General features: G+C 40.1%; 2 long non-coding RNA genes across 2 annotated transcripts in view; one reads left to right on the forward strand and one right to left on the reverse strand.

Annotated features, from left to right (window-relative positions):
- Positions 1–26197: 26197 nt before the first annotated feature.
- LOC141351317 (uncharacterized) lies at positions 26198–27795 on the reverse strand. The gene is made up of 2 exons (XR_012359528.1): positions 26735–27795; positions 26198–26641 (listed from the first exon to the last, which is right to left on the reverse strand). It is a non-coding gene; the product is annotated as an uncharacterized lncRNA (long non-coding RNA).
- A 44192-nt stretch (positions 27796–71987) lies between these two features.
- LOC129454462 (uncharacterized) overlaps positions 71988–72089 on the forward strand; it is a 2121-nt gene continuing 2019 nt past the window's right edge. The window contains exon 1 of the long non-coding RNA XR_008647904.2: positions 71988–72089. This exon is cut by the window's right edge and continues 480 nt beyond it. This is a non-coding gene — a long non-coding RNA (uncharacterized lncRNA).

Consider the following 72089-nt stretch of genomic DNA (forward strand, 5'->3'; position numbering starts at 1 on the left):
AATGTCATTTCCACCACATCTCAATATACAGTTGTTATTTAGAAATAGAATTACTTATGCCACTCCAGAATTGTCTAAGATCCTTTTTGTGAGTAGTTTTACCATTTTTTCACAATGTACAATAATTATACATTTGTCAACGAGATAAATGAACTGCCATGAGGACCAAATGCTGAACTGTTCACCTGTCACACTCGGAAATTTAATATTGCTGTAAGTAAGAGCTTTTAAAAAATAAATAACTTGAATTGTTAAATTAAGTAGAGCGTGATCTCATAAATTGTGGGTAAAGTTTTAATTTGTGATGAGAACTTTTGAATATTTTTTAAAAAACGTGTGTGGTGATGGAAATGACAGGGTGGTGGTGGAAATGACAAGGTGTTGTGGAAATGACAATGAATTAATATGAACGTAGAGAAACAGTATAGATATTTCTTAGAAAAATTATTAAACTCATCACACTCATTAAACTCAATTCACAAAGTCATTAAACATAACCACACCTGTTTTTTAGTTTAGAGTTTGAGTCTCCTCTGTCCCCCTCACACTTTACCCACTTCCTAATTGTCAGCTGATGACATTTTCTAACTTTTTCATCAACAAAACATAATCCATCAGCAACCAATTTTCTACACCACAAACCTAAGGATACACTACACTCATATCCCACATCCATTTTTCCCTTTTTCTCCACTGACTGACACTGAAGTTACAAAAGCCCGATTTATAGTCTTGTGAAAGTTCTACGCCGTAGCTACGTAGCGCAGGCTATCCGTAGCTCTGCGTAGCCTGACGTGCACCTCACAAAACAGCGCGTCAGTTCTACGTGGACCGCAAGTGCTGTGATTGGTCCATCAGAACCCCTCCCGTCAGGTAAAAAAACTGCGTCATAGGTATTTCCGTTTGCGGCGGTGAAAACAAAGATGAGCTAAGTTGAGGAGTGATTAAACTTAAACTGCAACAAAAATCACTGTTTATTTACTTCCATCATTGCTGGTCTTCTCAAATCATAAGCGTTTCTCAATATGCATTCTTGTCTGTACTTGCGTTCTTGTGAAACGTCATCAGTCGCGGCCCAAGTACTGTTCCAATTCAAAGTTCGCATCAAGCCCAAGTTCACATAAAATCCCCGGATGTGTTCTTGATCCGCCCATTTTATTGAGGATGCATCAGGAGAGACTTGTGTGGACTTATGACAGCGAAGTTTCCCAGAATGCATTTTACGTCAGGAGTTCGTTCTTCCGAGTCTGAACTTGCAAGTTCGAACTACGAAGGACACAAGTCCTGAGAAATGGGTATACACAATAAGTTGCTGTTTCTTCTTCGTTTGAAGGTTAACTTGCCAAGCTTCTTCAACACTTTTTGGACATAAAGTTATATGGTAACATGAGCCACATGAAGTTTACAGCTCTGTTGTGTATCAGTTTCTTAGTTTATACAAAGTTTTAGGAATAGGGTTTGCTTCCAAATAAAGTTCAAATGTCCTACTAACCATCATTTCTATTTTGATTATATTGTTAACTTAATAAACCTCAAACAAACATGTATACATTTGTCCTCACATTCATCACTGTAGTTCATTCTCACATTCCTGCCTCATTATGCAGCTCATTATGCGAGCCTTTGTTTGCTTGCTGTCAATCAATCCTTCTCGCATACAGCCCGTCTAAACAAAAAGTGTCTTACAATTTCTAAATGAATACATTGTTTTATGTGAATAAGTAGGCATGGTGATTGTCACATCATTTTAAAGAAAAAACTCTAGACTACTAGATTATGTTCAGGAAAGTGTTGTTAAAACATGTTTAGTATGGGTTTTGTGGACTTATATCAGTGACTTAAAAATTTTGCTTTTTTAAAAACCACGCATAAACATTTTTCTCTCAAAAATACAAACATGTACATACATGCAGCTCATATAATATTTTAGCCCAGTTTGTGCTGAACGCAGTGGTATGAGACACTTCCCATTATTATGTTTTAAAGCAACTGAAAAAAGACCAAATGTAAGAGCATGTCAGAACCTCTGAGAGTGTCCCAAAATGGTCGGACCCCAGAGGGTTAAGACTTGTGGCAATCGGCCTTGGAGTAGAGTCTTGCGGGCTCTGGTCCATGTGTGGTGGCACCTTTGGAAAAATGTGTGGGCGGAGGGGACCGCAACTTTACATTCCAGACTAGGAAACATAGGTGGCTGGTCACCTATGCTACACTCAAATGGGGAGAGGCCCGTGGATGACACTGGTAGCGAGTTATGAGCGTACTCAACCATAGAGAGTTGTAGACTCCAGGAAGAAGGATTCTTGGAGACTAAACATCGCAATGTTCTCTCTAAATCTTGGTTGGTCCGCTCAGACTGACCGTTGCTCTGCGGATGATAACCCAAAGACAGACTAACCGTCACTCCCAATAATTTACAAAGCTTCCTCCAAAATTTGGATACAAATTGGGATCCCTGTCAGAAACCATGTTTACCAGGAGGCAATGTAACATCGGTTGAAGAAGCCCATCTGGAGGTCGGTTAGACATCTTACCACTGCCGCAAACCGAGCAGGCCAAAACAAAATTGTGAATGTCGCGGGCCATAAGCAGCCACCAGAATCATTGCTTTACTAAGCACTTAGTATGACTTATCCCGGGATGACAAGCGACATTGGAGCAGTGACCCTACTGAATAACATCAGACTGTAACTCCTCCGGCACAAACAATGATGAAAGGTACCCCCAACCCTTTCAACCAATGACACCACTCCTCCAATGCTAATTTGACGGCCAACAATTCTCTGTTACAATGTCATTATTTCGTTCAGCAGGAGATAAACGATGAGAAAAGAACACGCACGGGTGCATCTTGTCGTCTGAGGTAGCATGTTAGGAAAAAACTGCACCTACTTCCACCTCTAATGTGTCGACCTCCACGACAAACTGACGTGTGGGATCAGGGGCGACTAAAATGGGAGTTGAAATGAAGTGGCTCTTGAGTTTGGAAAATACAGTTTCGGCTGTATAAGACCACCTGAATGTAGTACTGGGGGAGGTCAAAGCGGTCAGAGTTGAGACTAGTTGACTGAAATTGCGAATAAAACGCAGATAAAAATTAGCAAACCCCAGAAACTGCCGTAGGGTCTTTGGGGAATCTGCACTTGGCCAATCTATAAAAGCCTTAACCTTGTCAGGATGCATATGTATTCCCTCAGACAAGATTATGTAACTTGGAGAATGGATTGTGCATGAAATACGCATTTCTCCACCTTGACAAAAAGCCCATTCTCTAGTAATCTCTGGAGCACTCGTCTGACGTTTCGCACGTGTTCTTGGAGAGACGAAAAACAAATCAATTTGTCATCCAGGTAAACATATATGAACTGATTTACCATGTCTCTCAACACGTCATTAACAAGTGCTTGGAAAACCCCTGGCGAGTTGGAGAGGCCAAAAGGCATCACCGAGTATTCAAAGTGCCCTCTAGGGGTGTTAAAAACGGTTTTCCACTAATCCCCCTTCCTGAAGACGGATGCTCCCTGTAACCTCTCGAAGGCCGAAGACATCAACAGCAAAGGATACGTATTCTTTATCGTGATGTTGTTCAGCTCACGGTAATCAATACAAAATCACAGAGAACCATTCTTCTTACCAACAAAAAAGATCCCGCCCCCACTGGAGAATAGGAAGGGCGAATGAACCTAGATGCTAGAGAATCAGAAATATATTTCTCCATGGCCTCCCTCTCCAGAATGGAAAGAGAGTAAAGCTTGCCTTTAGACAGGGACTTATCGGGAACTAACTCTATGGCACAGTCATAGGGATGATGTGGAGGGAGAGAAGCAGCACGGGACTTACTGAACACTTCCTTCAAGTCCAGGTACTCCGTGGGCATCCTCCTGAAAAACAGACACAGTAGGACAAGCAGACACCAGACAAGACTCATGACAACCTTTACCCGATGAGGTGATGGTGTTGGAAGCCCAATCCACTCGTGAGTTGTGTTTAACCAGCCAGGGGTGACCTAAGACGATAAGTGCCACAGGGGAGTCCATGAAGATGAAGGGTTTCTGTGTGGTTGCCGGAGATGCGGAGAGTAATAGGTCCTGTGGGGTGGGTAATGTAGGGCACTTTCTGGCCATTAAGTGCGCTGACAGTGATCTGGTGTGAAAGGGGAGTAATAGAGAGTCACAGGTGTTGTGCAAGGCTGGTGTCCATAAAGTTACCTTCGGCTCCTGAGTCCAGAAGGGTGTGACAGGTGTGAGCGTTGTTGGTCCACCTCAGCGGAGATCCCACCTGATAGTAGCCTCAAGTTTACTACCGGGCTGGCTCTTTTACCAGGCAGGGGGGTGGAAATTGTCTAGAGCCACCGGAATACATGCAGAGTCCTGGGGACCTCCGCCTCTCTCTCTCCTCTCGGGTCAGCCGAATTCTACCCACCTGCATGGGTTCGTGATCGCTGGCGGGACCGGCCGTGTTCTCCCTGCTTGAGTTGCCACTCCCAGAGTTGCTGGGGAGATGTGAGGGACAGGCATGCGCCCCCAGTCGATCTATACAAACATCCACGCAGAGTGCCAAGTCGATGAGTCCATTGAGGATGGTTGGTAACTCGAGTGGCTGCCAGGGTGCGGAACTTGATGGAATAGTCCGCCACAGAGAGATTGCCCTGCTTGAGATCCGCCAGCCGTCGGGCCGCCTCTTTGCCGGCTACGGCCCAGTTGAAAACCCTCTTCATCTCCTCGGAGAGGGAGTGGAACGAGGCGCAGCAGGGGTCTCTGTTCTCCCACACCGCCGTTCCCCACAAGGTAGCCCTCCCAATGAGCAGAGTCAGAATGAACATCACCTTGGACTCCTTGGTTTCAAAGGTGTGAGGCTGCAAAGAGAAATGCATAGAACACTTGGTCAAAAATGTTCTACAGTAGGTCAGCTCACTGGAGTGTAGTTATCAGGAACAGGTAGGCGTGGTTCCGGCCGATAGTGAGTTTTGGGAATAGCCTGGGGAACAGATGGTGCGGGTGGTGCAGTGGGAGTGGTCAGCTGTTCAATCTGCTGGGTGAGCTTGGACACCTGTGTCGCCAGCACTTGGACAGCGCGTCCGGTGTTGACGATCCTCTCCTGCTGCTGATCCATCGGGTGACGATGTGTTAGATAAATTCAGAGAGTGATGTGGAACTTGCTGCTTCCATGGTTGGTCAGACCGTTCTGTAACGGTAAATCAAGTTGAGGAAGCAAATGCAAGTAAAAGGCAATTTATTGATCACAGTCAGACACACGAGTCACACACAAAACAGGATAACAGGTGAGTGAGGCGATCCGGGAAGTAACAATGTCCAATGGTGATCCAGGAAGTGACGATGAGGAGATGCAGCAGGAGAGTGGCACACAGGAACTGAGATATGTGATCAGTGGGGTTACGAGTGGATGGGATTCCAGAGACATAAACGATCCAGCGATGAGAAAAACATAGAGAACAGTAACAAGAGACCAGGCATACAAAGAAGACTGCAAACAACACTCTAAAAAAACACAAGAAAAAAGACAGGGCAATAAATAGGGATCAGGTGAATAGCAACTGGTGTAGATGAACAATCAACAGAGATGCCCACATGAAAACAATCAGTGCTGACGAGAGACACACACACAAACTCACCCACAACCTGACCAACTGTGACAAAACTTTGTTGGAGAGGAGTTCAGCCTGTAGACCACCATTGTTGAGTTTACACATGCGCATATTGTTACTGTTAACATATTCCCCGCCAGCCCTTTTTTGTAAAGTTGGCCACCAGCATTTTTTTGTGATTTTCACAAAAGTTTCACACAATGCCTTCCAGGAAATTTTTCTTCTAAAAATATTTAAACATACAAATATATCAAATGATCATAAACTCTTAAATATGAGTATTTTTCTTCAAAAAAACAAAATCTTTTTCAAAACGCTGAAATAACTGCATTTTTGTAAAGGAATTTTGTTAGAGATCAGATTCAGAACGATTATGAATACACAGAGTGTAAAATTAATAAATAATTTTTTGCTTAATTTTTTAATAAATTAAAGATCACCATCTAGTGGATAATCACAGTATTACAAATTACCCTAAATACTAATCAGGAACATGTTTTTTTTCATGCAAATGTTTTCTCTTAATTGACAAGATAACTCGTAAATGTCAGGGAAAGAGTTAAAGGTTTGCGGAACCCAAATTCCTTTGTTGTGTAAATGAACACCCAAACTCATTTTTAACTAATGTATTTTTAAGCCATTTTTGCCTTTATTTGATTGATAGTATGTCATGAGAGGACAGAAAAGTACTGGGTGGAGAGAAGGCTAAGAACCATATGCCGGGATTTGAATTTGAGGTGCCGAAAGTGCGTCTGTACCAGGGCCGGGTCTACGGGGGTGCTGGAGGGGGGAATTGCCCCCCCAGATTTTCCTTCTGCCCCCCCAAAAATCTCTTTAAACAAAAAATATCTCCCCTAGGCAAGCGCTAGCGTTTACAGCTCCCGCCCACTATTGTCTGTTTAGCTTTTTCAAGCTTTAAAGGTCTTCAGCAGTATTTAAGTCACATGAAAAGCACTACTGTTCTCTATGACAGTAACTAAAAAATAAAACGCATCTTTAAAATATATATCAGAAACAATGCAATTTAGTATTACATAAACGTAATAACCAAACACATATTAAATTAAAACTTTTTTTATAGTAAAACATGCCCAAATAGCCCCTTATACTTTCTTAGACTCACCTCATTATTTATTCATTCAAATACAACAGCCAATGGCAAGTCTCCAGCAGCATTTAATGTGTTTGTTTTAGACGTAGTTCTGTTTATTAAAATTAGAATATGCAGTTTGGTTGTGGCATACTATATAGTAGATATAAATTATATAAGATGGTTATACAGTAAATATACAGTATTGTAACAGCTGAGCATCGCGTGCAGTTTTAAAATCACATTTTAGCGGTTTTGTCATCGTCATTCGTCAGCTCATTCAGCTGGCGTTTGAGAAAAACTTCACACGCAAAAATCTACAGACTTTTAAGTTCAAGAGGAGCTTTCACTCCCCAAGGTCATCATAAGGTAAAACGTTGTATTTTATAATGTTGCGTTGTATTATAATATATGATTTGCTGTGTTATGAACAAAGCAGTGTGATTTATCTTTGGTCTCGTCGCAAATCACACTTACAGTATTTTAGGGCTTGTGCTTTTGTCTGGTGCTGTTATAGGCAAACAGGATAAGCTTTGACGAATTTGTCATGCATGTCAAATTGCTTACATGATGTTTCAAAATATATTATTTAAAGCGTTGTGCTTTGTTGTGATATTTTAGGTTGCTGCAGCAGCATGTATGATAGGGTCAGGAATTAATGACAACACAGCTTATCACATATATCACATTGAAAATACATTATTTTAAATGAAGAAAATGTTTGAGAGGTGGAAATAAAGTTCCTAACAAGTGTTTATTTAGATTAAAGGCATATGTTAGGTAGGGTAGGTATAAGAATGGCTTTAATTTATCTATAAGTGAAATAATAGATTAAATGCAGTGTAAACATTAATAAAATATAGCTATATGTACAGTTTTGTATTCATATCACCTGCTTGCCTGATTTCATTAACTGTGACTTAATGTGTAAAACTTTATTAAGTGTATTCATTATAACATTATAAATCATTAATCTAATTGCATCTACTTTTAAAATTTGAACGTGCAAAATGACATATAAATGGCCTTTTATTATAAGACATATGCAAAATAATATTGGATTGAAACATCCATAATTTTAGTGTATGAATCGTTTTAGTCGAGAAATGGCTGCCCACCCAAAAATCCTGACTGCCCCCCCAGTCCAGCAAGCCTACTACCTGGCCTGGTCTGTACTATACACTCTAAAAAATATATTTGGAACCAAACTCTTCATATATTACCTTTGTTTATCAAAGAAAGACTAGCCTAGTGTAAGGCTTCTGTCTTGTCTTGCGTTAAGGTCTTTTATTTTGAAACGCTTGACAGCACCCCTTTGCCATATTTACTTTAGCAGCAGTTATACATCTATGATGAAACTCGCATCAAAATTGAGAACGAACTGACTGGATTGTAAAATGGAAAGGTCTGTGTTACAAACATGCCTAAAACATAAAGCAGTGTTTTAATCTGCTCATCTGGTGAATGCAATTTGTTTATGGGAAAGCTCAGTTGTTTATTAAGGGCCAAAAAATAAGTTTGTTACTATCTAAAATAGTGTTCTGTTGATTGTCAGTAGAATGGTTTCTGAACATCGTAAGTACAGAACCATACCGTAATTGTATGTGACCATAAAACCGTGATACAAATCAAATTGTGTGAACCGTTACACCCCTAATATACAATAATACAAAATTCAAAGAGGTCACAATTCACAATCCTAAAACAGCATAAACACAACTAACCATTTAAAAACAGGGTGCCAAACGTTTGCCATTAATGAAAATAACGGTAAAACCCCAAGAAGAGAAGTAACACGTTTACACAGCAACATGAAAAAAGAACATTGACCAAACAGTACTATAAAATTTTTAAAATGTAATCTGAAATAAAAAAAATTCTCTGAAATAAAAAAAATTCTGTATAATTGCAAATACATGCATATGTGACCGAGTGATAATGATGGGGTGGGGTATACGTGTTCGGTGTTCTCTATAAATAGCGTAAAGGTTGGTAGTAGTAGAGTATGTAATTTCCTGCTGTGTTGACTGTTCTGTTTCTTCCGGTTGGTGTTTGTGATCCTGAAGCGCCATAGTGAGGTAGGAACACGATATTCGGTTTAACGCTGTAAGCGTCTGTATAGAGACATTTAGGCTTTTATGTAGTTTGTTGCATTATTTGCAGGACGGGAGCTGCTATGCGAGCGCGTGAGCTGTTAAGCGCAAGGCACGGATGTCGTATTTCAGTGTTATGATCCTGAAGCGCTAAAGCAAGGTAGGAGTATGCCATTGGTTTCAAGGCTGTAAATGGCTGTATGGAGATATTTTGATTCTTTACATGCTCTATTTTGTGTAAATTGCAAGAAAGTAGCTTCTGATTTGCAAGAGTGTGAGCTTGTGGGCTGTGACTAAGTGCAAACAACGAGCTGCATTACGTAGCGTTTTGACTTTTTACTTGATTACGACGCAAATTAAGGTGCAGAGCTTTCATTCCACTTGTGGATTACAATAGAGGTATGTTTAGGTTAAAGGGGCAGGTTGAGTATAGTAATTTGTGAAACCATTGTGTGGTTTAATGGATTGGTTATGGAAATGTGTGTGTATGATATTGTGGGTTTGAAATTATGATTGTTTGTATTTTATGGTAATTTATATTTAATGTTAATGTAATTGATTAAATGTGGTTTGTTTTGTGTTTTGTTTAACACATTTTCCATTGTGGAACTTTGTACACATGGACCTCTGATTCTTAGGCCCTGCTGTTTTGCTCAGGATTAATTTGTGTTATTTAAGTTGATTATACATTAATTGTTTTGAAAATTACTCATTCTATTAATTTATTATATTTATTTATTTCTTTGTGTTTATTGTACCAGCCGCTGAGACCTCTAGTACTGTGATTCGGGGAGGATTTAATCAAATTTTCTGTGTTTTAGGAGCCAGCCTGCGTGGAGTTCTTTCTCTTTGGGGTCATCTGGTTTTTCCCAATGCCCGTGGTATGAGGTGTTCTGCACTGCATAGATATTGAGTTTAGCGTGTAGACTTATTTGCATTGTTCTGTGCACTTCTATTTAGACGTGTGATTTGAATAACGTGTGTGTGTGTGTGTGTGCTCGAGGCGCAGTGGCGGAGCCAGAGGCCACCCCAGACGAAGTCCTTGCCACCCCTGTTGCCACCCCGCTGAAAACTGTACACTGTTTGATTTTTACGAACATTTCTCAAATCTCTCAGCGGACATGAATGCGTGCAGCGTGCTGTTGCTGCTACACTTTTCATTAGGTTTGTTCGACTTCATGCGGCGCCGCAAGAACCGACACTGGGATGATGTCAAAGTTCTGCGAGAGCGATTTAAAAGCAAACTCCTCCGTATGATTTCGCGAATCGCCCTCGCGGTACTTTGACGTAATGTTGCTGTCGATTCTTGCGGCACCGCATGAAGTCGAACAAGCCTATTGGTTAAGCTGACCAACAATGAGCATTAATAGTCTTGTGAAACTGACTAATACTGTCACGCCTGCGTGAAGATGCTTAAAACAATAAAAAACATGTTGTTAGCAAATGTTCAGCAACAATCAGAGACATTAGGCATGCTTATTCATATTGGCACGTGGAATGCAGCATATTGAACTTAATAAAACCACCGTGGAGATAGTACAGGGATGTAAACAGCGAGCTTTTTGGCACCTCACGCTTTTTCACTTCAGTTTGGGTGACTTGGGTCTGAGAGGATTGGATTATAATTTCACAAAGTCATCTGAAGCCATCCCATAGCTTAATGTGAGGGACAGAAGTCTATTTACATCAGGGATGGGCAACTTTGGTCCTGGAGGGCCGGTGTCCTGCAGAGTTTAGCTCCAACCATAATTAAACACACCTGAAGCAGCCAATTAAGGTCTTACTAGGCATACTAGAAACTTTTTGGCAGGTGTGCTGAGGCAAGTTGGAGCTAAACTCTGCAGGACACCGGCCCTCCAGGACCGAAGTTGCCCATCCCTGACATCATTACATTCAAGTTTACGGAAACTCATTCCCTTCTCCCTTAACATAACATGTCTAGACGTCTTTAAGCAATTTTCCTTGTGTTGTCAAATAGGCTAGACCTCAATATACTCAGATTTTGTGGTAATGTATAACTTTAATATTTGTATTATTAGTAACGGTGTACTTATGGTAAATAATAACAAGCAAATTGTTCCAAATTTTGATTTCCTTATGAGGTGTGTAACCAAGTTTTCATTTGTATAGGGACAGCAGAATGAAGAGAAAAAGCGATATTACCAACTTCTTTTTAAAGAAGCAAACGTTAGGTGCAGATCAGGGCCAAAGAGATCCCAGTCCCAATTGTTCTATTTTTGCTGTATACTTAATACATTCATAATTGTGTACATTTTGGAAAATAAACAACTTTAAATGAATCTATATACATTTTTAGTGTAATTGAACACTTTGTATATTGACCCCCCAAAATAATACCTTGCCACCCCTGTTTTAAAAGTCTAGCTCCGCCACTGTCGAGGCGGTGGGTTCCTGTCCCTTAATGCCCTTTTCTCCTTCGCGCAGGCCTGGTTAACCTGGAACTATCACTGGTGGGTTATATTTTAATATTTGAACTGACATCTACTCATTTTTAGATATTTTTAAATTATTGTGAATAAAGCAGGAAATATCCTGATCTATTTTAGTGGAGATTTATTAATGACGATCAATAAAATTGTTGAACTTTTAAGGTCACGTCTCTGTTTCTTGTATTCACTGATTATTTAACTTGAGGTTCTGTGTTTAATGATTTCCTGGGATAAGCCCCTGTGGCGTAGTCGGATGTAAGAGTGCCACTCGGTTACACATAGATCAATTAATGTAATGGCATAATTTGACTGTAAATTTATGGGGCGATTTTCCGGACAGGGATTAGACTAGTCCTAGCCTAAAATAAATGTAAGAGCTGTCCAAACTGAAAACAACTTGCACTGACATATCTTAAAATACATCAGTGCCCTCTGTTTTGTTTCAAAATGCACACAAGTAATGTTTTTAGTAAGGCATATTTGTTAACCAGTTATATTTCAAAAAGGCTAGTCCTGGTTTAAAGCTGTAGTCTACGATGTTGAAAATCGGTCGAGAAAGGTTAGTAAGTTTTAAAAAACTCTTCCCGCCCCTCTGTGGTACCTGATCCCTCCCACCGGGAAACGACCTGAACAACGTCACTAATTCAAGCTGTGATCACTGGTAGTAAACATCAGAACAGAGATTTACTGACCAGTAAACACATAAAGCCTTGAAGGAATGTACAATTACAATTATGATTGTAATTGACGTTATTTACTTTCACAACAACGTTTGGCATACGTTTCCCCTCCTGAGCTTCAAGAAATTACTTTATAAATATATTTATTTTGACCCGTGATATGCAATGCTAAACGGCTAACATTTCAATGCCGACCGGCAGCATGGGCATGTTGTCAGACTGATAATATCATATTTATGTAACACCTCACACAATCTTTGTAAATATAATTATTTTGACCCGTGATTCGCGATGCTTAACGGCTAACATTTCAATGCCGACCGGCAGCATGGGCATGTTGTCAGACTGATAATATCATATTTATGTAACACCTCACACAATCTTTGTAAATATAATTATTTTGACCCGTGATACGCAATGCTAAACGGCTAACACCCAATGCCTACCGGCAGCATCAGCATGTAGTCAGATTGATAATGTAACACCTCACACAATCTTTGTAAATATAATTATTTTGACCCGTGATACGCGATGCTAAACGGCTAACATTCCGATGCCGACCGACAGCATGTTGTCAGACTCATAAAAAGTTATTTATGTAACACCTCACACAATAAAAGTATAAATAAATGCGTACCTGTTCAACAAAAGTCTGCCGTGTCGCGTCGGTTTTCAGCCCCAAATCTCCCTGAAGCTTCCTCCAATGGTCAATGGCGGACCATATATTGATTCTACTTAGAGTCCGGCGTTTTTCAACATTTTTTAACCTCTGCTCTTTCTTCAACAGACTTCCTTTTTCTTCCAACCTTTACTGTAGGGACAAGCAGGGGCTGCTTGCTGCTGTCGTTTAGTTTTTTTTCAATTAGTGAGATGTTGCTGCTTTGCTAGCTACCATACACTGACACAAATTTAATCTCGCAGGCAGGAGAGGGGCGGGGTGGTGTGCGATGGGGTGGAGATGCGAGCACGAGGTGGATTTTAAAATGTAGCAGGGATTGGATGAGAGCAGTTAACCAATGTAAGCTATCCGGCCGGACAGTTTACATTGGTCAACTTATCTGCTACCATACACCCAATAGACTGAATGGATTTTTTACATTCTTTTTTCTCTTCAAATTGTTAGGATGTTACTGTAGAACCATAACCAGCATCTTAATGAGGTTATTAATAATGAACAATCTTTGAAATCGTAGACCATAGCTTTAAGATAATCCCTATTCAGGAAACCACCCCATTGTAACATCCCAGCCAACATTGCAAGGTGGGGCCCATGTGGGCCCCATATGGGCTTCCTATGTGGGCCCTATATGGGTTTGTCCATGGGTTCCACTATGGCCCCACGTGGGTTGCCCACATGAATTTGATATAGAAACTGAGTGGGGCTTATGTGGGGCCCAGCTGGGCAACACACATGGGGCCCATGTGGGCCCTATATGGGCCCCATATGGGCTTCCAATGTGGGCTGTACATGGGTTTGTCCATGGGTTCCACTGTGGCCCCACCTGGGTTGCCCACATGAATTTGATATAGAAACTGAGTGGGGCCTATGTGGGGCCCACGTGGGCATCACACATAGGGCCCATATTGCACCCACGTAATGAAGCCCACGTTACATATCAGGGCCCAGAATGGATTTTTAATGGGTACTGGACTGGTCCCTTATTATGAAATAATTATACTTTTAATGCTTAATTGTAATTTAGTTAAATAATATATTTGTTTTAAATTGAAAACCGATAAAAGCAAATAATTTTAGTTCGGTAAATATCAGATTTCAGCATAAATATTCAACAGTTCATTCATCTGTAACATCACAAAACATGAAGGAGGTGCAATATGAGAAATCAAATTAAAAAACTGTAAAGGTTCAATATATCAAAATACTTCATTGTCAATTTATAACAATACAATGCTAAAATAATCATGAACATTTCAAAACTGCTAAGGCAGGTAATGACTAACAATTTAACATAACACTTAAAATAAGCATTGAAAGAAGTCAAACTCTTAAAATACTTCGAACTCAAAAACAACAATATTGCTCACTCTTCTGGAGATGGTCTTCTGATCATCAATTAATCTTTGCTCAAACGTTTTATGAAGAACTTCCAAAGCATCCACAGCCAAACTCATTAAATGTCCTTGCACGTTTGCTTTGATTCATCCCTGTGCAGTCCGTGAACTTGTACCGTAGTATTACATTTTCTAAAAACACAACTCAGGATAAATTACAAGTGTAACAGTTGTGAGAGACTCCTGCTGCTCCGATAGAAACCGTATCCTTGCGCCTGAGCGGAAATTCTTGTAGTTTAAATGTTTATCATCTTAATAGTTGTAATTTTAAAAGTCTGCCTATTTTAGCAAAGATTATTTAAAATATGATATTATATTATGTGATAAAAATCACAATTAAAAACATTTGAAGCAGGACTACTTTGTCAAGCGTAATGTGTCGTTGCAGTGAGCAGATCGTAATGAGGTCTCCTTATATGAAACACCTGACTCCACTAATCAGACTCCTTTCAGAATGTTTGAAACATTTCTTTAATTAACACACTTATCAAACCAATGAACTTTCTGACATTTCTTATTTTCACTCATGCTCAGCTGTGCAAATTAAAATTAATAATTGGCAGGTAAACATTACAAATATCACAAATAAATGTTAACAATAATGCATTTTTATTTAAAATGTTTTATACTGATCATATCCTATCTGTGATATTATTTGCTCTTTGTATAAAAGTGACTATAAACCAAAAGTAATAATTTTAAGAGTTTAAATGTATATAAAATTTATTTTAAGCATAAAATGTTTTGCCCACATAGGTGCCATGAGGGCCCCACATTATTATCCCACATGGGCAAACCTATATGGGGCTCACATAGGGAAACCCACATGGGACCCACATAGTCAACCCACATGGGACCCATATATATTGCCCATGTTAAGCCCATGGCCACATAAAACCCATGTTGCCCATATGGGACCCATGTGGGGCCCACATATCAATGTTAATTAAATGTAAAAAATAATGCATTTTTATTTAAAATGTTTTATACTGATCAAATCATATCTGTTATATTATTTGCTATTTGTTTAAAAGTAACAATCAACCAAAAGTTATTATTTTAAGATTGTAAATGTATAAAGATATATTTCAAGCATAAATTTTTTTTGCCCACATAGGTGCCATGATGGCCCCACATTATTATCCCACATGGGCAAACCTATATGGGGCCCACATAGGGAAACCCACATGGGACCCACATAGTCAACCCACATCGGACCCATATATATTGCCCATGTTAAGCCCATGGCCACACGAAACCCATGTTGCCCATATGGGACCCATATGGGGCCCACATATCAATGTTAATTAAATGTAAAAAATAATGAATTTTTATTTAAAATGTTTTATACTGATCAAATCATATCTGTTATATTATTTGCTATTTGTTTAAAAGTGACAATCAACCAAAAGTTATTATTTTAAGATTGTAAATGTATAAAGATGTATTTCAAGCAGTGTTGGGGGTAACGCATTACAAGTAACTTGAGTTACGTAATAATATTACTTTTCTGAAGTAACGAGTAAAGTAACGCATTACTTTTTAAATGTACACATTAATATTTGAGTTACTTTTTCAAAAAAGTAACTCAAGTTACTTTTTTAGTTTAATTAATTTGATTAAAAAATATGTACTGAATTAAACTTAACGTATGCACTCTCTGTGCCTGTGTGGAAACAGTTTGAGTCAAAACTGAGATGGCAGGCCAGAGCTAAACATTTTTGTGATGAAATATGCAATTTCTGAATGCAGAACTTTTCAGTCATAAAAACACCTGCAAGGCCTGAAAGAGATCAAGCTTTAGCCAAGAAAAAGTAACGCAAAAGTAACTAAAAGTAACGTAAGCATTACTTTCCATGAAAAGTAACTAAGTAATGCAATTAGTTACTTTTTTTGGGAGTAACTTAATATTGTAATGCATTACTTTTAAAAGTAACTTTCCCCAACACTGATTTCAAGCATAAAATTGTTTGCCCACATAGGTGCCATGAGGGGCCCACATTATTATCCCACATGGGCAAACCCATATGGGGCCCACATAGGAAACCCACATGGGACCCACATATATTGCCCATGTGAAGCCCATGCCCACATGTAACCCATGCTGCCCAGATGGGACCCACGTGGGGCCCACATGTCAATGTTGGCTGGGATGTTTAAACCCTTATTTACTAAAACATGTTTTAACTGTAAATGTAAAAACATGGTGTAACAGTTGTTTAACTAAACATGATTTGAATGTAGATATAAATGACATGTTGACACCATTACTTCATAAAGAATGTTTTGACTGTAAACTGAAATCATGTTTAATCATTATTTAAAGGGGTGGTTTAATGCTATTTCATGCATTCTGACTTATTAACACAGTTTAAGAGTTCCTCATGCTAAGCAGTTGAGCTTGTAACAGAGTATTTCTAAGCCAAATTCACGCCTCCTTTTTCCTACAAGTTTTGGAACGTTTTTTCAAATGGGGTTATCCGTTACGACTGATTGACCCCATATTCCTTTTATGGGCCTTTACCCCCAGAAAAGCACGCTGGCCCTGCACATCAAGTGAGAGCAAGAATGCGCATTATCACTGCACAGCACGCGACAACTTTGTTTTAGCAAGATAGTTCGACAAAAGAAGTGTGTTTTTGGATGTAAGGAGAAGAAAACCATATTTAGCATTCCCTGTCTTAAGACAACAGTGGATGCAGTTTGCTTTTTCCGGACAGCAACATAATTGCGAATGAGTTTGTTTGTTCCCTGGCTGCATTTTGGAGAGGACTGCTTTACAAACAAGACTCAGTTTGACGCCAGATTTTCCACTTTTTTTACAACTATTGGAGTGGTCAAAATTTTAAAAGACCCCGTTTATGAGTCACAACCACAGGCGTAAGTAAATCCAAAAGTAGTATCCAAAGCTGCGCGTACTCATAACTCTTCAGCTCCGCCCACCGCACACCTTTAAGTGTTCAACCCTTAACACCAAAAATCGAAAAGGCTGTTCTTTCTTTGATAAGTCTGACAAAACGAAAGACTCTTTGGACATATGAATGATGAAATACTACTCTATATGTAAACAAGATTAACATTAGATTGGCAAAAACGTCTTGTGTTATGTCAGCTTTAACAGAGTTTGACTGTAAATTGAAATAACATGTGTTGACCGTTATTTGTGATGGAACATAATTTTGAATGGCATGTACAGCATTTTTATTTTGTTTATGGCTTACAGATAATTTTATGTAGTTCATGAAATGTATATGTCACGAAAAGTCATTCGAGAAAATCATTTGTATTTTCCCTTCTTTATTTTCTTCTGTTACAATAGTTTTCATTGTAAATAACAACAATATTAAAAACTTTAAACAGTGCTAGAGTACCATCATCTGAACATTGCTTTTATGCTTAAACATTGACAATGCAAATTAATTTCATCATTGCATCTTCCACAAACTACACTTCGAACAGAACAATGGTCTCCAATTCAATCTCCATGTTGATACCTTTAAAAAAAATAGAGAAAATGGTTATATATCATCCATCACATATCTATATTAATTATCACGTCTGATCATGTTTTTTTTTTTAGATGTTCTTGCATTTCTTACATAAAAAACATTGTTTTTTACATAAAAAATTTTCATTAAATATGTAATGCACTTATAATTTCATGATGGTCTACGATACCTTACTTCTTCCGAGTTTAGTGATGTGACCTCACCCACTGACCAAGGGTGCACTGCAACAGCAAAAACAACGTAAATACAGTAACACACTTGTTGATTACAATTTTATTTTTAATATTATGTCACAGGTCGGGGTGGACCCAGATGTAAATAAGGTCACGCCCCTTTTTCCACCTCGAGGAGGTCCCCAAAGCCACCCCAATGACCAGACACACAAGGTAAGCATAAAATTAAAATGTACTTTATTTAAAATACTTAAAATAATAAATAGGGGAGGGAGGAAGGGGAACTTAAAATAACGGCCTCTTCAGGCTCTCGTTATTGTCACCGGCGGGGCTTCACACAGTTCCTCTTTGGGTCGCTCATTTTCTCTCTTTCCACAGGCCACAGCTGGAAACACAAGGGGCACAGTTACTCTGCTTTGGATGGCTCTCCCCTAGTGGCTGGACTCGGCGGACCGCAAGTACGGGTCTCCTCGATTTCTCCTCAGATTATTCACTCTCTCTCCTTTTATCTCCACAGGTATCGACTGGGACATAAAAGCACAGTTACTCTGCTTTGGATGGCTCTCACCTCTTGGCTGGACTCGGCGTACCGCAAGTACAGGTTTTCTCGTTTTCTCCTCAGATTATTCACTCTCTCTCCTTTTCCCTCTACAGGTATCAACTGGCAGCAGTGGTGGACTTTCAGCACTTTACGAGGCGTCTGATGGGGTAAGTAGTTCCTACTTGGCGTCGGGGGCGAACCCTCTCGACTACTCAGTGGTGGCAGAGGGGTGGGATATCTCAAAGTCTCACCGGGCCGAGCGCTTCCCTCTCTTCGCTGCCGTCAGGCGTTCGAACTCTGGACAGGGGCGCCCCTTTGTAGAGGCCACGGGACGATGGAATTCCTCCACTTCTCTCTCTGCAACAACAATCTTCATGCAAATGAAAGTATCAATGGTAATGGCCCCAAATCGTACTCACACCTCTGCTGTTTCTTCAGCTCCTTACTGCCACCCTTCACATCCGCCCAAGGTCCAGACGGAAAAAGATCTTCCCAAGGCACCGTGCTATTTCCCGAGATCTGAAGCACGCTCACAACATATGCTGTACTGGAATACGCTAGGACCAGCAGCCTCTTTGTCCTTCCTCAACGAAGTGCGTGAAGGCGGGGGTTTATCTGACAGGACACACACAGCAATACCCAGCAACCCACAGCAAATATACAGCACCACGTCAAAATTAAAGGTGTTCACCGTACAAGGACTCACCCACCACGCTCAGTGTACAAAAAGGACACCCGTCTTCCTTCCTTCGCTTGGTTCGGATCTGGCGATAAAGTATGCGGCCTAGCTAGTGATGTCGTCGTTGTGACTGCTTCAATAAATATTCCTTCGGCTCACCCACCACGCTATGCTAGGGGTAGGGCCGCCCTCCTTCTCCTAGAGGAAACCAACATAAAGCAAGGTAAATATACAGGATGCTTTCAACTTGATCTTAGTACTCACATCAATGCCGTTTTCAATCCCCTTTTCCTTTATCTCCGTTTGAAATGTACTCCGTTCACTTCTCAACCTTTTAGGTTCGCGATGTCTTCCACAACCATACGGTTTCAGCCAAAAAACTCTCTTCGGGGTGCTCCTTTACTCTCTCTTCCCGTCCTGCCTTTCTTTCGCCTCTCGTGGCTCCTGTCCTCTTTCCGCGCGCTTCGTAGCGCAGCCCGGATCAACAGAGCCTGCGGGCTCTTCAAAAGGTGCGGATCATCTTTCTGCCTTAGGCAGAGGAGCTTCCCCGTGTCGATCGCCTCTCGTGTCAATCGCTCCTAACTGTGATTTTTGCTGCTTCTAAATACTGCCCTGTTCAGCGTGTCCTCCAATCATCGGCCGCTCCCATTAACTAGGCACAGCTGCGTCCAATTCGCAGATTTTCCCGCTCGCGGTGCTTACCGGACGTCCGGTGTTCGTCTTTTCCGGTCCGGGCGGAAACACTTCCGGGCGGAACCAAACTTCCATAATTTTGGTTCTGCCCCAAAGAAAAAAAGATCGTCACCTTGTGACATCCTCCCCCGCCAATCCGTTCTCGTCCCGAGAACGAATTTTGGGGACTGGTAAAAAAAGTTTGTGAGGTCTGTTAAAAACGTGGTAGGTCATTGGGGGACCTTGGTTGCTCAACCCGAGGTGGACTGCCGACTACGCCAAATCTGTCACAGGTCGGGGTAGACCCAGATGTAAATAAGGTCACGCCCCTTTTTCCACCTCGAGGAGGTCCCCAAAGCCACCCCAATGACCAGACACACAAGGTAAGCATAAAATTAAAATGTACTTTATTTAAAGGCGGAGTCCACGATGTTTGAAAAACGCGTTGGAAAAGGAGACGGGCCGACTACCAAAACACACTTATAGCCAATCAAATCAAATGCTGGGTTGCGTATGTGTGGGGCGGGTCTATCAACAGAAGGTCCAGATTCTATTGGGGTAGGGGCGTGTTTGTTTAGGTGATTTCAAATATCAACATTGGCTTTCAAACATCATGGACTTTGCCTTTAAATTACTTAAAATAATAAATAGGGGAGGGAGGAAGGGGAACTTAAAATAAAGGCCTCTTCAGGCTCTCGTTATTTTCACCGGCTGGATTTCACACAGTTCCTCTTCGGGTCGCTCATTTTCTCTCTCTCTTTCCACAGGCAACAGCTGGAAACACAAGAGGCACAGTTACTCTGCTTTGGATGGCTCTCACCTCTTGGCTGGACTCGGCGTACCGTAAGTACGGGTCTCCTCGATTTCTCCTCAGATTATTCACTCTCTCTCCTTTTATCTCCACAGGTATCGACTGGGACACAAAAGCACAGTTACTCTGCTTTGGATGGTTCTCACCTCACAGGGGCGCCCCTTTGTAGAGGCCACGGGATGATGGAATTCCTCCAACTCTCTCTGCAACAACAATCTTCATGCAAATGAAAGTATCAATGGTAATGGCCCCAAATCGTACTCACACCTCTGCTGTTTCTTCAGGTCCTTACTGCCACCCTTCACATCCGCCCAAGGTCCAGACGGAAAAAGATCTTCCCAAGGCACCGTGCTATTTCCTGAGATCTGAAGCACGCTCACAACATATGCTGTATTGAACTAGGCTAGGACTAGCAGCCTCTTTGTCTTTCCTCAACGAAGTGCGTGAAGGCGGGGGTTTATCTGACAGGACACACACAGCAATACCCAGCAACCCACAGCAAAATATACAGCACCACGTCAAAATTAAAGGTGTTCACCGTACAAGGACTCACCCACCACGCTCAGTGTACAAAAAGGACACCCGTCTTCCTTCCTTCGCTTGGTTCGGATCTGGCGATGAAATATGCGGCCTAGCTAGTGGTGTCGTCGTTGTGACTGCTTCAATAAATATTTTTTCGGCTCACCCACCACGCTATGCTAGGGGTAGGGCCGCCCTCCTTCTCCTGGAGGAATCCAACATAAAGCGAGGTAAATATACAGGATGCTTTCAACTTGATCTTAGTACTCACATCAATGCCGTTTTCAATCCCCTTTTCCTTTATCTCCGTTTGAAATGTACTCCGTTCACTTCTCAACCTTTAAGGTTCGCGATGTCTTCCACAACCATACGGTTTCAGCCAAAAAGCTCTCTTCGGGGTGCTCCTTTACTCTCTCTTCCCGTCCTGCCTTTCTTTCGCCTCTCGTGGCTCCTGTCCTCTTTCCGCGCGCTTCGTAGCGCAGCTTGGATCAACAGAGCCTGCGGGCTCTTCAAAAGGTGCGGATCATCTTTCTGCCTTAGGCAGAGGAGCTTCCCCGTGTTGATCGCCTCTCGTGTCAATCGCTCCTAACTGTGATTTTTGCTGCTTCTAAATACTGCCCTGTTCAGCGTATCCTCCAATCATCGGCCGCTCCTCTTAACTACGCACAGCTGCGTCCAATTCGCAGATTTTCCCGCTCGCGGCGCTTACCGGACGTCCGGTGTTCGTCTTTTCCTGTCCGGGTGGAAACACTTCCGGGCGGAACCAAACTTCCATAATTTTGGTTCCGCCCCAAAGAAAAAAAGATCGTCACCTTGTGACAATGATATGCCAGCATATATACCCAGTATGATTACCTCAATGTCGCAGGAAATTTCACCTTTTGCTTTCTATGGTAGACATTTTTTGTGTGCGTTTCTGCACTGTTTTGACCTTTCTTGTTAAGTCCCGCCTTCACGCACGCCATTGGTCTAACTGCTTCTCAATCATTGCCCTCGCCCAACGGCATCAGCCAAGACAAAGCAGCAGCCTGTTAAAGCAACACTAAAAAACTCTGGCTCTTTGCTCCCCCTACAGGTTAGAAGCGTAATTGTTCATTACCACTGTCGTAAATACTGCAGCATAGCTGGCTCTGATGGGATTGTAGGTATGTCGTAAAGCAAGTTTTTGTAGTTTTCACATGAAGTACAGGACCACTACCAGATGGTTGGAAACTTCTTTAGTGCGGTTTTGGCCGATAGAGGGCTGCAAAGCGAATGTGAAAGCGCCATTCACCCTGTTTTGTGTGGATGATCCACTGAAACTTTTTTGGAAACGTTATTTTAAGGTAAAAAAAACCTCTTTGGTGTTGCTTTAACTGCAGGTGGTACATCATGCTCTATGTTACGACCCAAGGCTGTCTAGGGATGAGGGATGTAACATTTAATGGAAAACTTTTCCTTTTGGCTGTGTGCGGTTGGATGGCAGGAGACAGACGCGGGAATAAACTGAAACTTAAGTGTGAATAAGTGAACAAAGTGACAAAAGGTGTAAATAGTAATGATACTGGTAATGATAATAATAAGAAGAAAACAATAATGAGAATAGCAAAATAATATAAAGGTTATTTACAATATTTACAGGGGTTGAACACAAAACACAGAACCAAAGGAAAGGGGATGAGAGTGGTGCTAAAACAACAAAAGAAACAAAACAAAACGAAGCTAACTATTTTTAAAGACCTCTAAACTAACTAAAGAAAAGAAAAATAAACAAAAAGGTCTTCAGCGTATACACACCCTAACTAAACTACACTAGCTAGCTCAAAAGTCGGGAAAAAACATACAAAGGTGGCACTCACTCCTAAACTAGTTTTTCTAATACAAAGTTAATATTTCCCTACATGTGTACAATGTATGTCGCGCGACAACCTTACCTGTCCTCCTTACCCCGGCATGGAGAAACAAAACACCAGTACATTCAGGACAAAACAATGGGTAAATGGAATAATGAGCACAAGAATGAACTGACATACACAGGCGGGATAAATATAACAAGCGAACAGACAGTTGAATACAGTAACAGTGAGCCGCAATGACTGACGCGCGTTTGAACTGGCGTCCTTTTTAAAACTGTGGAAGAATGGAGATTGGGGGAACGTGAGGTGACGTCATTTATATACTGGAATGATTGACATGTTGATAGCCCAACTGGGAAACTGGGTGGATCTGGAGAGAGACAGCGGAGAGAGAGACAACAACAAAGACACACCTACACAAACGTAACACTCCAATACAGCATAATAATGCCTCAAGACAAAAATCCCTGTGTTTTGGTTTTGGTCGGGAAACATGCTTATTGACATGGCTAATAAGCTAAAACACAGAGCGGAATTGGGTTCGCTGGAATATTTGCAGGCGTCAGTTTGTTTTCAAAATTCGTAAGTGACTTTGTTAACCCTCACAAAGCCATATTTTCCTGTATACGTTATAGTTCCTTGGGGGTAAAAATGACCCCAGAGATTAAAAGAGTGATTACAAAACATATATACATTTTTAATGATACAAATTATATATCATTTTTTTTCATTTACTTCCCATCTATACATTAATGCTGGGTTTTGGGAGATATGAAGTACTTTTAAACCCGTTTACCACTCAATTCCTCAACTACACCATTAGCTTGCCTGAAAAATATCAATTTTTTATGAAAAATTCACATACATTTTGATCTAAATTTGATTTAAATTGTTTTTAGATGTTGATCTAGATGTTATGTGTTGAATTCAGCCATTTGGTGTTTAGAATTTTTTTTATGGTTACAGTTTAGGAAAAAATCACTTTGACCAGCAGAGGCCCATAGAGAACCATTCATTTTACTAAATGTGGCCAACTGCTCAACATCAGTACTTAAGTGAAACATTTTGTAAATTTATGTTTATATAAACATTAGAAATGTTGTGAATGAGGCGCCTCCTCTGCCTCCCGATCGCCACCAGAGGGAGCCATCCCCTGACTATTAGTCTCATTCGGACTGCATTTCTCATAAGCCCACATACCGGACTGATTGCTCTGCCACCTGTTGCTCATCTCAAACTGCCTATTTAAGCAACTCTCATGCACTACTCCAGCGTGATTGGAATATATATTCCAGAATTTAAAATCCATGTTTCCAAAAGACTATCTGATCGGTTATCAGTATATACAGCAGAAATAGTAGCAGACATTATTGCACTACAGTGGGTCGATGAGGTCAGACCTGATAGGGTGGTTCTGTGCTCAGATGCTTTGGCCATAATTAAAAGTATTCAGTCACTAACATCAATCAGAGAGGACTTACTATTAGAACTTTTTAACAGTTTATATAGATTACAAAGGGGTGGCATAGATGTTCAGTTTTGTTGGGTGCCAGCGCATGAAGGGGTTAAAGGGAACGAGATGGCAGATAAACTGGCTAAAGAGGCACTACTAGAGGTAATTACAGTAACAATTCCATTAGGAAAAGGTGAAGGTAAAGCTGTGGTTAAGAAGAAAGGCCTTGAAATATGGCAGAAATGGTTGGAGGAAGACAGGAAAGGTAGAAGATATTACAAAATACAAAAAAGTGTCAGTGTAAAGAATCATATGGAAACGACTAGGCGTGAGAAAATAGTAATAAAACGATTAAGAGTGGATCACACAGGATTGAATGGTACATTATTTTTAATGGGGAAAAGGAATAGTGAGAACTGTGAAAAATGTGGGGTTAAAGAAAATGTTAAACATGTATTACTGTATTGTACATTGAATGAGGTGGAAAGACAGATATTTAAAGATAAGGTTCAGGAGGTAGGACGGGAATGGAATCTGGTAGGGATACTGGGATCCGAAGGAGAGGGAATTAGAATTATTAGGAAGGCACTATTTACCTTTTTAAAAAAACTCAGGATTGTGGAGTAGGATCTAAAATGAAATGATATACACACTCCAGTACAGTAGGTGGCGGCATGCACCTAAACGTTGTTTGCAGTCCGCCATTAAATAAGAGAAGAAGAAGAAGAAGTACTCCAGCGTGAAGTCTTAGCCGTTTCTCAATATGCGTTCTTGTCTGTACTTGCGTTCTTGTGGACTTGTGAAACGTCATCAGTCGCGGCCCAAGTACTATTCCAATTCAAAGTTCGCATCAAGCCCAAGTTCACATGAAATCCCCGGATGTGTTCTTGATCCACCCATTTTATCGAGGATGCATCAGAGGAGACTTGTGTGGACTTATGACAGCGAAGTTTCCCAGAATGCATTTCGCGTCAGAAGTTCGTTCTTCCGAGTCTGAACTTGCAAGTCCGAACTAGGAAGGACACAAGTCCGAACTTGGCGTACTTGGTATTGAGAAATGGCTCTTGATTTGCCCCGGCATCATTTCTGAGCATTTACCTTGTCTGTTTGTTCCTGGTTTGTTACTTTTGATCTATTTATATGGACTCTACGATTGTTTGCTGCCTGCCATGATTATATTGCCTGTTTATTAGACTACGAGATTTGCCTATTCCACGTTGTTGTGTTTGCTGGTGTTGACCCTGTTCTGTCTGACTATGAGAGTAAATAAAAGCCTGCATATGCCTCAGCCTCACTGTGCTTCATTACAAGAAAGGACATTAAAAATAAATATTATTTCAAATAGTAGATTTTTTTGTAGTTTTTTATGCATTTTGAAATTTTTGTTTTCACAAAACGCCACAGAAATTTGACTGAATGTAAGTGTGTGTGTGTCCGTGTGTATGTTTGCTTTTACTGTGTCTTTGTGTGTGAGTCTCTGTTTGTTCGTGTGTGTATGTGGGCACGTGTGTGTGTTTGTATGTGTGTGTGCACACCTGTGTATTTTACATCTTTGTTTTGCATCTTTGGCTGTTTTGTTTGCCAAATTCTATAAGAAATGCTCTCTGTGGCAGCCATACCTTTTTGTGTGTGTGTGTGTGTCTGTGATTGAGCATGTATTTTCTATGTAACATTTGTGCTCTAGTACCAGGCCTACCTTTCTGTGTTGAAATTTTCAGATTTATTCTGGATGCATTTTTTTTTTTGACAAATAAAAGAAAAAAATATTTTTTTTGCATTTCCCACTCATTTCAATTGGGGTCATTTTTAAAGAAGTTTTATTTATATAGCGCCTTTCCATGGCTCAAGGCCGCTTCATATAGTATAATACAGTACATTAACACCTCCACCTATACAATACAACACATAAGACCATATACACAATACAAATACATTCAGAGGTGTATAATACGTAAGTATTTTAGTTACATTTTCCAAGCATCTATGCTTTATCTGTTAGATACGACAGAACACAGAATCCCAGCGCAGAGGTATTTATTCACAGAATGTGTATAGTTGAAAACACTCGATGACTTAGTATAAATGAGCAAACACTAGAGACAGTCAATGTGTATAGGAGATAACACTCGGCGGCAGTCCACTGACGAAATTCCTTCGGGAAAGTAGTGGGAAACACAGCATGAGCCGTAGGACATCCACTGAACATCCGAGGGCCTCTGACAAGGAATCCTAGCGGACACACAGAGAGAGAGAGTGAACGGCAGATGGTGCTTCAGCAGGTATTCACGCTGGACAGCACTCCGATGAACTCTGCGCTCGGAAATCCTTATAGAGAGACGCAGGCTCGGCCGTTGCCACTCCAACCGAGCGAGCGAGCGAGCAGGAACGTGAGAATATCCAGCAGATGGTGGGCGAAGACTAGAAGCCAATTCTTAAGGCAGAGTGAGGCGGAACAGGGGATCTGGGAAAAGGCAGCAGAGAGCTCGAATTAAATAGCTAAACTAATGACACAACTAGACAAGAACTAGACAGAGCTAGATGGGCATGGACATACTGAGACGAACTTGCAAAGAACAGAGGAAACGAGGGGAATTTAAATCAAACCGGATTGGGCAATAATAAGGAACAGGTGAGGGACGCCGGTGAGAAGAGTCAGAGATAATGAGATCACCAGGTGGAAGACGCGCACGTGTGGAGCTGTCAAAACAAAAACACAACACAAGTGAAACAAAGACAAAACAGCCAATAGGACCGAAATCATAACAGGACTCCCCCCCACGACCGCCACCGGGCGGTCCATGAGGAGGCTCACCCCGTCGCCGGCGGAGATCCTCTATCAGCCCAGGGTCCAGAATGTCCCGGGCCGGTACCCAACACCTCTCCTCCGGACCATAGCCCTCCCAGTCTACCAGATATTGAAATCCCCTACCCCGGCGACGCACATCTAGAAGGGACTTAACAGTATAAACGGGAGCGCCATCTACAAGCTGAGAGGTGGGAGGGGAGGGGGCAGAGGGAACAGGGTTAAGGTGGGAAAAATAAACCGGTTTAAGCTTGGAAACATGGAAAACCGGATGAACCCCACTGAGTGCCGGAGGCAATCTGAGCCGAACCGTCACGGGATTAATAACCTTAACTATACTGTATGGCCCAAGGAATCATGGAGCCAGCTTACGAGAGGGCTCATGGAGAGGTAAATCCTTGGACGAAAGCCATACTTTCTGCCCACAGATAAAACGGGGCGCGGGTCTACGGTGACAATCGGCCGCGGCTTTGGTTCGTCTGGAAACCTGACGTAACGTAAATCTAGCCTTCCTCCAGGTGCGTTTGCAACGACGGACGAAAGCCAGCGCAGACGGAACCACCGCATCAGGTTCTTGGGACGGAAATAAAGGAGGCTGAAACCCCATGGATGCCTCAAATGGGGACATATTCAGTGATGACACGGGGAGAGAATTTTGGGCGTATTCGACCCAGGGTAACTGTTGGCACCAGGAGCTCGGATATTGTGATGTCAGACAGCGGAGACCTCTACCTAAATCTTGGTTAGCCCGTTCACATTGCCCGTTGGTCTGGGGGTGATACCCCGAAGACAAGCTGGCTGTGGAGCCAATTTGTCTACAAAATTCCTGCCAGAAACGAGAAATAAACTGTGGACCCCTATCTGAAACCATGTCTGTGGGCAGACCATGTAAGCGAAAGACGTGTCCGATCATTATCTGAGCTGTTTCCTTGGCAGTGGGGAGCTTGGGCAAAGGGACAAAGTGAACCGCCTTGGAGAAGCGGTCCACAATGGTCAAAACTACAGTGTTTCCCTTGGAACTAGGCAAATTGGTCACAAAATCATATGAGACCAGGGACGAGAGGGGATGGGTAAAGGTTTAAGCAGACCAATAGGGGCTTGATGAGAGGCCTTATTACGGGCACAAACCTGACAGGCTAACACAAACTGTCTGATATCGGGACCCATAGAGGGCCACCAGAAATGCTGACGCACTGTAGCCAACGTTCTCCGAACCCCCGGATGGCAAACAAACTTGGACTCGTGACCCCACCGGATGACCTCGGAGCGAAGCGCATTCGGAACCCACAATCGACCCGCTGGGCACCCCTTTGGCACTTCCCCCTCCCGGCCGGCCCGTCTCACCCGTTGTTCTATTCCCCAGCGCAGGGCACCCACCACCCGCCCCTCAGGGAGGATGGTTTCGTCCCCAGCAGAACCGGGACTTTCGAACAAACGAGAGAGAGCATCGGGCTTAGTATTCTTAGAACCGGGCCGGTACGAGAGGGTGAAGTTGAATCTGTCAAGGAAGGGTGCCCAGCGAGCCTGACGAGAAGATAACCTCCTGGCTGAACGGATGTATTCAAGATTTTTATGATCCGTCCAGACCAGGAAGGGCTCCGAGGTCCCCTCCAACCAGTGACGCCACTCACCCAAAGCCAGTCTGACCGCCAGCAGCTCCCGATTACCTATGTCATAATTTCGTTCTGCTGGGTTTAACCGATGGGAGAAAAAGGCACAGGGATGCACCTTGCCATCCTTAACAGACCGCTGAGACAAAACGGCGCCTACCCCGACATCCGAAGCATCCACCTCCACAATAAATTGAGCGGCAGGGTCTGAAATAGAGAGAACAGGAGCAGAGATAAACCGGGACTTTAAATTATCAAAGGCTTCCTGAGCACTAGAATTCCAGACAAACCTCTCCTTAGTGGAAGTGAGGGCAGTAAGAGGCTGAGCAACCCGACCGTAATTTCTGATAAATCGCCGGTAAAAATTGGCGAACCCCAGAAACCTTAATAAATCCTTACGGGACTCGGGGACTGGCCATTCGGCAACCGCTTTAATCTTGGCTGGGTCAGGACGTATCTCACCTGCAGCAACAACGAAACCCAAGAACGAAACTGACCTACGATGGAACTCGCACTTCTCCGCCTTAACATACAGCTTGTTCTCTAATAACCGGCGTAAGACTCGGCGGACATGCTGAGTGTGTTCCTGCATAGAGGGGGAAAAGATGAGAATATCATCTATGTACACAAAGACAAACTTGTTAATCATGTCTCTCAGCACATCATTGACCAGAGTTTGGAAGACAGAGGGAGCGTTACAAAGCCCGAATGGCAAAACGCAGTACTCAAAGTGTCCGGTAGGGGTGTTAAAGGCTGTCTTCCATTCATCTCCCTCTCTTATACGCACCAGATGATAGGCGTTGCGTAAATCTAGCTTAGTAAAGAACTGCGCCCCCTGCAGGAGCTCAAACGCAGTTGACATTAAAGGAAGGGGGTACCTATCCACCGAGTAATGTCATTCAAACCCCTATAATCAATACAGGGGCGCAGGGAGCCGTCTTTCTTTTCAACAAAGAAAAACCCCGCCCCTGCGGGCGAGGTGGAGGGACGGATGAGACCGGCACGCAGGGCATCATTAATATACTGGTCCATAGCCTCTCTCTCAGGACCCGATAAAGAATAAAGTCTACCTATAGGCGGAGAAGTGCCGGGGAGGAGATCAATAGCACAATCATATGGCCGGTGAGGAGGAAGGGAGGTGGCCCGGGCTTTACTAAACACCTGAGCGATATCCGCATACTCCACCGGGACCCCGGTCAGATCGACCGCCGGAACCTGAGGGAGAGAAAGAACAGAACCAGAAACAGCAGAACCAAGACAAGACACATGACAAGACTGGGACCAAGACAGTCCATCAACTGTGCCCGGAGAGCAGACTCATTCCACTTACAGGCCGCCGCTAAGGTCTTAAACTCTATGGCGTATTCAGTAACAGAGAGCCTTCCTTGGACCAGACGAGCCAGCCGAGCCGCTGCAGCATCTCCGCGCACCGAACGGTCAAACAGCTTTTCCATTTCTTCGCGAAACTCGTCGAAGGAACGACAGCAAGGATCGCGAGCATCCCACACAGCCGTAGCCCACTCACGTGCCTTGCCAACCAGCAGCGTGATGACGTACGCAACCCGGGTGTGTTCAGAGGAATAGCGACGGGGCTGGAGGGCGAAAACCAAAGAGCACTGCGAGAGAAACGCCCGACAAGAGGTGGGGTTGCCATCGTAAGGTGGAGGTGCCATGGCATGAGGTTCCGACTCGGACAACTGACCGGGTGGAGAGGCTTCTAGACGAACCTGGTCGACGCGTGAGGAGAGGTCCGCCACACGGGAGGATAAATCCTCAACATCCTGAGACGTGGAGGAGAGCCGGGCTGAATGTTAGCCTAGCCAAGACCCCTGCTGGGCGAGCGCCGATCGGAGTGCGTCAACCTCCGCGGGATCCATGTCTTGAAAACACTCGATGACTTAGTATAAATGAGCAAACACTAGAGACAGTCAATGTGTATAGGAGATAACACTCGGCGGCAGTCCACTGCCGAAATTCCTTCGGGAAAGTAGTGGGAAACACAGCATAAGCCGTAGGACATCCACTGAACATCCGAGAGCCTCTGACAAGGAATCCTAGCGGACACACAGGAGAGAGAGTGAAAGGCAGATGGTGCTTCAGCAGGTATTCACACTGGACAGCGCTCCGATGAACTCTGCGCTCGGAAATCCTTATAGAGGAGAGACGCAAGCTCGGCCGTTGCCACTCCAACCGAGCGAGCGAGCGAGCAGGAACGTGAGAAAATCCAGCAGATAATGGGCGAAGACTAGAAGCCAATCCTTAAGGCAGAGTGAGGCGGAACAGGGGATCTGGGAAAAGGCAGCAGAGAGCTCGAATTAAATAGCTAAACTAATGACACAACTAGACAAGAACTAGACAGAGCTAGATGGGCATGAACATACTGAGACAAACTTGCAAAGAACAGAGGAAACGAGGGGAATTTAAATCAAACCGGATTGGGCAATAATAAGGAACAGGTGAGGGACGCCGGTGAGAAGAGTCAGAGATAATGAGATCACCAGGTGGAAGACGCGCACGTGTGGAGCTGTCAAAACAAAAACACAACACAAGTGAAACAAAGACAAAACAGCCAATAGGACCGAAATCATAACATTATCAGAGTGTTTGTCTTGGGGAAAAATGTACTTTTCTTTACAAAAAAATGTTCACTACATTCTAAAGCATAAAATCATACTGTGTATTCATTATATATTGCATATTAAAATTTATTTAATGCCTAATTACATAAAAATTGTGTACTTTTACTTTCTTGAGTAAAAGTAAGAAAAAAAATTACTTAAGTAAAAATACAAAAAATTACTAGATGTTTAATGTACTTAAATATTAAATATAAACCAAAAACTTGAAATTATGAAATGTAGTGGAGTAAAAATTATGATAATATGTTTTGGAATGTTTGTTTTCCAAAGAAAAACACTAAGAAAATACGAATAATTAAAAATTTACTTTTATGTAGAAAGTAAAAATACTTAAGTACTATACAACTCTGAATACATTAGATAAGATTCAACGACATTATCCATAATAACTATTGAAGAGATACGTTTTAAGTTGGGCCTTAAAGGTAGACAAAGTTGGTATGTACGAAGTGAAAGGGGTAGGGAATTCCATAGTTTGGGTGCATTAACACTAAAGGACCTACCACCTACAGTGGACAGACGAAAACGGGGATTGGACAAAAGACCAAGCTCAGATGATCTGAGGGACCGGGCAGGAGAATAGGGGCAGAGAAGGTCAGACAGGTATGGAGGTGCAAGACCATGTAATGCCTTAAATGTGATAAGCAATATCTTAAAGTGAATGCGTGACGCCATAGGTAGCCAGTGAAGATCATGCAGTAGTGGTGTAATGTGAGCAGAACGCCTGGTGGAGGTGAGAACTCTTGCTGCAGAGTTTTGAACATACTGTAACCTTGCTATGAGTTTTTTAGGCAGACCAAGAAACAGTGCATTGGAATAGTCCAGACGTGATGTGATAAATGCATGGGTTAAAATTTCAGCGTCACCTAAAGTGAGAGAAGGTCGAAGACGGGCAATGTTGCGGAGATGAAAAAATTAGTTTTTAACAACAAAAGAAATATGAGAGGCAAAAGATAGAGTGGAGTCAAATAAGACACCAAGATTACGGACGGTTGAAGAAGGCTTAACATGAACCCCATCAATTTCAATGGACAGGTCCATTCTTTTGACTGAGGTAGTTGTGCCAATCACCAATATTTCAGTTTTGTTGTTATTGATTTTGAGAAAATTCAAGGACATCCAGTGCTCTATGTCTCTGATACATGCTGTGAGTGAGTCAGGCAGGGATAGCCTATCAGAGCTGGTGGTAAGATAGATTTGGATGATATCAGCAAAGCAATGAAACTGGAGTCCATGCATGCGTATGATGTCACCAAGTGGAGAGATATAAATGATAAACAAAAGTGGACCTAAAACTGATCCTTGAGGAACACCCTGTGAGACTGGAGCAATGGCAGATTTATGCCCTTGTATAGTGATATAGTATTTTCTGTCGCTGATATAGGAAATGAGCCAGGAAAGAGCTGAACCAGTGATACCGATATTAGAAAGGCGGGTGATAAGTATTTCATGACAGACCGTATCAAAAGCAGAGCTTAGATCGAGAAGAATAAGAATATTTACTAACCCGGAATCCATGGACATAAGAATATCATTAGTCACACGACTAATTTTTATCACACGATTTTACCCCCAAAGGGACTAATTAAGTGATTTTTTTGCTTCTTTAGAACAACCGAATCAAGCCCAGTTTTTTTATATGAATCTTGACAGATAATCTGGAAAAGTCACTAAATCTTATTCCACTGAGATAAAGGGAACCATGTTTTTAAACTAAAGAAAAGTGGCTTGGGGGTAGAATTGACCCCAAGGGTCTTATTAGGGTTAAGTAGCTTTGTGTGTAAACATGACTGTTTAGGCAACATATTCTGTATGAATGCAATATATAACAGAATGACAACAAAACAATCATGGACCTTGATGTTGAGTCGTGAATGGAAAGTGTTTAAAAATCTGTTGATGTATCATCCAATGTAATTTAAAGGTTAATTGGCAACAGGTGAATAAAATACAATGGCTAATCATCACATACGTTTTAAAATCTTATTCTTAATGTCTGATGCAAGTTGCATTAAAAAGTACTAAGCAGGTTCAGAATTGTGTTGTTTTTGTTTTAGAACATTGCTTTCAGAATCATTTAAGAAGACTCGTATTTTGGACAACAGATTTCATCTTATGATGTGTGTTACCTTCCACCATATGGATGTTTATCTATTGGTGCAAATTTTGTGATTGCTTTCTGAAGACATTTAAGGGATATGTTAATCATCAAATCTTACACAGACATGAAGCAAATGCTTAATTTCTATATTGCTTCCCAAAATGCAAATGTAAATTCTCAAAATACAATGCTCTCAAAGCTCATGTTTATCGCCATCAGAAAATACCACATACTCATTTTGATGATTCGATGGGCACGTTTGTTTGCAACAATACAGAGTGTCAACGAAAATTTACAGACATGACCAACGTTCTTTCTCATCTCAGGTCACATTTAGCCAAGGGAGAGGTGGTGTGTTAGCCTGGTCCTACCAGACTCTCATACATTTCATTTGTACAGAGAGTCTGGCCTCTCTCCATTGAAAAAGTTTACTTCCTTGTAGGCGGGTTCTCTCTTACAGTTTTTCTCAGTCAAAAAAGCAGTTTCTCATTTCTCATGAACAAGCTGCAAATGCTTTGGTACATCCATGCAAATGCTTTTTCCTACATTATCAGTTGCTTATGTCATGTTGATCAAAATGTATTATAATTGGTGTCTGCTGAATAGTCTCACCCCCCACAACATTTAGGCATTAGTTCATAGTATAAGTCTTTACATGCAAAATGGGTGAACAAGTTGTCATAATACAGGGTTTGGTCAAACATATTTCTATACATTTTTATTTCATTTTTTTTTCTAAATTTGTCCTGAATTGGTAAATTTGCTCCCAGGTGAATCTTAACTTTCTCTAACAGACAGGAACGTCCCAAGGAACCAAAAACTGAGATGTTGAAATGACGGCAAACTATAGACCCAATATAGTCCGGCTATGAGTAACCCACTTCTACCCTAAATAACCTTGAATTTGGTTACATGCCATTTTTGCCAAAATAAGTTGAAGATGTATGATACTCCAACATGTAAGCAAAGTCAACAGGTGTTCAAGGTGTTTGTTTACATTTCTTTTACATGTTCTAAAAGTTTGCACATCGTCTATTCATGGTCTAGGGTTAGACACTGGCAGCCCAAAGCACCGCATACAGTTTTCCCCAAGGAGATTGTCCTATGTTCACATTTCTACTTTTTTTTGTGCTGTCTTTCCTTTCTTTATGGCAATGACATGGTCTGTCAACGAATTACAGTACAAACAGTAAAAGCATAAATGTAAATTTTGTCCAGTTTCTTGCATTCAAACTCCCTTATAACTTACACTAAGGTGTAACCTACAATTTACAATACTTGTCGTCAAAACTTTAGCCATAGTTTACATCAGAACATCCCTCCAGAGTCAACTGTTATATTGACAACATGTATCCGTACACAATGACACAATGACTTGTCATTCTGATGGCACTGACATGTTCATTGACACAGATATTTACTTTTGAGAGATGAACTAAGGGTTTTTAGTAAGAGACTGGCTTTGGCAGGTTATCCATGGTGTTTTGCTATTTGTACAAATTGTTTTGAGAAATGCACTTACTGTTTTGCAATGTCGAGGATGATTCAAGAAATGTACCAAAGCGACTGAGAAAAACTGTAAAGTTCAACACTTGGATCTGCCCATAGTCACTCAGGATCTGGCCTAGCCAATCACTAACCGGCCAGAAACAACAAGTCGAATGATCAGAGGATTATTTAAAAAAGATGTCTGTCAATGAGGATGCAGGTTTTGTTCAACGAATTTAAGAGTTCAAGGAACAATAAATTCTAAATATATATTTGACACTAAGGACAATGATGTATTCAGTCAACTGTCGAAGCTGGGTCTAATCATTAACAAAATGCTCCGGTCGTTTACGCACAACGACACACAACATCAAGGTCATCGTTCTCAGCCACTCCCTCTGTTCGCTGATTAGTCCTACAAAAATTTGATTTCTCGAAATGCTAGAATAGACAAAAATCCCAGACGTAGTACTGAAGGAAAATGAAATTGAGTGGAAGTGCATAGGACGGTGCAGCCAGGCTAGTGGTCTGTTGTCCTTTTAGTTTAGGATCAAGTTTCACTGCCCATGTTTCACGAAAGCACAGGACTTCTACATTTGTTCAATTACCGATTATGGATACTTTATCTGAGCAACCTTATTCAGCATTTTCTGATGTCACTGAGGATAAGGTTGATGAAAATGAATTCACAGACTCACTGACTAAATGTAAAACAGTCATTGTACATGAAAAATCTCTGCCTGTTTTATATGCAGCTGCAAGCCAAATACCTGCTTTCCACAGAATACCAAATAAGACACAAATGTATTATCAGAAACATTTTTCATACGTGCATCCACAAAGTATGTGTCTTGGTCGTGATGAGAACCGAAAACAACGTTATGCCCAGTATATTCCATTGAAGAACACTTTAAAAAGTGTTCTTCAACACTTTTTAAACACTTTACAGTGTAGTGGTTTTAATAGTAAACGCTAATGGTTCCTATTGGTATTTTAATGGAAACCATTAGAATTTTCTGTAATGGTTTTATTGTTTTTTTTCAGCAGGGTATACATCACTCATTTTAAATCTTGGACCTTAAATTCATTATGGTCATTGATATTTGAAAGCAAACTGTTGAGACAAGCTTGCTTAATGAACCAGACTTTGTTTCAACATGGGTAGAATAGAACCCATGAAAAGTTTTATGGAAAAGTTGCAAAATCCTGCAGATCCTGGAAGTCAGCAAATGTTCAGCAAAAAAATATGTATCAGAAATAGCCCGACAAATGGTGATTACATACCCAAAGTCTTTTAGAGATGAGATTAATTAATAGTTTGTAGGAAGTGGATATGATTCTCTCCTCAAACAACTGATGTGTAGAATTGACAATTGTAAAGAGCAAAAGCTATTAGTACACCACTTTGTGGTACTCTAGAAGTATCATCAAAGAAACGAAATTCGATGTATGGTTGTATAAATTCTGATCCACAACTGCCAGTTGGAGAAACATCTGAATTGCAGGAGGAAAAATAAGAGAAGTTGCTAGTAATGTTTCAAAATAATGAAAGTGATGTAAAGACAATCTATGACCTAATGACTTCTACTTACACCTCTCAAAGAAACAACGTCCAATCTGGAATGGAAACCAAAGATTTACTTGATGAGTGGCCATATCTTTTTCAGCCAGCAGGAATGAAAGCACACTTTAAAGAGCTCACTGGTATTGACATAAACAACAGCTTTGAAGAATCTGCTTCCAGTTAGTTCAGAAGAAATTTTGGAGTACTTACAATTTCAGTGCACAGAATAAGCAAGCAAATCAGGGAGAATCCTCACAAAGTATAGAGCTGGAGGGGATCATGTTGTGGGGCAGTGATGTTGCTGCTAACCCATTTAAAAAATGACCAAGACCACATTTTTGTGCTGGTAGAAGACACCCGTGTTTCAAGTGATAAATGCTTAGCTTCCAGCAACACCATGTAATAGTTCCTTTGCATTTTATCCAAGATGGCAAATAGACATCTGAGAACAATGGAATTCCCTCAAAACCACATTTTACTTTCTCAAAAACCTCTATAGATGCCAGGAGTGTGGCATATCCTGGACCAACTTCGAAGTCATGCAAAAACATCTTCCCAGAGAGCAGGGTGTAGCACAACGTCATCTGTTGTCTGAAAGCCTGCGTTTTACAGATATTGGGGAAATTGCAGGTTACATGGCTTAGTCTTTTGAAAAAGCCATGCTTTGCCTCAGAACACATGCACCAGAACTGAACCAAAGGTCCAAGTTTCCTGATGGCCTCAGGATAATGAAGCATAAAGTGGTGTTTTGGCTTAAAATGCATGTCTGGATAAAGCTCCAAAAACTGCCTATGGTGTTCCTCAAAACGATGCTGCAAAAATATAGCTGCCTCTGCAGTCAAGGCTGGAGAGAAAATCAATTCCATACAGTCAAGTAGTGAAAGTAGTAGTTCCCAGTGTTCTCACCTTCTGGAATCAAATCTCCAATCATAAGAGGCAGCAGCCTTAGAAGGTACCACATCTGTGCTGCTGTTTGTCTCATGGACCCATCAGGTTTTTTAAGATCCTGAGGATTGATTGCAGATGGCTTGTTGTGACTATCAGAAAAACCATAGCCAAAGCTTGTCAGTCTATATTATTCAGCTGATCAAGTGTCTAGACTTTTTGTTCAATCAAAGAATTAAGAACAAGTTTGGTTTCGTAACCGCCAACCCCTTCCAGAATGTTATGAATGACATCTGGAGTTAACTTGTCAGTGACATGATAGAACTGCAGTTTATTGAGAAAAGAGTTAATTGGTTTTGAAAATTGTGCCATCTTTAAAATCTGCAAGATCTGTGCTTTCTTGATTTTGCCACTCAAAGATTTTCTCCATTGTTCCTGGACTTCTAAAACCTGCTTCAGCAAAGGCTTTAGAGGAACACGCTGAAAAGTGTCGGACTGCCACTTGTCTAACCGTTCCTGTCAATGTGTCTCTCTGTTGAGTGTATGAAAAGCCAGGGAGAGGTACTTCCTCTGGCTGCACAAAGCATCCAGACTGAGTAAAATACTGCATTTGTTTGTACTCTGACTCAAATCCCTGAAATGATTGAGTTTCTGGGCCCCAGGACTCTCGCTGTGGCCTATCTCTCTTAAAAAAAGAGACTGTGTTTCTCTTTAGAGATCCAACAACATCACTGATAAGGGCGGATGTGTGATCTACCACAAAATTAACAGTGCTCAACGTCTGGGAGGAATTTGACCTTTATTTCGCTATAAACAAAGCTACTCTGTCCTGTATATTTTCTTCCACTAACTCATCAAATTGTTCTTCAGCAATTTCATCACAGTCCTCATCACACTGCTCAACAGCATCTAAAACTGAATTCGATAAATTATCAGGCTAAACCAAACGAGTTTCCCCCATTTCATTTCCAATGTCATTAACATGCTCCAGTAGGTGTCTTCTAAATGATCTAATAATACTGCGATGACATCCAGCTTGAGCACACTGAAAGTAACTAGATGTAGAAAATACATGATGTCCAACCCTCAAATGTAAAAATAAAGCTTTGATATTAGGCCCCAAAGACCTTATGCATTTACAGCAAACAGATGAACCCCATGCTTTCTACACCAAATACCTTGTACTTACATCAAGTGCACTCTTGAGGTACTTCTTGAATTTTAAAAGAAGTCCAATAATGGGGATAAGAGAGGTCAGTGTGACATCATCTAAAAGAAGGAGGGTTTCTTGATCAATCTTCTCAGCTTTAAGAGAAAAATATGCAGAACATAAGCATTTGGATGGAGATAATGAAATATCATTTTATATTGGATGGATACACTTTTTTGGGTTTGAAATTTTGTGATGCCATTCACTGCCATTATAATGATGGATTATCCAGGACATTTTTTGGTTCCACTTTATATTAGGTGGCCTTAACTACTATGCACTTACATAAAAAATAAGTACAATGTTCTTATTGTGTTGATATTATAATGTAAAACATTTTGGCTAATATTGAGGTGAGATACGGGTAAAGTTTTGAACATGTGTGGTGGTATGGGTAAGTTTAAGGGTAAAGTTATGGACAGGCTTGGTGGTATGGGTAAGTTTAAGGGTTAATCTAATTGTTACCCTCAGAATTGTAATTGAATCATGAGGCAAGTGAAGATTCAAACTTTTTCTAAAAATCCAGTTTTAAAGTGTGCAAGTGGCTTACGATTACAATGAACCCTGTAAAATATTACTGCATGCCTTTAAATATGGGAATTAACTCTTCAAGATTCCATTCTCTTAGTTTAGTTTTCACATATTCTTCCATCTAAGCGAAAATAACAGATAAATACATTTTATGACAAAATTATGTACATCCCAATTATCGAGTGGCAAGGCAAAATGGGCTTTCATGATGCTAGTTAACATTATTGAACTAGGCAACTGTAGTCAGGTTTATAGAACTGAAAACATGTATAACGTCTCATTGCTCTTTAATAATGGATAAATCTAGAAAAAACTGTGACTGCACACTCACTTGTAATTTTTTATTAATACCAACGTTTCGGCACAAAGCCTTTGTCAAGCTATATTTTCACTCAGAATGAAGCGAGCATAAATAGACAATCATACACAGGTGCATACAATTATTCACAATTAGATAAACAATCAATCAGTTGGTCGTATAGACCCCTTCAAGGTTTGTAAACATTGAATGACTATCGGGTGCGCGCGCAGCATGGGTTCAAATTGTTCATACCATCCAGGCTTTATAATTTAATCTAACAGGGCTGAAAAATTATGACTTACATCAAATGAAGTGAGCACTACAAACACAAGCATCTTTGATCTTGCATTGTTCCAGTCTGCATGTTAATTGCTTGCAGCCGCAGATGTTGTATTTTTTTGTTTTTGAGATTCTGCATGAATCGCGAAAACTTAACGGAAGACCTGGTGTGATTTTCACAGCCCACGACGTAAGTAGGCATTTTTGGCGATACAGAATAATACGCAACTCAATCTGCTGTAATGGCTTTTCTGACCCCGACATGCGCAGTGGGAACCGCCTGTGACGTGAACCATGAAGGGGTCTATTAAAACAAGGATTTTTTTCAAAATAGGACATGATAGGAATAAACAACATCATCATACAACATGTGTTAATATAAGCATTAAAAACATTGAGAGGTAAAGGCATTTAAAAGAAAGCAAAGATCAAAGTCGAGATTTAGACTCTAGGCCGGGAGCTAAAGTTCTTAATGTGTGTATCCAGTATTTTTATTTATGAATTAAATAAAATCATTATTATCATTTTAGAGCTACAGAAGTGATTATCTCTTTGTCTTGGGTTGTTTGATTAACATTAATGACACAAACTTAAGTAGGTTAATATAGGTTACTGTCTCTTTAAGACCAATTAGAGGTGCTCTAAGCGAATTCACGCGTTTTAGACCATAACATTTTTTGTTACATACAGCAAACATCTCCTCACTATCTGCTTGCTGCCTGTCCGCTGATCAAACTGTAAAAAAACGCAATCTCTGTAGACAGCCCAGCAGGGGCGGAATGGGACCAAAAAATCTACCGGGAAATTTCGTATACCACTGGCCCTCCGTGGTAAAAAAAATGTCTCGTAGCCTATTTGTAGTAAAACTAGGGTAATACAAATCGTAATCAATTTGCCTCAAAAAAAAAAAACATTTTCATAATATTAATAAAATCATTAAATCATGGCTAATTTTCCTAAATGAGTAACTATAGAGGGGTTGCAAGTTTACAAACATTGCAGGGTGCGCGCGCATCCAGGGGGCAGAAAGACCGATTGGTGAGCTGATCTGCTACTGCAACAACCTTAATTATTGAAGCGTTCTTTATTGTTTGTATATAAATAAGACTTGATTTTAGTTGGATCTGTTTTTCTGTGTTTATTTTTGCAGTTTTACTGTGATACATGTATGAATTATAATTTTATAATTATAATGCTAGTAACGTAATAGTCGCATCTACCGGTATGTTAACATCAGGCACCCAGCACTGACTCTGTTGGTACTATTTTCCACGCAACAATTCCTTGGCATTTTGACTTACAGACACCGCTACGAGCATACAACACAATGCACTTCTCTTCTTTCTGCCCCTCGGTTGCGCGCGCAACCAGTTAGTGACGTCGCCGTGCAACCCGTCTATACAAAATGATACCTGGTTGAAAGAAGGAGATGCGCACCTCAATCAGCTATTACATAACAGAGCGAGACCAGAGATGAATGTGCTCATAAACGGAGTAATATGGAATAATTTATGCATCTTTGAATAACTGTAAGAATATTTCCTTTAAATATAATTTTTGTCATATAAAGTTTTGAGAGATAATAATGTTTTTTCCACGGTTATTGCTTATTTATTTTAACGTGTTTGGCGCATTAACTCAGAGTTTATTTCAGTAATATTGCTTTTTTTCTCGCTAATAATAATACAATTTACATGCCAATCCTGGTTCCTTGTCTTTTTATTAATTTCATTATGCTGTAATGTTAATTTATATGTGGATATTTAATGGCATATGAGACGTTCATTGCCGTTATATTATCTCGTCTAATATTCAAATCATATGCGGAATAATGTGTGCATCTTTGAATAACTGTAAGAATACAGTTCATTTGAAAATAATTTTTGTCAAAGTTTTGAGAAATAATAATGTTGTGAGGATATTTATATATTTCAGTTGAATACTCTCGTCTATTAATATGGAAATCTAATAGAAATCTAATAGTAGGAAATATAAAATGTGATACTGCAAAGTTACCCTTCTAAATTTTATTTATTATATATAGCCATATAGAGATAAACCTTTGCAAATGTGCTGATTTTATCCATTCTGTACTGAACACCAGGCTAGAGATTTTAAACATCCTTAATCCACACTTTCTATCAAATGGATCAATCCAACCGCATATGTACTGAAATAAACAGGCATTCGGCGACGCAGCTTTTCACATCAAAGGCCGACAGGCTATGGCAATTTGGAGAGGGGCCGTTCAATAATCCCTCTATATTTTTAAAAAATCCTAAACATGGTTGGACCTGCCGAACAGGTTGAGCACTTTTATATAGCCTACTGTGTTGAGCAAAGAGGCTGTACAGTTTGACCAGCGTGAAGCGGCCGCACATCAGGCCGCCAGACGGGGTTGCTATATAACTCGCAATGTATAACTATTATCTATTATCAGAACGGCCCTCGCAGCCTCAAAACACTACCGGCCCACCGGGAAATGTCCCGACTCTCCCGATGGCCACTCCGCTACTGCAGCCCAGGCTTCACAAACTGCAATAAAAACAAAGTGGCCAAACCTACAACCAGAAACTATAACAAAGTGTTCCAGCCAATAAACGACAAAAAGGACTTGGGGGTGGGGGTTAGGTGCGTTCATGAAAGCACGGAAGGGAGGGGAAGGAGTTAGCTATGCTCAGTTTGTTTGAAAACAGTTCAAATATCAACAAAAACTGAGGTCACACAGATTTGCTTAGAGCGCCTTTAAGCACAGGCTGGTTTTTGACTCTAATCTATACATAAACTTAAGACATAATCAAATGTTTTCATTAGAAAAAGAATACTATGGAGATCTGTTTGTTTGTGCCCTGTCAAGAGGAACCATCTTTATTCTTGACCAGCTGAATATAGTGTGCAAACACATCAATGAAATTGACAAGGAGGTATATAGCCTCGTTTGATGACAACATCACAGCGCACCCGATGCGAGGCTATAAAATAGATGAGCACCAGCTGTGTCATCAGGTCTTTTTATTTTCAGACCAACTACTGAATGTGTGTCTGCTTTCCGATTTTAAAAGGAAAATATGAGTAAGAAGAGTCACGAGCAGTCTCAGGCATGTGTTTATTTTCGCTTTATGGTGAAGGACGACACACACACTGAACTGTTTTGTATGTTTGGGGGAGGAGCATGCGAGCATTGTGAATCATTCACAATAAAAATGCTTTGTGCTCGCCGTGATTATTTCTGACCGCACCGTCAAATTAAGTTATATTTCTTCACGTGATACCGAAGCGCACTCCGGTGTTTCTTTGGTTCATGTGGGGGTAATTATAATAATGATGTTGATGATATCTCTCTCGGTTCTGCGGAGTTTCATAAACCAGCCTCCGAGCGTTCCTCGCACGATGAAAGTCGGTCGAGGAGCTTCTCAAGGTGGTAACACGTGCCAGGTTGCAAATTGACTGGCCAAACAAAGCAAACTAGCTGATGGGTTTCTAGTGACAAAAGGGAGAGGACGAAACATGAGCCTCTCCCTTTCTTTAAGGATCTCCATGGTGAATTAAATAAGTCATGGGAGAGACCATACTCATCGCGTGTTTTCATGCCCAAGGCGTCAATATACGACTATCGTGGGTACGAAGATGCGCGGATATACCGAAATGCCACAGGTGGAAGAGACGCTCGCGAGTTATCTCTCGCCTGGCTCAGGGTCCTCATTAAGGTAGCCTATCCTGCCCACGAAACTGTGTAAAATAACTTCAGCTCTCGTGAGCAAAGCATATCAAGCCGCAGGTCGGGCTGGTGCTGCGCTGCATGCTATGGCAATATTACAGGCATACCAGGCTGATCTGTTAGAGGATTTGAGTGCAGGCGAGACGATGGACAAAGAGACATTTGACGAGTTTCGTATGACTACAGATCTGTCTCGTGTCATTAAATAAACGGCTCCCGCTATCGGCCGTTCTATGTCTGCTCTGGTAAGCGCAGAGAGGCATTTATGGCTAAATCAGCGGTTTCGAGCGTAATGTTAAAGGCCCCCTATCTTCAATGTTAAAGGCCCCCCGTGCAGGGTTTTTTAGCATTCCCCCAAGAGGAAATAAAAAATTAATACGATTATCAGAGAGTCTGGCAGCGTGGAAACTCCTGCCAGGCGTTTCTGCTTGGGTAACAAGCACAGTACACATAGTATGGCAAGCCGTTTTGACATTTTTTCATTTACATTTACTAGTATCTATTTTTTAGGTACTAGTTCTTATTTTTTAGTTACTAGTGTCTATTCGATTAGATACTAGTTCCAACATGATCTCACAAAGTTCCGTGGGATAGTCACGGAATTTTGTGCTCATTTTTCCGTAGCATTCTCACGGATCTCCGCATTTTTCCGTGGCCCTGCTACCAACTGCCTTTTTCCGTGGCATTCTCACGGATTGGTTACTCAACTGCTTTTTCCTGTTTTCAAACCATTTTCGCTTTGGTTTAGGGTTAGATTTGGTGTTTGCATTAGTATGTCACTTTAACTATTGGTTTATACTATTTTTTCTGATTTATTCTTTTATATGTTCTAAACTTTAAACAATTGTCGCCTGGCGTTGGGGTTAGAGTTGGGTTTGGGTAGGGATGTAATTTCATGTAAATCTAACCCTAAAGCGAAGCGAAAATGGTAAGAAAATAGGACAAAACAGTTGAGTAACCAATCCGTGAGAATGCCACGAAAAAGACAGTCCGTAGCAGGGCCACAGAAAAATGGGGAGATCCGTGAGAATGCCACGGACAAATGAGCACAAAATTCCGTGACTATGCCACGGAAATTCGTGAGATCAGGTTGACTAGTTCTTAAAGGCGCAAAAGAGGATGTTTCCGCCGACTGAGAATCCAAAGACCGTTACTGAGTTTTTTAAATAAGCGCATGCGCAAGAACAGCCTCCCTCCTTACAGCTCATTTCTAGGAAACGCCTTCCATAACTCGTGCACGAGTATTTGAACACGAGTGTTTGTTTACCACTGGCATATGCTGTGTCGCGTCAGTGGATTCATTATGTGAAAAGATTATGATAATAAACACATAAGACGTAAAGTTAGATCAGTCGACGCTACTCCCATTTCAACTAGCATGTAGCAGACTGGTCACTTACAACTACAGTACAAGAACAACGTCGATATACCTGAATAACAGTACAACAATAATTATTCCACAAAGAAAGAATAATCACTGTTACCTGTCGAAGAGAATTTTTGCGACCTGTGCGTCTGACACCTCTCTGTTCCTTCATTGCTCTCCAGTGTTGAAATGTTTCTCCAATAACGACTCTGGTTAGATAACATTCTTCTGACAAATTTCTCCTCTTCTCAGCGACTTAAAAACTCTTTCTTTTGCGTCCTATTTCGGGTTTCTTCTCTTCCATGGTGCAGATTCGAGGAGGAAAGCAGGAGCGAAAATGAAAACAAACCGAAACTTAAGACGGAGTTTCATGCGCTATGCGCATGCGTCACTCGTGTAACGTTACTGGAGCGCGCACGTCTCTCGCAAGAAACGTAATGGCAGTGATTGACAAGCCAGAGGGCCAATGACGATTGCGATGATTGCATCAACGATTGGCTGATGTATATAAGGCCCTACCTTATGCACAGATGACATATATTAATTTTATTACTTTCAGTGCGCCTAATAAATAGTCTTTTATCATTTAGTAAAGACAGTTTCAGGTAATATTGCAAAAATGTATTAAACAAACATCCTCTTTTCCACCTTTAACCATTAGATACTAGTACCTAAAAAATAGATACTAGTGCTTATTTTTTAGATACTACTGCTTATTCATTAGATACTAGTACTTATTCAATAGATACTAGTATCTATTCGTTAGATACTAGTTCTTAATCATTAGATACTAGTAACTAAAAATTAGATACTAGTGCGTATTTATTATACTAGTGCTTATTTATTAGATACTAATACTTATTAATTAGATACAAGTACTTATTCATTAGATACTAGTACTTTTTAAATAGATACTAGTGCTTATTCATTAGTTACTAGTACTTATTGGAATAGTGACTAGTAATTATTCCATTGTTACTAGTAATACATTTCAAAAATTTCCTATTAATTTCTATGAAGATCGGTCATTCAGATATCAACTATTCAATTCTGACTAGTATCCAATCGTCACTAGTACCTAAACATTAGATACTAGTGCTTCTTTATTAGATTACTAGTACTTATTAATTAGATACTAGTACTTATTTAATAAATACTAATATCTATTCATTAAATACTAGTTCTTTTTCATTAGATACTACTACTTATTTATTAGATACTAGTGCCTATTAAACAACTATTAGTACTTATTCGTAAGATACTAGTACCTTTTAAATAGATACTAGTTCTTATTTATTAGATACTAGTATTTATTAATTAGTTACTAGTACTTATTCAATAAATACTAGTACTTAATCATTAGACACTAGTACTTTTTTTAATAGAAACTAGTAAGATAATTTATTTTACTAGTAAGATTTTTAATTTTACTATACAGTGGCCATTTTGACTAGTCATTCCATATGACAGGTACAAAAACAATTGTGACTAGTAAGATTAAAAATGTTACTAGTACCTACTGTAAAAGACACTAGTGTATAATATATAAGTACTAGTACTTAATGAATAACTACTAGTGTCTATAAATAGGTACTAGTATCTAATGATTAAGCACCAGTGTTATATAATACTTACTAGTATCTAATGATTAGTTACTAGTAATATTTAAAAAGATACATGTCACTGTTGGAATAGATACTATCAGAAATTATTAGTTGATATCAAAAACAGAATAACTACTAGTACTTATTTATTTGGAGATATCTTCAATCTCAGAAGGAACTAGTAAGAAGCTGTTTGGAGATATCTTGATTCAAAGAGATCATTGCATAAACATGAGTACCCCTCAACCATCCAATCAGAGTTTACATGGTAATACAATGTATTATACTATTTAAAGTGATATTGATGGTTTAGTAACTGGCTTTGTAAATGTGAGCATATCTGGCTAATCGGTTAGCATAAAGACGCAAATTAAGACTCTGTTTAATATTTATTGCTTTGGGTGAACAATATTATGTAAGAAAAATGTCTTCATCATGGTAGAGAGTTGAATTAATCTCATGTTATGACATTTGGATTAATTATTGGCAGTTCAGAAGAACAGGTAGATAAACCTACTGTAGGGTCTGTTCTGTTCACACAACAGTTTACATTCACAGCTCTAAAACAGTATGTATGTATATTGCAAGGTAGCAGGTTAAACAATAACAATGTAAAGCAATATAATCTGCATTTGACCCTCAGGTGGGGCTGTTTACATTCATTCAACCCCTTTTATCTCTTTATCAAAATTTATTTCACCCTAAACCTTCCACCTTCAGGCTCACATAATTGGGTATCTGCAAAAAAAAAAAACATGATCTTATGCAGGGTTTGACAATAACACCCGCCAAATGCGAGTAGATTTCGGCTGTGGTGGGTAAGACAGCCAATCCCACTAGCCACTTTTTTAAGGAATCACACAACACAGGAATCCCAGCGCAGAGGTCTTTAATTCACAATGTGTATTTAAGAAAAACACTCAATGTCATCAGAAATATATGAAGTAGGAGAAAACACTAGATAGATCAGTAATATGGATAATAGAAAAACTCTCAGTGTCCGTGTGTGTGATGAAGAGGTGAAGAGATAACACACGCGAGGCGAACCAAGCGATCTTTCTTGAAAAGTCACAATGTGGGAAACACAGCCGGGCTTTAGGACATCCACAAGCTCTGTGAACACAGAGACGAAATCCTGGCGGACACAGAAGGAGATGCCTGGCGGGGCACAGAGAGAGAGAGAGAGATTAGCTAACAGAGTCTTCAGCTGACAAAAGCGCTGGATAGCGCTCCGCTGCAGGTCACAGTGTTTCCGCTATATACATTCTACCGTGGTGGGCCGCCACGCCTAAAACATCCGCAAGCCTGCGGTTGTGGATAGAAGGGATACAGCAAATGAAATCTCGCCAGATGAGCACCATTTTATCCTAGTCCTTCACCCAAACAATTCACAAATAGATTTAAATCAACAGAGGATGATTGGCTACGTCTCTGTTTTGAGAAATAATAATAAAATAAATAAGCCTATACGAAATATGCTACACTACAATTATTAAATTGACAAAACGAATAAAAAAGTATTTGAGTTTCTGTTCTTTTTTTGTGACGCGCTGTAAAACCAAAGCAGCAGAAGGCACGTCATGTTTCTAATGATTTTAAATAAGCACAAGGTTTTCTCCTTATTGTGAGCTTACACAAATAAAAATACATAATTTGAAGTTTCGAATGTTGTTTTACTTTTATCTTTATGACTATAAATTTAGGGTAATTTAAGGTGCAAGTCACGCGTATTATGTTCACCGGCGCATATACACCGACGCAGCGCAGGGCTGCAAGAAAAGACATGATTAAACTTTCGATTTAACATATTACGAGTTTTTTTGGACATTCATTTGGAATCACTGTACTCATTTAATCAACTTATCGGGCCATTAGTTATTCAGAATATAGACTATAAACGCAGCGCACTGCTGACCACTCAGCTGTCTATCTTCCGTCATTTTTCGACACTCACATTAAGTTTCACATTAAATGATAAGATATTGGTCGAAAAACAAAAGGCTAAATACTGAATACTACTCATATGCGACTGAAAGACATTAATAGTCGAATTTGTTTGTAAGGAAACTTACATTATTCCCGTGGGAAGAGAAGAACGTTGGTAATAAAAACTTGAGGCAGTCTGTGAAACTGTTTTATATGTTTTCAGACGAAACGGCAGGGTCGAGGTACCTGCGGGTGAACCGCATAATATTGGATGTAACGGGTGTAATAATATGCTATTCACGTGTCATTTGCATTGTAGATGCAGGTCGGGACTCAATAGACAAGAGTAAAATGCGGGTTTAACATCCAAGACCAAAATTCGACTCGTTTTTAAATAGCCCGTGCTTATTTGTGTCTGTCTGAAGACCGTTAAAGGTTAACTGCGGGATTTGCGTGTGACCGGGTCGGGTGTAGAATAAAATTGCTGCTGATGTCGGATAACTGGTCGGGTGTTCGGTCAATCACAGCAGGGCTGGTTAATCAAACAGGACTGTGCATGACTTTGCAACAGGGAACTGTAATGCTAAACACGAGCACGAACTTGCAATGCACACTACATTAAAACTACAATGAAATATCCCAACTACGTAACGTATTTTTATGAAAATACGTTTTAGATCAAACATAGAAAAGCAATATGCTATAAATATAAGGAAAAGTAAATGACAGAAAATGATAAAAAATACATGTTAGTTTACTGTAGCCTATATTCTACATTTAAAAAAAAAAGTACATTTATAATCATCATGGGCGCCCCCTGCCGCCACAGCTGGAAAAAATCCTAGAGGAAACACTGAGGTCAGCACGAGCCGTTGGACAGCGCTCGGAGAAACCACAGATGTAGGGAGCGCAAAACTCGACTGTTGCCACACCAGTCGGAGATACCAGACAGCAGTGATGATATTAATCCAGCAGAGAGTGGGCGAAGACTGGAAACTAATCCACAATAGAGTGACAATGGGGCGGGGAATCTAAAGAGGCAAAGGCAGCAGAGAGCACAGATATAAATCAGAGAAACTACTAAACTTGACTAGACAAGAACTAGACGATTCTAGCGCGCATGAACATACTAAGACGAACTTGCAAAGAACAGAGGAAACGAGGGGAATTTAAATCAAACCGGATTGGGCAATAATAAGGATCAGGTGAGGGACGCCGGTGAGTAGAGTCAGAGATAATGAGATCACCAGGTGGAAGGCGCGCACGTGTGGAGCTGTCAAATCAAAACACAACACATAAGGTGTGTTCGACTTCATGCGGCGCTGCGCAGACCGATCGGCGGCTGACTTGAAGCAGTGCATTTTGGTTAGTAAGTTTGTCCGACTTCAGCTGGCGCTGCAGGCACGTGACTGTGTCATATGGTTTTTAAGTACCGCGAGAGCGTTTCGAGAGTAGCCGGCTAGCTCAGCCAGTGCAGCTTCTCCAGAGCGGCTGCCCGGAGTTGTGATGACGTAACAGCTTTACTTGATTGGTCGCCTCATTGATGACAACGATCACGTGCGTTTCAAGTTTAATCCAACCTTTAGTTTCACTAATAAACATTATAATTTCATGTTTTAAAACAGGAAAAACCACTTTAATATCCTTAAATATGTTATATTGTGTCGTGTAATAAAATAAAAATGAAAATAACAAACTCTATTGGTATTTTAATAATATATGCTTGTTTCCCGTTATTTTCGGGTATACACTATAAGCAGCAATTAAAATATTCGATATAAAATGTTTCTGGTTGCAACTTTTTATTAAAAGGTTTGTTTTTATCAAATTCAGCATCTAAGTCACTTCATTTGCGATTACAAACAAGGAAACACGGCGCACACGTCACTACGGCAAGCAGCAGGTGTCCGGCTTGACGGCTCCGTCTTCAGTTCCTCCCTCGACTGCAAGCGGCAAACCTCGCCGATCGGTCTGCGCAGCGCCAGATGATCTCGAACACACCTAATGTGAAACAAAGACAAAGCAGCCAATAAGACCGAAATCATGACAACTTTGGCTGGTTGAATATGAAGAGTTTGGTTCCAAAACGCAATAAATCCATTTTGACAAATTTCGGTAAAAACGTGTTTTCTATACCAAGAAAGTGACAAGTGAAAAACCACTCTTTTCTGTTACAAACTTTCACATAGCATCTTTAGGTTATAAAAACATAAAAAATTCAAATCCATAACTTGATTTTCAAAGATTTATTATAAAAACGAATTATTTTTTCCACAAAATGCAATAAATCCATGACAGTTTTTTTATTTCAAAATGCTATAGATCTATTAAATCAATGTATAAATGTGCATTCATCTTTACCATTTTATATTTATTTAGTTGACTAGTGGTATAAAATGATTAAAAAATAAACATTAATGGCATTAACCAAAACACTTACTTTGTTATATTAAGAACACATTGCTGCGGTTATACTTGACGTCGTCTCTTTACTTTTTCATAGCGATCAGCTGTAAAATGTGTTGGTCCCGCTCGATTTTTGTTGACTTTGAGTAAAATAATGTAAAGTTTTCTTAAGATCCTCTGGGGTCAATGTTTTAGCATGATAGGCTTGATGCTGTCGGGAGAACAAGCAACCGAGTGCCTCTCGCGGAAATTATTAGATGTTGATGGCATACGTTTCTTTCCCGTCACTAGTGATGGAAATTTTCGTTCATTTAGGTGACTCGTTCATTTTCAGTTCGTTCACCAAAATGATTCGTTCAGATTCGTTCACTGATTCGTTCAGTGACCATTTCTTAATTGTACATAAATACACCAATAGGTGGCGAAGATGTGTGTCATTATGTGTTATAAGACAATAAAAAACTTTTTGCAAAAACTCATTAGTTTTTAATAAAGCTCAAATTATAAAATACTAAGCATAATTTTATCAAGCTACAGAATATATTAAGACACACGTACATTTATAGTACATCTAATCTGGATTTGTTTGTAAATGAAGACTCCCGTGCTGTGAGTGATTGGCATGGCTCCTCTGGTTCAGTCAGTCATCAGATCCTCGTTCACGAATCATATAGTTTCGGTCATGTCGTTCAAGACTTCGTTCAGACGCAGATGACTGACTAACGTTAAAGTTCAGTGAAAGGATGGATTCGTTCAGCAGCTCAAACTTATATAGACGATGCTCATGGTAACAGAACAACAGCTGCCACACATTTAATTAATTTTTACTACAGTAACCAGAGTGACCAAGATAGTTGTAGTAAAACTATATTAAACAGAAATACCAAATTTTTCTACATAATTACCTTGATAATAATCCTTTGTATTAAGGTAAATAGTCCACCTAAACATTGTTACTATAGCTTTACTAAAATAAAACCACATGATTCTTTCACAAGATTGTTTACATTGCAATCGCTTTCTGTACGATCCCTCTCATTCATTAGGTTGTAACTTGTACCAGTCATTCAGTTTGTTTAAAAACGCGATCTCTCTCTCGTTCGTTCAGACTCAAAACAGCGGCTCGGTCGGTGAAGGGCGTATTCATTCAGTACGTTAAGCCAATCATATGCTCGGCCACAGCTCGTATTCGATTGCCATTAGCTCGTACTTTTGTCACTCTTTGAAGGCAGACAGAAAGCCGCGCTTCATTTGTCCGTGCTCCTCAAGAAGGGAGGGAAATTTCAGTGAATGAGAAATATGAGTCAATGGATGGCGTGAACGATTCGTTCACCTAAAAGATTCGTTCAAAAAGAACGATTCGTTCACGAACGTAACATCACTACCCGTCACAAAAAAACATCACAGGTTTAGCAATGCAATTAAAGTATTATTTTGTTTTGTTTGTTGATCACGAAGTACAAAGTAGATGAGGAAAACTAGGACTCCGTGTACTCAGCGCGCCGCCATTATTTGTTTACATTGCGTGACTGGTGGGCTGTAATATTAGGAATGGATTTATTGCGTTCTGTAAAAAAGCAGGAGTGCCGTTTGTCGCATTTTGGGAAAAAGGGGAGAAAAGATGACAGAATATCACGGCTTGTATTGGATTTTGCGTAAAATTAAGAATTTACTTTTAACTACTGACCTGATATAATACTGATTTTGGCAGTAACTCATTTTTTTCAAAAGTGGCGTTTGTCGCGTTTTGGAACCAAACTCTTCATATACTTTTTTTATTGTAATTTTCTTAAAAGTTATGCGAAATTATAAACAATGCAAACTGATACTGGGAAACTAAAACTTCCATGAGCACTCCCTGCACCCAGCGCAACGTACTGAGACAGTCTGTTGAGAGGCGCGTGCGATCAGCGGAGCGTTGCGAACCAAAGCGCCACCTTTTTTACCAGAGAGAGCGCGAGAGCTGATGGATTTGCAAATGCACGGGACGGAGTCTGAGCGCACACACGTACACTTTGGGAAAGATAAAACAATTGCATGGAAGTGATTGAAGAGATTTAAAGTGCGTGCACACTCTCTGGGCAAGAATGCACACATCATAGTTTTGTCCGAAATCAAAGGAAACCCACCAGTGGAGAGGTTTATTAATGTTATAAAATATTAAATAATATAAAATATTCTCTATGTGAATGTTATTGTTATGGTAGGCAGATGGGATTGACACAGATGTAAAAGCAACAGGTAGTTTATTAATAGAGATATTCCGATACCATTTTTCTCTTCCCGATACCGATTCCGATACCTGGGCTCAGGGTATCGGCAGATACCAAGCACCGATCCGATACCTGGGTGTATATCTGTAAAATATACAGCTATACATACTACTAGTCCTGTATGAATGGATATAACGGTTTTATGGTGTGCTTCAGACTTATTCCTGTATAAAACATGAACAAATACATACAGTGAACTAGGGCAGTGGTTCTCAAACTGGGGTCCGGGGCCCCCAGGGGGGCCGCGAGATAGTTCCAGGGGGGCCCCAGTTTTATGACATTTTATAAAATACATTAACTTATCATGAATTCTATGAAATTAAACCTAAAAAAAAGGCAGCACTACTTTGTATAATTTAATGTTTTGTTTAATTAAAATGTGAAGTTTTAGAACAGTTTTTTTGTGATAAATTTTCTTTGGGGGGGCCGCGAAGGAATGCACCGCACACAAAGGGGGCCGCACGCTGAAAAAGTTTGAGAACCCCTGAACTAGGGTATTTTTATTAAGACATTTGACAGTAATATTTATTTTTCCTAAGAGAAAATGAGCCACAAATCTAACACTGTACACTGAAAGGGTATTTTAGTTTTAGAATAATTTGAAAAATCTGTGGAATTCTGTGGGATGATTTTAAATGTTTTTAGAAGAAATTAGAGAATTTAAGCTATTAAATATTACAAAATTGCATCTAAAATAATTACTTTTTAAGGCTTACAATTAAAATGAATACACCAAACCAATGAGTCCTCTGAATTAAACTGGACCAACATGAACCAGATAATGTGCATGTCAAGATAGAATTATAGTTTGTAGCCTATATAAAATGACATATATTATTGTTAATATATATTATAGCAGAATAAAAAAGCTTGTGTAAACGTTCTCATTATGAATTAAGCACGTATGAAGATAATTTCATAATTTTTACAACGCAATGTAAACTTTATATTAAAATAACAAGAGCATTCGTCTTGTAAACGGATTTGAAATTATGGATGTGCTGTGCTGACTGTCGCGTCACATAGACGACAGAGACAAGTAAGATCTGCGGTAAAACTCTGTGGTAAGTTTTATTTCATTTCAAATATCAAACGGTTCATGCTCTTATCATTAAAAACAATCACAGCAAACAGCACACGCAGGGTTTATGTACTTATCAATGCTGCTCACAAACGCGCGAGGCTATGTATGTGTACTTGTTGTCAATGACAGTACTGGTCACTCACAAACGCGCTTAAGCGCGGGGTATGTGTGCTTGTCAATCACAGGCATTAACTCCGTTGAGTACTCCTCCAAAATCTGCGGGCGCGGATTCCGTTGAGACATGTCGATGTTTTGTTTTTTTAGTCTGAAATACTAACAAACAGCGGACATACGGCTGCATGCTTTCATTTCTTTGCCGCTCTAAGTAAACAGTGGTTGCGTCACGCATGAGGTAACTTCCTGGCGTTTGCATTCAGAGCAGCGAAGAAGAAATGAGTTTCGCTTTGCAGCGTTAGCTATAACGGGCAGCGTTAGCTATAACGGGCATAACTAGGTTTAGTAAGAAAATGGTATCGGATTGGTACATGGGTTCAAGTACTCGCCGATTCCGATGCCAGAATTTTTTGTGGTATCGGCCGCATTTCCGATACTGGTATCGGAATCGGAACAACTCTATTTATTAAACATACAACACGTATCCAACACAGTGATGGTAAATGGTGATAAGAACTGGGTTAGATGAACAGAACAAGCAACTGCAAACACAAACACTTCTTGACAGTCACAGTATAACAAAATACACTTTCCTAAAGTAAACAATGGGCGATAGAGCACAATGATGATGATGATTATGATGATAAAAAGAGTTCAGAAGAAGCCGATAAAGTTCAAGATTTTTTTCAGTGGCAGATTGTTTTTCATGGAGCTAAATAGATGATATGATCTGTATTAATACCAGGTATATACCGGCTAATATATGTAATTTTAGCATGCCAAAGTCAATTTTAATAATATAAAATATATTTTTCCAACAACGAAATTGTGGCCAGCGAACATGATGAGTGGCTAGTAACTTTGGAAAACCAAAGTGCCCTGTTTACATGCAAAAAATGTTGTCAATACAAATGAATTTAATGATTTATGTTAAGACAGTAGAGTTTACATGTACCTTAAACATTGCAATCTAATTAAAATGTTTTTTACATTATATATAATACAATCTAAATGATGTCAGCTCAATCCCACAACCAGTGTTGCCAGATTCGCTTATCAAACCAGCCCAATGAACATTAAAAACTATCCAAAAAGCTTCCCAATCACTCTTCATGGCCCAAATTCTAATAACTAATAAATTAAATCCTTTCATCTTTAACCCACAGAAAAAAATAAACTTGCTGAAACAGTTTAAAAGTACCCTAAATCTGAAGTCTGCAAAAAGGCAGAGGACTTGGCAATGCAGCGCACAGCATCTCTCACTGAGTTCACGCTTTATCTCCTGATAAATGTACAAAGTCAAAGTTGAGTTGGTGAAAGTTGTTCTTACGAAGTTTTCATATAAAGGCAATGAAAACACACTTTTTTAAAAGGCAAAAATTTTATAATTTCATTTCTTTTCTAATCTCATGTAAGACCTCCATGACCTTAATAATGTGTGTTGTTATTGCCTTGCATGTTTCTGTGATGAGAATCATGTGATACGTAAATAAGAGATAAATATAAGACATGAACTTCAGCACAATTCTTCTGCACATAATATGCACAATATTGCATCCAGTTGAGAAAATACTACAGAGTTAAGTATGTGTGCTCAACGTACACAGACTGCAGGAAATAATGTGACTATAAATTGTAAAACATAACCTACCAAACTGGTTAGTGAATTGACATTGTAACAGATGGACATGATTTTTATGATTTTATTCACTGCAACCCTGCAGACACCCCTCATCCCTGTTTTAGAAAACTTATTGGATCTAGACAAATCACAAGAATTACCTATTTTGGATCCAAAACAGCGGATTTTGCTGAAATGTAACATGTTTGCATCCCTACTCTATTACTTAAAGGAGCTGAGAGATGATAGACAGTGCTCTTTAATGTATGCACTATGCACACACTTGGCTTGTTATTAACTAAAATGTCCACTCACAAGTTAATTGCCAATTTGTGTATATTTTTTAATTGGTCTTCGTTTCAAAGAAGCAAGAATCCAAACTGTCAAAAAATCCACAATTTACCAATACATAGCTGCATATTTCTCACTTGCTTAGTGGGATAGCTTATCCTTGTGTAGCAGTCAACAAACTGTGAAAGGTTTCTACCTATATTCTGTGAATTGTTACCCAAAAGTGACCCCTACTGGACACTTCTACATTACATTGTTTAACACTCTGGGGTCGGCTGCGGCGCGGGCGCCGCCAACTCTTTATTTTTCAATCACTCCGTAAAGAGACTTAGATAACTCTGCTGATTTTGGACATACATATATGATTTATACATCATTTAAAACGTTAAAGTGTCTAGTTTTTTTCTGTCCACTCCCAATAAAAACAGAATGTTGTGCTTTTCGCAAAATTAAGAAAATAAACATGATGCGCGTTTTGTTCTCTCTCCCTCAGTGAAGCCATTTCAGAAACGCGTCAGAAAATTAACTGTAACTTCACGAATACATGTCATATAAACAAAAGATAAATGTCTACATAATGCTTGGAATGTCAGCTTTTAAATGATGTAAGTGAGATCGAAAACATATATTGTCATTTGGTGTAAACTGTATGAGAAGTAGGAGAGGGACCATCTTTCTAATGTTACCTGATTATCTGTAATGAGAAGAGATCGCCACGCCCCCGCGCCATTGAAGTGAATCAGCAGAGACATCCATATGCATAACTTGTGCCTCCTGCAGTCAATGGATACGCAATCCAGTCCACAACCCAGTCTCTCCATTCCTTGTTGTTTCATTCGATTGCACCAAAACATGACATCTAAATCCTTATTTACTTGCGTATGTGTGTCAGTATCTCCAGACGCGAGTGTTTTCATTGTTCTTCCGTCAAACATTTCACGCGAGGGGAACACACGTAAACAAACACACGAGTCAGGAAACTCGACGCGGTATTTAGTATTCTTATAACATACGCGATTGAAAACAGTACAATCCTTATTTACTTGCGTATGTGTGTCACTATCTCCAGACGCGAGTGTTTTCTTTGTCTTCCGTCAAACAGTTCACGCGATGGGAAACGCATGCACAAACACGCGAGTCAGGAAATCGACGCGTTTTTGGTATTCTTATAAAATACGCGACTGCAAACAGTACAATCCTTATTTAATTGCGTCTAAGCATATATCTCCGCACAGCACGTTTATTAAACACAGGATCACTCGCATGTGCACACAAAAGTTAATAGGCTTGTTCGACTTAATGCGGCGCCACAAGAACCGGCAGCCGAATGACGTCAGAGTTCCGCGAGAGCGATTTAAAAGCAAACTCTTCCATATAATTTCGCGGATCACTCTCGCGGTAGTTTGACGTCACCCGGCTGTCGATCTTTGCAGCGCCGCATGAAGTTGAACAAGCCGACTGCTTTCATGAGCAACACGTGAGGTAATGGCGGCGGCTGTAAACAAACATTAAGCAAGTTACCGTGCAAGTTTATCATGCTTGTCCCTTGTTGTGTTTCTACTATAATGATATAATGATTACAAAAACACAACTAAGAGTCCAAACAACGATAGGCAGTTGTTCTTTTGAGCTTTTTGCCACACACAAACCCTGTGTTCACTTTGATTAGGCTACTATGGTTTTTAAAAGGTAACTTATAGCCTACATGTGAAATTAATGTAATATATATATATATATATATATATATATATATATATATATATATATATATATATATATATATATATATATATTGTGTGTGTGTATTTACATTTAAGTTGAAAAGTAAACCATCATGGTTTTACTACAGAGAAAGTTACATTCCTGTTGAACATCCCCACAAGGCTCATGTGGCTCATTATGCAACCCTTTTGTCTCTCAGCTGTCAATCACTGATTATTCAGGAGCATTCCCGCCTCCACGCATACAGCCTTTCCCAAGCAAAAGTGTCTTAGAAATTGTAAATTAATATCTTGCTTTATGTGAACGAGTAGGCCGAATGATTTTCATATCATTTTGAAGAAAAAACTCTAGACTACTAGATCCTGTTTTGAAAAGTCTTGGGAAAACATGTTTAGAATTAGTTTTGTGGACTTATATCAGTGACTTAAAATTTTTGCTTTTTCAAAAACCACGCATAAACATTTTTCTCTCAAAAATACAAACATGTACATACATGTTGATTATATGATATTGTAGCCCAGTTTGTGCTGAACGCAGTGTTATGAGACTTTTGCCATTAATATGTTTTTAAGCAACTGAAAAAAGCACAAATGTCAGTGCATGTCAAAACTTCCCCAGGGCCTAAAAACCCCTTAGACCCCAGAGGGTTAAAGCTCACATAATGTTGCTTCATTATTATTCAACATATTATTTGCATACTTAAATAAAAAAGTACTAGTATCTATAAAGTTTAGGATATCTTTGATCAAAAAAGTTGATAGTAACTAAAGAATAAGTACTAGTTTTATATTTTTCTTAACTAGTAATGTATAATTTAATCATAGTCACTATTGGAATAAGTACTAGTATTGTCAGGATTAGAGTACGAATGAACCCAAATGCAAACGATGTCGGGGAAAAAACAGAAAACACTTTATTTTTGACAAAACAAAAACCCACGATGGGGTACAAAACATGAAACACTGACAGATAACACTAAACTTTGACTTTGACTTGAATAACTAGACACGAACACCAGTAACAGAAGACAATGAACCTGCACAAAACTAAAGATACACTGACATTAAATAGAAGAAAGCAAACAAGATAACGAGCGGGAACAGGTGATGGGAGAAAACCAATGATTACTAATAAGCAGGAGAACGAGGGGGCGGGGTCACAGGACAAGACACCGGAGGCACATGCCAAACACAAAAACAAGGCATGAACCTCCACACAAGGCCAGGGATTGCCAGAACTCTGCCACCATGACAAAATACAAATATAACAAGACTTCAAGGCAGAGTCCTGACAGTAGCCCTCCCTCAAAGGACGCCACCTGGCGTCCAAAAAGACTAGAACACATCAGACTAAAACTTAACAAACAAGAGGTGCCAAAAACAAGATAAAATAAAACTAAATCAAACACACATAAGTCCACAAGATACTAAAACAGGACAGTCCACGGGGGTTTGGGGCGAGGACGCAGCTGGGACTGCGCGGGCTGAATCGACCGCGCGGGATGCGCGGGACGGGTCGGCAGCACGGGCTCTGTCGGCGGCTCCGGCAGTGGCTGCGCGGGCTGGGTCGACTGCGTGAGATGCGCGGACTGGGTCGACTGCGCGGGCTGGGTCGACTGCGCGGGCTGGGTCGACTGCGCGGGCTGGGTCGACTGCGCGGGCTGGGTCGGAGGCGCGGACTGCGCGGACTCGGCCATCTCGTAAGCAGAGGTAAACCAAACAGCAGCCAAGCCGAGGATCGGACCGGACAAGACAGCCAGCTCCTCAAGGTCTGGATCAGACTCGACAGCAGCACTCCAAAGTTCGGCAAAGAGCCGCCCACGGATCCTCCTGGTCAACCAATCCGGTACTGGGCGCGCTACGACGGGCAGTAGAGGTTCAGCTTTGGCAGGTTCATTCTGTCAGGATTAGAGTATGAATGAACCCAAATGCAAACGATGTCGGGGAAAAAACAGAAAACACTTTATTTTTGACAAAACAAAAACCCACGATGGGGTACAAAACATGAAACACTGACAGATAACACTAAACTTTGACTTTGACTCTGACTTGAATAACTAGACACGAACACCAGTAACAGAAGACAATGAACCTGCACAGAACTAAAGATACACTGACATTAAATAGAAGAAAGCAAACAAGATAACGAGCGGGAACAGGTGATGGGAGAAAACCAATGATTACTTATAAGCAGGAGAACGAGGGGGCGGGGTCACAAGACAAGACACCGGAGGCACATGCCAAACACAAAAACAAGGCATGAACCTCCACACAAGGCCAGGGACTGCCAGAACTCTGCCACCATGACAAAATACAAATATAACAAGACTTCAAGGCAGAGTCCTGACAAGTATCTAATGAAAAAGAACTAGTATCTAATGAATAGATACTAGTATCTATTGAATAAGTACTAGTATCTAATGAATAAGCACTAGTATCTAAAAATAAGCACTAGTATCTATTTTTTAGGTACTAGTATCTAATGATTAAGAACTAGTATCTAATCGAATAGATACTAGTAACTAAAAAATAAGAACTAGTACCTAAAAAATAGATACTAGTAAATGAAGAGTTTGGTTCCAAAACGCGATAAACGCCATTTTTGAAAAAAACGAGTTACTGCCAAAATCAGTATTATATCAGGTCAGTAGTTAAAAGTAAATTCTTAATTTTACGCAAAATCCAATATCCGCCGTGTTATTCTGAGATCTTTTCTCTCTTTTTTCCCAAAATGTGATAAACGCCACTGCTCCTTTTTTACAGAACACAATAAATCCATTTCTGATATTACAGCCTACCAGTCACGCAATGTAAACAAACAATGGCGGACGCTCGTAGTACACGGAGTCCTGGTTTTCCTCATCTACTTTGTACTTCATGATCAACAAACAAAACAAAATAATACTTTAATAGCATTGCCAAACCTGTGATGGTTTTCTGTGACGGGAAAGAAACGTAAGCCATCAGCATCTAATAATTTCCCTGAGAGGCACTCGGGAGACGGGTGCTTGTTCTCCCGACAGCATCAAGCTTCTCATGCTAACACATTGACCCCAGAGGATCTTATGAAAAACTTTCCATAATTTTACTCAAAGTCAACGAAAATCGAGCAGGACCAAAAACATTTTACAGCTGATCTCTGTGAAAGACGTTAAGCGACGACGTAACTGCAATGTGATCTTAATATGACAAAGTAAGTGTTTTGATTAATGACATTAATGTTTATATTTTTAATTAGTGTGTACAACTAGTCAACTAAATGAATATAACATGGCAAAGATGAATGCACATTTATATAGGCTATTGATTCAATAGATAAAAACTTGTCATGGATTTATTGCATTTTGTGGAAAAAATTATCCGTTTTTATAATAAATCTTTGAAAATCAACTTATGGATTTGAATTTTTTATGTTTTTATAACCTAAAGATGCTATGTGAAAGTTTGTAACAGAAAATAGTTGTTTTCATCTTGTCACTTTCTTGGTATAGAAAACACGTTTTTACCAAAAATGGATTTATTGCGTTTTGGAACCAAACTCTTCAAATGTAAATGAAAAAATATTAAAATGGCTTGCCATACACATAGGATACATAATCCAATTTATTCGCCGTCCTCAGCACTTCAATGGTGTGATATTCACTTCCGTGAGACCGGAACGAATGCACGTACGGTTTACGGTACGTAAATGTTCTTTCACCTTCTCTCACAGGTGAGCATATTGATGGGTGTTCCTGATGGCTAGAACAGGTGTTGATGCTCGGCTGGCTCATTGTTCTTTGGCAAGTGTTTGGCAAGTGTTCATGCCTTTGTGCAAGATGTATCTTGCATGTGGTGACAGTCCAGTGAGGGGGCGTGGCCTTTAGTGGTGAGGCTAAGCTTCACACATTTCCATGAAGGTGTGTGTTTGAGGGCTTGGCCACGTGGTGTGCTGAATGGCGACCCCATGTGATGGACAAAGGAATTGCAGTCTTAAATTTTCTGGGCCGTAGGCCTCTGGTGTGACCTGGTACAGGAGGTTCTTTACAGGACCCCTGGGGTGAGGTCTGTGATAACCAGGAAGTAGCAGGTTCAACAACAAATCATCTTGTTTCGTGTTTAGAGCACAAAAATGTCCTTGACAGTTACCGCGGTTGACAGGCAATAGTCCAACAGGCACAGTGTGCAATTGACAACAAAGGAAAAATGTCTGGTGTTGTTGATCGTGAGAGTGTTAACAGTGTGAGCTTGTGTCTTGGCAGTTCATTTCAAACAACTGGTTGACTGGAAATTAAAAGTTCTCATGCTTAGGCCCGAATTCTCAAAGGCTTAAAGTCCATAGGGCTCAGAATGTGTCAGCAGGTCCCTGCTGATGGGTGAGGGTGTGTTGTGCACAGGATGTGCACTGCTCATGGAGCTGTTAGTTATTTTGTTCCAGTCATACCTCAGTTTGACCTGTTCTGGCAGCTCAGTGAAATGCAGTCTGGATGCCATGGGTGCTTGGTGTCGAGCTGAGTGCCTCAGATGTAGCTACACTGTTCTGCTCTCAGGATAGGTTTCCTTCAGAGTGTTGAGGTAGATTTCTCTGATGACTTTTTGGGCTTGTTATTTTGGCCGTTGTTTGGCTGTTTCTGCCTGACTATGACACTCCTTGACTCTCTTCTGAAGGGCTTGGCGCTGTGGTGCGGTGTACACCCTCCAGAGTCAATTCTGGGTGATGGTCAGGAACAAAAGCATTAACAGTCTTTTTCAGAGGCAGCGTTTTTTGTCAGTATGCTCTGCTTCTGTCTGGTTGTTATTGTACAGACATGCCAGAGTACTGACTCTTGTGGTGACTCATGTTGAAATGCAGCAGATCTTAGGAGGAAGAAAGTTCTGAAGTGTTTCTGCCTTCTCTTTCTTAGCTCACTCCGTGATGCAGGTCAGCTCATTGGAGTCAATGGTAGCAGTCATGTTGTAGCCGCTAGGTAGTCCACCTTGACAGTTTGTAATCCACTCTGGCTGCTGGTGCAGGAATCTCATGGCTGGAGATGATCCATGAGTGGATGCAGTCTATCTCTTGTGGCTGCTGCAGGCAGTATCCATGTGAGAGTCAATGTTCTGCATGTGGGAGCATGTGTGTGGCCCCCTGCAGAGTTTGGGCTGAAAATTAGGAAAATTACTGCCCCCCCTCTCCCTGCAGTCTGTGACTTTGCCTGAGGAGCTGGGCAGGTTGGTTAGGGGAAATTGAGGATTCTTTGTTTCCCCTCTGTTCAATTTTAAGTCTGCAAGCATTTTTCAGTTCATCTGTGTGATGCACAGTGTTTGCACTGTGTTCAGCGCGTCTCTGCTGATCCTGTTGCTGAGCCAGGGCTTGGCTTCAGGCAATGCTGCTTGCAGATGGCCTTTACAGGTGGCCTTTTGGGTTGTGTAATGCCTGGGCCACTTTTAAGAGAGCTCTTGCTGGTTGGAGTTTTCGCTTTCTACTCCAGCTGCTCTCTGCGCTCAGGCTCTGTGTGGTGTGTTGCAGTGGTGTCTTGTAGCTTTCGTTCTCCTTCTGTGGCACTTGGTCCTCTTCATCAGTTGTCCCCTGTCGTTTCTGGATGTCCACCGCTGAAATTCAACTGGACAATGAGGCTCTAGACGAGGGCACCGATAATCCTGGCTTGGTCTTTGTGGTCGTAGCTCTGGGTTGGATCACGGTCCGCTGGTCAGCTCAGGTCGTTGTACAGCTGTCCTCGGCTCAGATGTGGCAGGTCTGGCAGCTCTGGGCAGGAAAGGGTCAGAGGCACTGGTCGCTTAGCCTTCTAGCTGGTCCCATGGTGTGACAGGACTGGATGATCTGGACTTCTGGGCACACAGATGGAGGGAGAGAGAAGCACAACAGCCAATCAAAGTCCGTACAGATTCCCTGAGTTAAACTAATTATGTGGGCTACGTGTGGTGCAGTGAACTGGTTTCAACAGTTACTGACGCAATCTAGACGCCTATTATCCTAGTCGTAAAGACGGAGGCAGATAATTTATTTATGTGAGCATAGGGAATAGATTTGATTTGAATTGCTGATGGCTCTAACCTCTGGGTCATGTAATGACTTAGGCTAATTTTATCAACAAAAATGTCAAAGGTTCCTGGTGGTTTATGCAGCTTTGGTCTCCAAATAAAACAGAAATAAAACCAAATAACAAGAAGAATGACAAGCAGAAAAAAGAGAGTTTTCCTTATTCAGGCTAAGCTGGTTGTTAACACAAAGTGATATGGCAATGCCATTGTTAGAGGGCTTTATGGTGTTAGACAGCCTAGGGAGGTAAAGCAGGCAAAGACCAAACAGTTAGGAGGCAGGGAATTTCTCTTCCCTTTGTGTGCCTTCAGTGACTGAATGGGTGTGTCTACTTTACTAAGCATGTGATGAAGTGAGGTCACTCAGGTGCAGACCAATGACCAAATCAGCCATTCTGACTAAGCACACAGTCAGTTGAGCAGATAAAGTCAGTGGGGGTGTCTACACAGAGACATCATCTCATCACTCATCCTGGTGGAAGTGTGGGGGAGTGCAAGGGCTGATCAAAAGAAATAAAATCAGTTACATCTTGGATCATTAACTGAAATTAAAATATAAGGCAGGGTGGTGACACCTTCAAACAGCAAAGAAAATTGATCGGATCAAAGTTCAAATTTATCCAAATAGGTCCAATCAAAGTTTAGATTAAATGGAATTAATCCAACCCAAGTTTAAATTTAATTAGTTTAATTACAATGAATGTTCAAATTCAATGAAGTTGATGCAGTCAAAGTTTAAATTTGATTAAACTAATTTAATCAACATTCAAATTCTATGGAATAAATTTAGTCAGAGTTTAAAATTAATTAAACTAGTTCATCAAAAGTTTAAATTTATGTAAACTAATTCGATCAAAGTTCAAATGCTATGTAGTGAATCCAGTCAGAGTTTAAATTGAATTAAACTATTTTGATCAATGTTTAAATTCAACCAAATACAATCTCAATTGTATGTGGGGATTACTAAAATGAAAGGATGGAAAACTAGAATAGGTAAAATGTAAGTTAATAAGTAATGCAATGCATTATCATTTATTGTTATTATATAAAATAATAACAACAATTAATAAATCAGATCATAGCACATAATAAAACAGCCATGTGGTAAGGCAGAATACATGTGCTAAACAGGAAGTAGGAGGAGACCAACAGTGCTCACAAGGTGGCGCTATTGAGCCCAAGAAAGAGGGAAGTCAGAAGAATTACAGAGATAAACAAAGGAGTGATACACACCCAACATACTGCCCTCTAGTGTTAGTTAGAGGCAATGCGTCTTAATATGACTTTCATTACCATGTTCAACATGGAATTACATTCTTTTAAAAGCAGATTTGCTAAAACAAATGTAATTTGATCCAACGGATCTTAGAGTTGGTGTTCAGTGTTGCCAGATTGGGCGGGTTCCCGCCCAATTGGGCGGTTTTGAATTTGATTGTGCGGGTAAAAATTGACTTGGGCGGGTGTGCAAAAATTGGGCTGGTTTGGGATCAGTTGGGCGGGTTTGAAACGTGCATTTTATAGGCTAATTATTTAACAAAAAACTCAAGTGTGCATGTATTTCATGACGTTACTAAACGCACGCCCACCGCATGTGTTTGTGTTGACGCCACGCCGATGATGAGTCCGCGTTTAGCCAATCACAAGTGATAGCAGCCAGCCAGCTCTCTCAGCGGGAAATCAAGATGTTACAGATAAGAGTGGGAGAGTGACCCGGGCCGGGCCTGAAGCAAATGGATAATGCCTTTTAAATCGGAAAATAGCACTGCAAATTCTGCAACACGGACTCCGGATTGCAACGTATATGTTGCTTGTCACACATCGGCCGTGTCTCAATGCGAATGCAGTCGCATTTCTAGGCTCCATATACGTCATCAAGACTGTCTTGTTTCAGAATATTAACAGTTATAAAGTTGACTTTTATTCTTTGTTAATAGTAAATTGTTGTAATATGCTTATACCTTGTGAATGTAATGGTCAGTTAACTAAAATAAACCAGGCTTGATGACGTATGCACCCTGCATATGCGACCTCCGCAGGCTGCAGCTGGAGTGAGAAACGGACATCAATTACACGTGTTTGAGCCGTGGATGAATTATCGGAGCATTTCAGGTGAACAGAACCAAATGTTCGGCTGTCATTTAGTCAATTGTGGAACCATGAACTTCAGCCAGACTGTACATAATTCTGAAAAGTTCAGATGTTCATAGTGTTCTTCAGCTTCCTTGCAAGTTAACGCACAACCAACAGCCTATTATTATTGTTCTGCATTTACTGCTTAAGGTAAGCCTATTTACGATCTCTTTCTCACACACACCTATTTATCAAGAGTAAAAATACATTATTAATAATAATATAAATAAATAAAAAACGTTATTAACGAATTGGGTATTTGAATAATCATAAAACACTTAATTATACGCTGTAAAAGTGCATTGTTGGGAGCATAATGTAGCTGTTGTGAACAAGTTATGTCATTTTGCTAGTGTGGTTCTGTTCTGGTGTCGCTAGCTATAGTATGTTGCATTAATTGTGTAAGTTAAAATAACTAAATGCTCATCAAATTAAACCAAAATGTTGATTTAAATATTTTGGGCGTTTTTTTGTGCGTTTGGGCGGGTTTTGGAACACTTTTGGGCTGGAAACCATCAACTCTATCTGGCAACACTGTTGGTGTAAGTAAGCAGCCTGTGTTGGTCTACTATTGCTAAACACTATAAAATTCAAAGATATTCGATGGGATTACTTCGCCATTCAGAATATTAAAAGTGTCAGTTAGCAGCCTGTTTCTGGCCTGCAATTGGTGAACACACAATTCATACTTCAAGGGGATTTCGTCTCCATTGGTATTAATAAAAATCCTTGATCACGATTTACAAATATCTCCTTTAAACAGTAAAATTTCCCGTAGTATTTACTGAATTAACTTCACTCTGTGAGCAAATGGGAGGCACAAAACAGGTAGCTTATCCGACTGGGCCTCTCTGTGAGGGACTCAGTGATTGTAAAAGGTGTGAAGAAGGGGGATGGTTCTACCTCTTCATTCACACAAAGAAACCGGTTAGTTTGGTTAAGTTGCATTCAAATATACATGACAGAATTTAGCATCGCGTATCACGGGTCAAAGTAATTATATTTACAAAGATTGTGTGAGGTGTTCAGTGATGGGAGTAAGTGTAATTCCACTACTTTTATAAGTAACGAGTATGTAACGAAGTACTTTTTTAAATCAAATAACGCAATTACAATTACTGAAATTTAAATGAGTTTGTTACTCTATTTTGTACAAAAATAACACTTACAGACAAGACATTTCTGATTTACGTCGCATGACCGTGGTGGGCAGCGCAATGAATCATTAAACTTCATCATGGCTGACAGTGCATATAGAATGAACATGAAAAATCTAAACCGGACAACAAACCTTTGTTTAAAAATTGTGCGCAAGTCATAATCCATCTGGTCTCATGTTTGTAAATTATCTTTGCCAAGCAATTCCAGTATGACATTAACTTGCATTTGTAGTCCACAAAAGCAATAAATCTGAAAAATGTTAATATATATCTTAGATGTTTACATCGGCCTTCATGGAAGAGAACGATACGCGATTGTTGTTTCCAGAAAAATATTCACACTGCGCTGTACAACTGTTAAAACGTGTTAAAACTCCATAGTATGTGTGAGTGCGCATTTAGTTTCAGTTTCACTCACTCCGTATCCGACAAAACAATCCACTGGCTCTGTGTCCGTCAGACAAAACAATCCATGTACTCCGTTTTCTGATTAAATATCTTCCTTTAATCCTGTGTATCATTTAAATCCAACAGAAAACATATACAAAAATTATATGACCAAAGAGCGCACTACCCGCCGCAAGCTTCACAAGCTGTGTCCCAATTCCATGGCCGTGCCATGCTAAGCATGCGACCTAAAAAGGTGAGCACTCGGTCTTTCAAGGTGGAAGCCTCAGAAGTCTAACCTTCGGAGGACCCATAATTTTCTGACTGGCACACCGCGCCTGTCAGCAGGACACATCAGAGACGTTTCTGGCTTATTAAAATAAATATGAAATCAGAAAAATTATAATTTATTTTAGAAAATATGACATGTTGACACAATTGTCTCCAAATTCTTAAAGAGACAATACACAATTTTAACACACTATATATTTTCAATGTAAACACACAAAATATTTGTCTAAATGATCTAAATGATATACATAAATAAACTAAGCTTACATATTAAGATAATTTCTAACAAAAATATTCAACGGCTGTTTCTAAAGCAAAATAGGCTTCTACAGTATGTGATATATTAGAGTCTTGCGTGTAAAATAACCCATCCATATCATTTTACTGTTTGACTGTTCAGTACTGTTCATATTTACGTTTAAAAAGCAGACATAAAAGTAACTTAAAAGTTACTTTCCCTAGTAACTAATTACTTTTGATATACAGTAACTGGTAGAGTAACTTAATTACTTTTAAAAGAAGTAACTAGTAACTGTAACTAATTACTAATTTTCAGTAACTTGCCCAACACTGGAGGTGTTACATAAATATCTTTATATCAGTCTGACAACATGCTCATGCTGCCGGTCGGCATTGTTACCCGTTTAGCATCGCGTATCACGGGTCAAAGTAATTACGTTATATTTACAAAGTTATTTCTTGAAGTGTTTGAATATATTTCAATAGGCCTAACGTTAGCGGGTTTCTATTCGAGCCGATCGGAATTTGAACAAGACGCGCTGTGTGCTGCTATAACAATTACTCAAAACCTTAGCAATACTAACTAATAATTATTTTGCAATTAATGTGCGCTAGGTAGCACTTTTGACCAGGGTAAACGAGGCTTAGGAGGGGAAACGTATGCCAAACTTTGTTGTGAAAGTAAATGACGTCAATCACTTACATATTTGTAAGTGTTCATTCCTTCAAGGCTTTATGTGTTTACTGCTTTCAGCTATGAGAGAGGACCAATTTTATCTACTCCAATGAAGACGGGATTCAAAGCCCCACTAGCTCCAGCAGCTTCAACCATTTTTTCATCAGATACTGACCGGTAAGTGCGAATGTCTCCAACAGTAGGTTTATTATTTATTTATTGCAATCCTTGTGTGTGAAGAAATGTAAATGACATTTTTTAGCTGTTCAGGACACGGGGGAAGAGAGTTGTCTGCTTTTGCTTTTTCAACACAGGGTGTGAAGACATTTTAAGTCAAAAGACAAGGATGTAAGATCTACCTTTACAATCCCAAGGCATATTTCAATTGATGTTGTTTTTTCTCCTATTTTAGTGCTGGTGAATTCTCAGATGAAGATATTCATGATCTGGCTGTTATCAATCTCCAGGGCACATCAGACATTCAGACGGTTGAGAGGTATGCATACACAAATCTTTTGTGATAGCTTATTATGTTGAAGATACTTTTACCAAATCAAAGACACATTGGTGTTTGTGGATACATCTCCGTGCAAACCACATGTTCATTTATTTTTCATCTCTTCTAGTGTTGTAACCCCAGGTCCATCTGGTGATATAGATGAGAAGGAATTCAATGACATTCATAATTCCATGTAAGTTTCTTTCTTTTTTCCTTTAAAAAAAGTTTGTATCCCTGTAAATTCAGTTTGGTAACAGACATGTATGATGTCAACAATTCCGTTTTTATGTAGGATTGAATGGGACAGTGATGATGACACCTGGACTCCAGACATGGACTTTGAGTCGGTTTCATCATCAGATGATGAAGATTCTGAGGATGTTGATGAGATTGAGGATGAAGATGTGGATCCAGACTACAGGCCAACCATTCGTGTGAAGTACGTATTACAAATTATTATACACTTCAATAGCTGTTTACACTTCAAAATCTGTAACCTGTGGTGTTGTTCTGGCAGGACGGGCGGTGCTCCAAAGTCCAAATTATCGCTGGACTCTGTAAAAGTCGTTTCCATGAAAGAACTGTGCATGACGAACCAAACAAGGACTCTGATGCACAGACAGACATGCCCAACGATTCTTTGAGAGTCGTTGCAGTAGAAGATTTACTGGAAAATTCAGGAAGCATAGAGACAGAGCGCAGTTATGCAAATTTGAAAACCACGCCCACCGGGGGGGAAAGCAATCCCATCGTCTCCATTGACTTTGTATTGCGAGAAGCCGCCTCCTTGTCATTTCTGGCTTATAACAAAAAACTGAATAATGCCTAAAAGCTGCTGTGTGACAATATGTACAGCTAACAAACCAAAGAACCCAGAAATAAGTTTTTATAAGCTGTCGAGCCATAAAACCCAGTCTTTAAGGAGAATAAAGTGGATCGCCGACTACGTTTCCCCCTAGTGGACGCAGTTCTACTAATAGAAGTACTATGAAAAGTTGCCTGTATCCATTTTTGTGTCTTTAAACGCTCGTTTTTTGGGGTCGACAGCTTGTAAAAACTTATTTACAGATTAAACTTAAAAACAGAATAATACCTAAAAGCTGCTCTGTGACAAGGTGTACATCTAACACGCCAAAAAAAAAAAAATACGTTTTTATAAGCTATCAAAAAACGAGTGTTTAGACACAGAAATGGATACAGGCAACTTTTCATAGTACTCCTATTAGTAAAACTGCGTCCAATAGGGGGAAACGTAGTTGGCGATCCACTTTATTCTCTTTAAAGGCTGGGTTTTACGGCTCGACAGCTTATAAAAACTTATTTCTGGGTTCTTTGGCTTGTTAGCTGTACATATTGTCACAAAGCAGCTTTTGGGCATTATTCAGTTTTTTGTTGTGGGCCAGGGGTGACGGGGAGGCGGCCTCTTGCGGTGCAGGGTCGGTGGAGACGGTTGGATTGCTTCCCCCCCGGTGGGCGTGGTTTTCAGGTTATGACGCGCTGCGCTCTGTCTCTATTGTGTATCACAGTAGTCTTCAACAACTCATGCAAAACATGCATCTGGCTGTCAATGTATGTCCACATAAAGACAGTCACAATAAACAGGAGTGTAAGGCACCGGGTCCCTTTCAAGTAAATATCAGGTCCAGAGGAACGGCGGCTGTAATGGAGTGGGTCAGTATGATTATATTGTTGATTTTATTTGTCTTACATTTTACAATATAGTGTGGGTGCGTCTGACTTTTTATCAATGCAAAAAAAAAATTGTAATAGAAACTTGACTCTTACAAGTGTGGGATGTTTTATAATCCAGGTTGCTGATTCTCTAATTCTTTTTTTCAGGTATGTCCTCACGGGCACCTTGTGCGGAAATGGGTGTCACAGCCACAGTTTAAACACGGGATGCTGGCTGGTGACTACATGCTAGCTATAAATACATGCTAGCTATAAATATCTAGAGATGTTCCGATGCCATTTTTCTCTTCCCGATACCGATTCCGATACCTGGGCTCAGGGTATCGGCCGATACAGAGTACCGATCCGATACCTGGGTGTGTCTCTGTATAATATACAGCTGTACATACTACTAGCCCTGTATGAATGGATATAACTGTTTTATGGTGTGCTTCAGACTTATTCCTTTATAAAACATTAACAAATACATACAGTGAACTAGTATTTTTATTATCTGAAAGACATTTAACAGTAATATTTATTTTTCTTATGAGAAAATCAGCCACAAATCTAACACTGTAAACTGAAAGGCTGTTTTAGTTTTAGAATTATTGGAAAAATCTGTGGAATTCTTTGGGGTGGTTTTAAATTAAAGAATTTAAGCTATTAAATAGTACAAAATTGCATCTAAAATAATTACTTTTTAAAGGCTTACAATTAAAATGAATACACCAAACCAATGAGTCCTCTGAATTAAACTGGACCAACATGAACCAATGTGCTTGTCAATATAGAATTATAGTTTGTAGCCTAAAATGACATATATTATTGTTAATATATATTATAGCAAAATAAAAGCTTGTGTTACTACGTTCTTATTATGAATTAAGCACGTATGAAGATAATTTCATCATTTTTACAACGCAATGTAAACTAACAAGAGCAGTCTTGTAAACTGATTTGAAATGATGATGTGTGCTGACTTTCGCGTCACGTAGACGACAGAGACAAGTAAGATCTGCGGTTAAACTCAGTGGTAAGTTTTATTTCATCTCCTATATCAAACGGTTCATTCTCTTATCATTAAAAACAATCACAGCAAACAGCACGCGCAGGGTTAATGTACTTGTCAATGCTGCTCACAAACGCATGAGGGTATGTGTGCTTGTTGTCAATGACATCTAAAATCTCAAGCGCGGGGTATGTGTGCTTGTCAATCACGGGCATTAAATCTGCGGAGTTCTCCGTGGAAATCTGCAGGCGCGGATTCCGTTGAGACATGTCGATGTTTTATTAGTCTGA

The sequence above is a fragment of the Misgurnus anguillicaudatus genome, chromosome 20, assembly GCF_027580225.2.
Source record: "Misgurnus anguillicaudatus chromosome 20, ASM2758022v2, whole genome shotgun sequence".
NCBI classification, from domain to species: domain Eukaryota; kingdom Metazoa; phylum Chordata; class Actinopteri; order Cypriniformes; family Cobitidae; genus Misgurnus; species Misgurnus anguillicaudatus.